Source organism: Suncus etruscus, chromosome 13 (genome assembly GCF_024139225.1).
Source record: "Suncus etruscus isolate mSunEtr1 chromosome 13, mSunEtr1.pri.cur, whole genome shotgun sequence".
Taxonomy (NCBI): domain Eukaryota; kingdom Metazoa; phylum Chordata; class Mammalia; order Eulipotyphla; family Soricidae; genus Suncus; species Suncus etruscus.
The window spans coordinates 97735189-97807277 of NC_064860.1; the positions used below are offsets into that span (position 1 = coordinate 97735189).

Here is a 72089-nt window from a genome sequence, read left to right on the forward strand (position 1 = left end):
GGCGCTAAAGGTAAGGTGCCTGCCTTGCCTGCGCTAGCCTTGGACGGACCGCGGTTCGATCCCCCGGTTTCCCATATGGTCCCCCAAGCCAGGAGCAACTTCTGAGCACATAGCCAGGAGTAACCCCTGAGCGTTACCGGGTGTGGCCCAAAAACCAAAAAAAAAACAAAAAACAAAACAAAAAAAAACACCTACAAAGAAGCAGCATTTATAAACATTATTGTTGGGCTGGGCAATAACACATCAATAGGGCATTTGCCTTGCTCGTGGCTGACCCAGGATGGAGCTCGGTTCGATCCCCTGTCATCCTATATGGTCCCCCAAGTCAGGAGCTATTTTCCATTATAGCCAGGAGTAGCCCCTAAGCATCACTGGGTGTGACCCCAAAACCAAAATAAATGAATAAATAAAGACATCATTGCTAGAAGTTTCGAGAGCTGGGGAATGCATGCAACTACATCCTAAACACCCAAAGAGTACTAGCTAAAAGAGATCAAATAAAAACACCTCAAGATAATCCTAAACAGAGTAATAACCAGAGATAGAATACTAAAAGCATCAGATCAAAAAAGGAAATTAGATGCAATGGGGAATCCTTAATATTTATAGTAGAATTACTAAAGGAACCCAACTGGGCCTGAAAAAAGTGGTACATTATAGAAAAATAAAAGAAAACCTCAATGAAATTAACATCTTAGCAAGAATACTTTACCCAGGGGCCAGAGCAATAGTACAGCATATTGGGCATTTGCCTTGTAGGAGTCTAACCCAAGTTCGATCCCCGCATCCCATTTGGTTCCCTGAGCAGGCCAGGAGTAATCCCTGAGCACCCCACGTGTGGCACAAGAAATCAAAACAAAACGTAAAGGAATACTTCACCCAGCCTGACTCATATTAAGATTTAAAGGAATAATACACAACTTCAAGGATAGATAGTAGCTCAGGAAGTCCATAGACTCGAAACTACCTTACAAGATGAGTAAAGGAAGTTACTTAAAGACCAGGTGAATCCCACAAACACACCAAACTTTTCTTTTTAGTTCATCATCAGGTTGAAAATTCCGGAGCACCTCAGAGGTAGGCAGGCCAAGTATCCACCCTGAAAACCCCCCAGAAATTGGGCCCGGAGAGATAGCACAGCGGTGTTTGCCTTGCAAGCAGCCGATCCAGGACCAAAGGTGGTTGGTTCGAATCCCAGTGACCCATAGGGTCCCCTGTGCCTGCCAGGAGCTATTTCTGAGCAGAAAGCCAGGAGTAACCCCTGAGCACTGCCAGGTGTGGCCCAAAAACAAAAAAACAAACAAACAAAAAACCAAACAAACAAACAAAACCAGAAATTACATTCACATCCCATAGCTGACACCATGCAAAGGGCCCAATTTCACTGCATCCTGGCTAATTTAAGATGCCAAATTTGTGAAAATTTCTAGGTACACTGGTTTTCTGGCTCAGAATACTTGGATCTTCTCAGAGTTGTCGGGCCAATATGTGCCTTTTTGCCCCCCCCCAACTGTTGGAAGCCCCAACAGAAAATTCCACATCCCACAGCATTCAGATAAGCAAGAGTTAATCTTCTCAGCTTCACCGCTCATTTCTGAAGTGATACAAAACAAAGCTACTGAAACTCATTGACCCCGTTCTACAGATCCTGGAATTCCTGGAGCAACACCTCCAAACTGCACAGTACTGCCAGTGCAGTAGGAGCACAGGAAATTAGATGGGAAAGTAGCATAGAAGCCAAAAAAAGATAATTAAATAAGAACAATAACACAGAGGCTCAAGAAGCAGCAACAACAGCTTAGTAATCTCTCAGATCATGACATTCATGATCCCCAGTGCTATAAACAATTGTCACAAATTTTCTTTTTACTGATGAATTTTTCCAACATTACATTAGCCATTTTGTTGTAACAAGCAATAGAAAATAAAGTATTTTGTGCCTGTTAAGTGAGTGGTCTTGGTGTGTTTGGGGACATGGAAACTAGCCACAATGTTGGAGAGGTCGCACTGGTGGTGGTGTGAATGGTGTTGGAATATCGAATGCTTGAAACAAATGTATTGTGAATAACTCTGTAAAACAAGGTGTTTAAATAAAATTAAAAGAAAGGAGAAAGTAAAGGAAAAGAAAGTTACTTGTAAGAGCTAAGGAAGGCCAGTCGATTTCAGGGGAGATCATCTAGCCTTAGAAAGGGGAAAGTAGATGTCTCATATTTTGGTGGGCCTATGCAAACAATAATTGCCACTCTAACACTGTTTTTACTGTGCTCCTTTGACTCTAATCCTAAAAAAAACCCCACAAACTTTTGAGGTTAACTTAAACTAATATGCATGTACATGGCAATGTAAAAAAATACTATGCCTTTATTGTTTAAGGAGTTACATAAGTTTTATGGCTTTAGATCGCTTTGTGTGCTGCTAAGAAATATTATAATGTATTACAATCTGGGGACTTGAGGGACAAAGTAATTGTACATGGGTTCTGTTTTATTTATCTTAATGTTCTTTGGCTGAAAGTTCAAAGTTAAGATATCAGCAAGGGAATTTCTTTTTTTTTTTTTTTTTTTTTTGGTTTTTGGGCCACACCCAGTGACGCTCAGGGGTTACTCCTGGCTATGCACTCAGAAGTCGCTCCTGGCTTGGGGGACCATATGGGAAACTGGGGGATCGAACCGCGGTCCATCTAAGGCTAGTACAGGCAAGGCAGGCACCTTACCTCTAGTGCCACCGCCCGGCCCCCGCAAGGGAACTTCTTCTGAGAATTCTGTTTATGGGTGATTGTCCTTCCACTGTAACTTTACCTTGTCCTGTTTCTTTGCATCTTTGTTCTCATAATTAAAAATAAAAAATTAAAAAAAAATAAAGGGGAAAATAGGTTTCTCTGCATGGAAGGCTTTGATAGACACAGAGCAAAAAGTATTAGAAGGAAATAGAAGGGCCGGAGAGATAGCATGGAGGTAGGGCATTTGCCTTGCACCCAGAAAAATGGTGGTTCAAATCCCAGCATCCCATATGGTCCCCCAAGCTTTCCAGGAGTGATTTCTGAGTGTAGAGTCAAGAGGAACCCCTGAGTGCTGCTGGTTGTGAGCCAAAACCAAAAAAATAAAAAGGAAATAGGAAAGGCAATTTCTTCTATCCAGGCTGCTTCAGGGGCTGAGGTTGTATCCCCTAATGAGGGCAGCCGCTTTTGTTTGCTCTTGGAGGACACCCCTGTCAAAGGGGGTGATACAGGATGTAAGAACAGAGCAGTCTTGTGCTAATCGGGGAAGTTTATTTATGGGGTCCCCGACATCACCTTTCAAAGAGCAGGGCTGGTGGCAAGTGGCTGGTGTCCAGGCATAGCTTCATAGTCCAGGAGGGGACTATGAGAGAGCAGAACTTTCTTTTTCTGAAGGAGCTGAAAAAAAATGTGTCACCTGTGAGAGGAGTGTCCTCTCTATCTCTCAAGGTCAGCCTTTACTCCCCCCTATAATAGGGAAGTTTGGACTCCCCATCCTGCTGAGAACATTAAAAGTGGACTCTAGGGGCCGGAGAGATAGCATAGTGGCATTTGCCTTGCAAGCAGCCAATCCAGGTACTAAGGTGGTTGGTTCAAATTCCAGTGTCCCATATGGTTCCCTGTGCCTGCCAGGAGCTATTTCTGAGCAGATAGCCAGGAGTAACCCCTGAGCACCACTGGGTGTGGCCCCAAAAATAAAAAAAAAAATAATGGACTCTAAAAATCTATTGGTAGGGCAAGTGACTATGAGCACCATACCCCTGTTCCTAGAATGCAGAGACATTCCTAAAATATGGGACACACTGACAGGTGACCCAAGTCCCCTTGCCCTTCATCGCAGGTTTTCTCAGAGGAGCAGATGAGGTAGCCATTGTTCTCAGGGTCCCCTATCTTCCTTCCTGGCCACAGGATCTGGGCAGGGCATCCTCTATGCTGTGAATTCTAGAAGGCGTCACCCAAACCTGAGAGTGATGGGCATTGACTTGATTGCTTTTCTCCTTGATCTATGGGGCATCATTTGGAGAACCTGTTTGCACACCTTTTGAATAACATTGCTATTATACATATGCGCACATCGCTGGAAACATTCCCTTTGGGATCTGAGTCTTGGGGTGTCCTGTTAAGACTGTCTCAGACCTAACAAGGTCCTGGGGAGCCCGCCAGAATGGGATTAGGGGAGACTCACATAGTTGATCATAAGGCGTATAGCAGTTCATCTCGTCGTCTGGCAAGTCGGGGATCCAGCAGCAGTTGAGGTTCTCGCAGCTCTTCTCATTCAAGTTCAACACGAAGGTTTGGCAGGACTTCAGGGGATGGTACATCACCTTGCACTGTCTTATTACTGTACCCAGAGATTTGTGTCAACTGCCTGCACCCACAGGTGAGCAGAGGCTGAGTCTTCCCCCACCTCCTGCATGCTCATCTCTGTGCCCACAGGGTGGGCACCCTGTGATTCTCCGGGGGGAACAGAGGAGGCTATGAAGTGGGGCTACCACTCCCAATGCTCACTATCCTGTGCCTACAGGACTTGGGTCCTCTAGTGTTTGGAGTTCAGGAGAAGTTGAGTCTTGAGGACCAAGACACCTTTCCCCTCCACCTTTTCCTCACTGACTGTCTCCACTCAATAACAGAAAACCTGGGATCTGGTCCTTCATCCTCATGTGGGCCTCTGTCTCCTACTCCACATGTGGGGTCCCCTTTTCCCAAACACCTGCTCCCAGACTCATGTCCAGGGCCTGCGCATCCCTCTGCCCTGTCACCCACCCACCCATTTCTACTGTGGTCCAGTCACCAAGAGGAAATACCCAGGCCTCCTCAACCTCTGCTCAGCCCATCCCCATTCTTCTTTCCAGGGGCTCCTCCCAGTGCAGACATCCCAGTGAAGTTGGGGAGTCTGGGATGAGGGGCTGTGACGATTCTGGGGACTCCCAGGCTCAAAAGGAGGTGGTCACTAAGTACAATCTTGCAGAAAGAAAAGCTAGCCCTAGCCACACCCCAGTGTATCCCCAACATCCAGAGGACTCTCCAGACCCTAGCTGGAGCTGCGATGCCAATGGTAACAGCATCCATGAGGTGAAAATGTGCCGGGAGTATCCCTTCCCTGGTAATGTTCCAAAGCCCACGAAGACCCCAGTCCCATGCAGAACTTTCTAGCACATGCTAAACACTATGGGGAAGTCTCTGCAGTTGGGCAGGTTGACATTACAAGGACCTCGGTTTCTTCTCTGGCTACAAGAGCCCATGGGAAGCCTGTTGGCCCTTCGCATCTCGGAAATCTTGTCTCAAAACAGGGATTTTCTTTTTTTTTTAACCCAGTGATGTCTCTGCGCAGGACTGTGCATCTGGGAACATGAATGTTCTGACAGGTGACCTGCTTTTCTTACCTGTGTCCCCTTCCCTTGCCCTGTTCCCTAGACTGTCTCTTGTGCCCACCCCACCCCCCACCCTTCTTCCTGCTAAGGCAGCATTCAGGTACTTACATTCAGCTTTGTTCTTGAAAATATAGGCATTGCAGGTGAGCAAAGTTGATAGTAAGAGAAGCAACACCCCCAGCTCCTTGGCCTGCATGGTCACAGAGGGCTCTGGGCCCTGGTGCCCATTTATACTGACAGGCTCTGGGAAGGATGTGTGGGTGGGTGGGTGGGGCAACCCTCTGTCGCCGCCTATGGCTCCTCCCTCACAGGCTCACACAGGCCCAGACACTACAGAGTTCAGCCCCCAGGAGAGCTGCATCCCACCTGCCCTCTGCTGGCTGAGCTAGAAATTGGGGCAGCCCAAGGTAGGCATCACACTGGCCTCTGTTAGGCTGTACCTCAGCAAGGATGAGGGTTCTTGGGGTTCAGATCTGTGGAATCATCTGCACTATCGACTCCCCACTAACAAGCTTCCCAGGCCTTCAAGTGCCACTAGGGCCTTATCATATCTGAGGCAGGTCTGGGACCCAGGATGACCACCTCTCAGCACCTGCTGCAAGCAGAAATGCCTTTCCTTCCTTTTCCTTCTCTGTGTGGTATATTTGGACCAACAGCACCATTTCCTGAATGTCTGAAGTGCACGGACTTCCCTACTGGATCAGGGCATGTGACTCAGGTGGGTTTACACTCATAACCATGCTTAGGACCCACACACCCCACTTCCAAGGGCTCATCAGGCACTTTTCTAGAGAGTTCTAGGCCTGAAATCATTTCAGCTCCTGGGGAAACTGTTGTCCAGCTTTGCTTTACTTGGCTTGTTTAGAAAAATCAGTGGACACTGATAAAAACAGTGGGTCTGACTGAGAGGGAATATTGACCACCATGTTCCAGAGAGGAAAGTGAGACTCAGGCCACTAGGGCTGTAGTGAGGATGAGGGTCTGTGCTAGCAGGCCCTAGGCAATGGAGTCTAAGGAGCCCATAGTTGGTGTGCAATTGGGGTATCTCTGGATTGGGGTCTGGGATGGGGTCTGTCTCCCTTACCAGACTGGTTCTTCATATCCTCCTCATGAAGTGATGGGACTCAGGGTCTCCAACAGATCTGGGCAGTTGTTTCATCATAGGGGAAACATGGAACTGATGTGAGGGGTTTGCTCTGGAGAGCCCAGACGACACCCACCTCCAGGCTGGGACCCCAGGAAGAGGCTCAGTGACCCTACCCATTCGGGCCCCCAGGACATGAGTTGACACCATGAGGTACACTTCACTGCCCTGGGGGGAGGCCCCATCTGCCCCCACAGCTCTGTGTTATGTCTGTAATGAACCCAGACTGGCTGAGGTTAGGTTTCCTGAGCCAGTATTGGGGAGTCCTGGGCTTCCTCAGGGACTCAGATCAGCTGGGTGCTCTGCCCCCCTGTTCTGAGCTTCTCCAAGCAAGCTACTCGCCCAGTATCTCAGATGCCACTGTTCCAGCACCATCTCAGTGTGTGTGTGCGCAGACATTTGATCCAAGGTTATAGGGAAGAAATGGGGGGTATTTATTTTCCATATTTCACAGTCAGTTGCTAAGCTCAGCAAGAGAGGGACCTATCATTAGCTTTCCACAAAGGGTCGCCACAGGACAATATTCAGGAAGCTGTTCAGTGGGCTCAAGAAAGAGTCCAGAGTCACAGGCGTGGCAGAACACTCCGACTTCAGAACACCCCACACAGACAAGTCCAGGGGACAATGCTCCCCAAACCTGCACCAATTTGCAGTCCAGAGTTTTTTCACTGACTTTTATCTTTGTTAGTGAAATGAAAATATGAGTCACAAGGTTGTGCCTGGTCACTGACCTTCATGCTCTTTCCGCAACTGCAATCCCCACCTCTTTCTGCATCCCCTGTGTTCAGGGACCCCATGACTCTGCTCATCATCACTCTTTCCCCTCATTCCATCCTTGCATTTCCTTAGCCAAGCTGAAGTGCCCAGAACCTCGTCCATATTCTCCGTTCTTCCTTATTCAGGCACTTCCTGATACCTGACTTCTCACTCTGTACTTCAGGGATTCCCAGGCAGGATCTCATTGGGGATCACACAGGGAAACTTGCAATGTTCATCCTAGGAGACTTTCCTATGGCGTGTTAGAGCTGAACCTAGTGACTGGAAAATTCCGTGGTGAGTCTCATGGTGAGAGTGGGGCAGGCTCTGTCTCTAGCACTGTTGGACAGATGTCTGCTAAAATCCATACCCTTATGTCTTGAGTTGTGGGGTGCAGCCTTTCACATCATGTTCTTTCAACAAAAAAGGTAAATGCAATCAATCTGTTAGTTCTAAATGTTCTGAAGCTAATGGGTGATAGAACAATTAAGGGTTTTTATTATTGATAGAGCAAAGATAATATCAATTGGGCAAATATTAAACAACATTATGAAAACAGCGAGTGATGAAGTAAGTTGTGTTCCTACAGATTTATAGAGGGCATTAAAAATCATGAAAGATTTTCCTTAGGGAAGGAGAAAGCAAGACAATTTTATGCAGAGAGCCTTAGAGATCAGCTTAGGGCAAAGCAAGAAATTTCTTAACTAATATTCAGAAGAAGTTCAGTTTCTTCTAGTCAATATTTTCTCAGTAGTTCCACTATAGACAGGACAAAAATGTGACTAACTTTTTGAAGTTATTTGTAGCTGTGAGTACTGGTGGTTGAGTTATCTGTAAAGGGGGACCCAGAGGATGTTTATTCTCCACTCTTTCTTCAAAAGAATTTGAGAATCTTTTTTATATATTCTTTCTGTAAGTGGAATACAGTCCTTAAAATTTTGGGGGGTAAACAATCTTCTGAATAGAGTTGGAGGTCCACCTTCTCTGTCTACTTTCTGATTAACTGAAGCTGTAGTGAAAACCCTAGATCAGGGGTCAGGAGAGGGGTCTATCCAAAATGCAATCTCAACATCTATTGCTAGCTACATAGAAGTATACATAGACAACTTCATAATAAAAGAAACAAAAATGGGACCAGAGAGATAGCATGGAGGGTAAGGCGTTTGCCTTTCATGCAGAAGGTCATTGGTTCAAATCCCGGCGTCCCAAAAATAAATAAATAAATAAATAAATAAATAAATAAATAAATAAATAAATAAATAAATAAAATAAACAAAATGAAGAAAAGTGGCCTGCCTCCTCCTATCAGCTCCCAAAGAAAATATGTCTGCTGACTCTTCCCAAACAGTCATCTAGGCTGATCCCTCTGAGGCATTCTTTATTTATTTATTTATTTGTTTATTTGTTTATTTATTTATTTATTTTTTGGGTTTTGGGTCACACCCAGCAGCGCTCAGGGGTTACTCTTGGCTCTATGCTCAGAAATCGCCCCTGGCAGGCTTGAGGGACCATATGGGATGCCGGGATTCAAACCACCGTCCTGCATGCAAGGCAAATGCCTTACCTCCCTGCTATCTCTCCAGCCCCGAGGCATTCTTATAACGGGGGCTAGGGGACAGATTCCCCTTTCTCATAAAACCACAGAAGCCCAGCACTATCCCCTCTATCCCCTACACCCTCCAACAGAAAAAGTCGTAGTTCCCAGGATGAAATCAGATGTGAACATCTGAACCATCTCAGGTATAACCAAGACTAGGGGCCAAAAACTCTGGAATATTTCAGAATAGGGATGATCTAGGTTCCTCCCCACCCCAATCTCTTTATGCCACCAGAAAACCCAGCAGCCTCCACCCACACCCAACTTCCTGGCAGAAAAAACAGTCCAGTTCCTCCACCAAGATCTGAAAGAAAGTAATGGCTGTCTGCTCTTCCTCGTTAGTTTGATCTGGACTGATAGCTTTGTGGGATCAGCAGGGAAGAGAGATTACCCTTTTTGCATGGACTACAGCAGCCCATTATTACCCCTTGTGCCCTTCTACAGAAATAACCCAGCTCCTCTACTTACCCTTATCAGACTGCCAAGCCACCAAACTAGTTTTAGATCTATTGATCCTGATCTGTGTGGCCACTTGCAGCCTTGTGATTTCTCACAAAATTTCTTAGTAGTCAGCCCAGTTGTATCCTAGGAAATTTAATTGGGAAAGCTCCATGGGAATCTACCAAATTCAATGAGTCTGAACAGTAACCCAGAAAGAAGCTCAGCTAGCACCAACCAGAGCCCAGGAAATCCTCAGACACTGACTTTAGAAACACCACGGAGAGACAGAGCAATTGTTTTTATTCATTGGTACCACAAGACTCAAGTGATGCTGGAATGATAATATCCTGGAGAAGCAAAGGATGACATTTCATTCCATATATGAAGCCCCCACCTGCCTTTTCCCAGGTCTTTCATAGTGAACTTCAAAAATTTGTGAGCTTGGGGCCGGAGAGATAGCATGGAGGTAAGGCATTTGCCTTTCATGCAGGAGGTCATCGGTTCAAATCCCGATGCCCCATATGGTCCCCCGTGCCTGCCAGGAGCAATTTCTGAGCCTGGAGCCAGGAATAACCCCTGAGCACTGCCGGGTGTGACCCAAAAACCACACACACAAAAAAAATTTTTGTGAGCTTGTTAGCATTTCTTCCAGGAATTTGTCTCAAGCAATCTCCCCCCCCCCCCTTCCATTGTGCATCTCACAAAGGCTTGTGTACAAGTTAACCTTTAGCATATTTTCCAGAAACTTTACTCCAGGCAAACAAGTTGCAGCTGGCATTTGTAAAACTGACTTGTTACGGATTACTAAGAAAAGCCCTTGTAGGAACATTTGGGAAATGTCAAGAATAGGATGCGGCAGCTACGCCCTTGGCGGTGTGGGGCTGGGCCACCTGGATGCAATTTCTGGCAGACATCCACATGTCCTCCTCTCCTGGATGCCTTCAAACAATCATTTCCAATTGAACCTTGTTAATCTAGCATTCGATTTGCCTTTGTGTTAATACAATCAAGATAAAGTTAATTTGTTTATGCCTGTAAGGAGGAGCAGACTAGGATGATGGTTGGGTAAATTGGGGACACTGGTGAAGGGAGGGTCACATTGGTGGTGAGACTGGCGTTGGAACATGTAATGCTTCAAATGACTGTATTATGAACAACTTGGTAAATCATGGTGTGCAAATAAATAATAATTTTAATTTAATTTTAATTTAATAATAATTTTAATAATTAAAATAAAAGAAACAATATCTTAATTAACTGGTATCAAGTACCAGCAGCTTGAAAATGGCTGCTAGTGGTATATTGGAAGATCAATGATACAAATCAAGACCAGGTCTTTTCTTTGAGTTCAAACACATAGTGAGTAGGTTTCATAGAATCTACAAAGGGAAATGGGTAGAGTAGCTTTTTCGAGGGTGTTTTGCATTCTTTTTGCCTTTCTAGGTATCATACCTGTCTCTGGTAGTACTTGCTGCCATAGATCTCAGTCAGTCTTGCCCATGATGCAGGTAGCCTTTGAGGGTCAGTTTCATAAAAGAACATGAGATGACTAGGAGCAATTAAAGAGTTGTAGGGTGCTGGTGAGTCACCGTGTCATTAGATCAAAAGAAGACAGTGTGCAATGGAATGCTCCATGGCTGTCAAGGAAAATGAAGTCATAAAATGTGCTTATACGTGGATGGATATGGAGAGTGTAATATGTGGGGTCTCCGCTTGCAGTTTTGCACAAGAAATCAAACAGAGTCACGGAAAAAGGTTCATTTTGGCCAGGGGGTGTCATGCAGCTTCTTGGAACTGAGTAAGCCAAGTTTCTTTTGTTGCTGCTTTCTCCTTCTGCTTTGAATAGCCAGAGTTTAACACGAATCACCTGAGGGTCAGGGGTTGATGTAATGAAGGGTACTTGTGCTAATTAACTCAGAAAAAGTGAGAGGAAAAAATAAAGTGATTTTAAAGGTGTATGACAACAAACTATTAGGCTGAGAAAAATGAGACAGAAGGATAGACATCGAATGATCACACTCATTTATGGAATATAAAAAATAGTATAGCAATAATATCCAAAGACAATAGAGATGAGGGCCAGGAGGACCAATCCTTGGTAGGAAGTTTGTCACAAAGAATAGGGAAGTGCAGTGAGGGCAGAGAAGGGACCACTATGGCAATAAAAGTTGGAAATAGATCACGCTGACCAAGAAGTGGGTGCTGAAATGAAGGTAAATGATATGCACGAAGCCCCTTTGTCAACCATATAGTAACCACAGTATCTAAAAAGACAAAAATGTAAGAGTTAATAATAGATAATCAGATACCTGGATTGGTGCTAGATACGTATATGAATGAAAGGTTAGATGAATGAAAAGAAAAGCTGGATGGATGGACAGATACATAGATATAGATAGACATAGACGGATGGATGGATGGGTGGGGGGTTTGAAGAGTGGGTAGATGAATGGATGTATTAATAGGTAGGTAGATGATTGATAGGTAGATGGATTGATAATAAATAGAGCTTGCCTTGCCTGCGCTAGCCTTGGACAGACCGAGGTTCGATCCCCCGGTGTCCCATATGGTCCCCCAAGCCAGGAGCAACTTCTGAGTGCATAGCCAGGAGTAATCCCTGAGCGTTACTGTGTGTGGCCCAAAAACCAAAAATAAATAAATAAATAAATATATAAATAAATAGAGCTAGTGAGAGAGAGAGAGAGAGAGAGAGAGAGAGAGAGAGAGAGAGAGAGAGAGAGAGAGAGAGAGAGAGAGAGAGAGAGGAAAACATCTGCCATAGAGGCAGGCAGGTGGGAGGGTTGGAAGCAAATAGGAATGTTGGTGTTGTGAAGGGTGTTAGGCATTGTGTAACTGAAACTCAATTATGAACAACTTCGTAACTGTATCTCACAGTGATTCAATTAAAAAGTATTATTAAAAAGAAGGTGTTGTGGTCTAATATCCAAGCTGGATGAGGGTTTGGGTCTATCTAAGAAAGAAAGTACGGGTTTGTCAACATGAATGAAGGACCTAGATGGTATCATTCCCTTGCACCTTATAATAATGGCCTTAGGGTTGTATGATCCGAGCTGAGAAGGAATTTTTAAATCATCACTTCCTCTTGGAGTAGATAAGATAAGTGGCTGTTTGTTTACAGGTAAACAATGGGAGCAATGCAAGGAATTGTGCACGTAAAAATGAACTGGTCAGTACTTCTGGGTTTTCACAGAAGGCAGAGTGGCAAGCTACACAATGTAGTCTAGTGTTGGTGAAGGTTGGGATCTAGCCATTCAGAGCAAGCCCAGATTATGGATTGGGGTCTGTCTTGATGGCAAATCCAGTCTATTAAAGGAGATCAGTGAGCTTGGACTGGGAAGAGGCTTAGTGTAACCAGACAAGTAACTATAGAAATATGATCAGGGTCTGAGGAACAGGCAAAGTCAGTATATTGCACTTTGTGCATGTATGGAAATACCATTTCCTCTGAATGTGCTGGAGAATAGGTGTGAACTTGGCATTTTTCAGTCTACCTTAGGTAGGATTGTTGGACATAAAGACCAAAAATTTATTTTTGCCAAGAGCCTGATAACTCTATTGGGATTTATTGATGCTTATCTCAGCTGAAGTATCAAATTAGGGGCTAGAATTGCTAATGTTTTTGGAAGGAGGTGATAAAGCTAAAGTGCCTGTGGGAAAGCAAATATTTTGGGCTAGATTGTGGGGAAAGACAGGCGGAAATAATAGGGAAGATGTGTCATTTGCATCACAAAGGTTGAGGAGAAAAAATATGCTTTTCACCCAACTGATAGCAACAAACCCACTGAAGGAAAAATAGGATAAAGAGCAAAAATTTCTCTCACCATCATATTGCAAAATACCAGGATGAGTTAGTTTTTAAATTTTTATTTAAAAACTGTGATTTACAAAATTATTGGCAGTTGAATTTTAGACATACAATGTTCTCTCAGAATCCTCACCACCTGTGTCACCTTCCCGTTACCACTGTATCCATTTTTCCCTCCTGCTCCAGACTGCCACCTTAAGAAGCACATTAAAAAAAAATTTTTTTTTTGGTTTTTGGGGCCACACCCGTTTTGATGCTCAGGGGTTACTCCTGGCTAAGCGCTCAGAAATTGCCCCTGGCTTGGGGGGACCATATGGGATGCAAGGGGATAAAACCGAGGTCCTTCTTCCTTGGCTAGTGCTTGCAAGGCAGACACCTTACCTCTTGCGCCACCTCTCCGGCCCCTGATTTTGATTTTTATAAATCAATATGTTTGAGTTATTTTCTTGCATATTATTCTGTCTTAGGAAGTGATCTTTGTGAACTAGAGAATAATGTTCTTTAGATTTTGGGGCGTCAGGGCCCAATATAAGTACTAATCTAAGTTCTTTTTCCTCATCATTTAGGCCTTTATAATTTTGGGGTGGGGGTCACACCTGTCAGCGCACAGAGGACACTCCTGGCTCTACGCTCAGAAATCTCTCCTGGCAGGCTCGGGAAGCCATATGGGATGCCAGGATTCGAACCACCGTTCTTCTGCATGCAAGGCAAACACCCTACCTCCATGCTATCTCTCCGGCCCGTAGGCCTTTATAAATTTGACTAATATTTTGTTTGTTTGATCTTTCTAGTGGTGATTTTCAAGGCAGAAAATTGAACTTCCAGCTTCTGTGAGTGAGTGAATAACTCCTATTCAGAGGCCTCTTCTTTCCTCTCCATGAATTTAGTGTCCCTGCTCTGCCATTAGCAAACTTGTCCTCATAATCTCTGGAACTTGTTCCTGGGGACTCATTTATACCTGAGCTTCATGGGCTCTGGAAGTGTATGTAGGGCCAGACTTTCCAAATGGCTTCTGGCCTGGCTCCTCCCTGGCACAGAAACCCAGGCCCTTCTGTCCTCCAAAGATAGAGAGGACCAGCCTATGTCTCTGCTAGCTGCAATGGGTCCCTGGATGACCACTCAGTGGTAGGTATATGGGCTATTTGCCTCCTCTCAACCTATTCAAAAGGTAGTCAAGTGCTTGGTTGAGTCCAGCCCTGGGAATCACCTCCATGGTCAACTACTCAATGCAAACATGTCCCAGCCACACAATCCAGCCTGATCATTGTCCCCACAAAGACAGGCTCCTGCACCTGGGAATCATCATTTCCCTGTGGCTCTGAAAATGCCCCAATTCCTTACTTTCAGCTATTTCATCAAATTATTTCTAGGGCCGGAGTGGTGGCACAGCAGTAGGGCATTTGCCTTGCACACTACTGACCCAGAGTGTTCAGTCCCCTGGTGTCCCATATGGTCCCCCAAGTCAGGAGTGATTTCTGAGTGCATAGCCAGGATTAATCCCTGAGCATTACCAGGTGTGGTCCAAAAGTCCAAAAAAACTTTTTTCTAATATCTATGCTTTCTCTATTTTTAGTAAATTTAATAGCCAGATCCTAATGAGAATGTAATGAAAAGATTGGTCGGGGGCCGGGCGGTGGCGCTAAAGGTAAGGTGCCTGCCTTGCCTGTGCTAGCCTTGGACGGACCGCAGTTCGATCCCCCGGTGTCCCATATGGTCCCCCAAGCCAGGAGCAACTTCTGAGCGCATAGCCAGGAGTAACCCCTGAGCGTTACTGGGTGTGGCCCAAAAACCAAAAAAAAAAAAAAAAGATTGGTCTTGAATTCAGACAATGGAGGGGAGGGCACAACACTATGAATGGTTGTGCCAATCACAATCGCAATGCTTCCAGAAAGTTCTAGGGCTGAGCACAATTTTGCATATGTCAGTATCTGGCACCATTGCTGCCTGACTATCTTCATTCGAGTAAACAATGCACATTGATTTCTAACAGGAACCTGATCAAAGAGGGGACAAGTTCCCCGGTATTCCAGAGGAGAAGCTAAATCGGAGTGTCAGGGGAAGGTCATTCCTGAGAAGGAGCATTAGATTCTGAACCTACTCCCCAGCCGACATGAGGGTCGCCGTGGCCTCGCCAGGGTCCTACACTCTGTCCCCTTTCCTCAGGACTCCAGGGGCTGAACTGCCCAGTTAGAGAGCCTGGATTCACAGCTTGGGCATCAAGGGGCCGAGACCATCTTCAGGGGCTTTGCGGTCTTTCACTCCCTTTCTGGGAGATATGGTACTTGAAACACCCAGGTTTCTGGGTCCATGCTAAGAAGATTAAGGGAGGGATTTGAGGGGTGCCAGTTAGCTTTCATTGGAATGGTTGGACTGATAGAGCAGAAATGAACTCAGAAATATGCCTCTACCCCAGATATAGTGACCCCAAAAAGGTTCCACACATCTGGGTGTCAATAAGGAGCTGAGATTGGAGGGCACAGTGGGGGCATCTGCCTTGGGGTACTCTTGGAGGATACCCCTGTGGACATTATACCTCCTGTGCCTGCTTTAAAGAGGAAGAAAACAGGGCAGGAAAGACCCAGGACACCCCAAGAAGGAAGAACAGATCCTTGTTAGACTGAAAAGGGGCGTTTATTATTACAATGGGGGCCCAGACATCACCCATCAGAAAGAAGGGCAGGTGACAGCTGGGGAGTCTACGTGCAGGTGTCCCAGGCACAGTTTTATGGGGAAGAGCCCAGGGCCAGCAGAGCCCGGACACCCAGGAGCTGCTCAAAACAAATGAGTCATATGTTGCATAGTGTCTCATCCTCCAGGCTCAAACCAGCCCCCAAACTCGCCCCTGTGCTCTGCTCTTAGACTGGAAAAATTTGATCTGAGAGGAGACACGTTGCCCTATGTTCCAGAGAAGAGGCTAACTTCTTTTTTTTGTTTTTTGTTTTTGGGGCCACACCCAGCAATGCTCAGGGGTTACTCCTGGCTGTCTGCTCAGAAATAGCTCCTGGCAGGCACGGGGGACCCTATGGGACACCGGGATTCGAACCAACCACCTTTGGTCCTGGATCGGCTGCTTGCAAGGCAAACGCCGCTGTGCTATCTCCCTGGACCCGAGGCTAACTTCTTGTCCATGGTGGATGGACAAATTAACCCTAGAAACCCAGTGATATGGCAGACAATTGTGGGGTGTTCTGGCAAATATCCCTGATGCCAGATAGCATAGAGTCAGCCCTGAATGATCACCCCTGAAATGTGGGAAGGTCCCATAAATACTGAGGCATCCCTGAAATCTAGGGAAACCCACAAGGGGCAACCTATCTTGTGCATCACAGCCCTCCTAGCCCTCCCTGCAGGTTTTCTAAGAAGAATAGCAGGAGGTGGGGCATGATCTCAGGCATGATCTTGGGATCCCTGCTTTGCCACAGGACCAGGGCAAAGCAATCTCTGTGCTGCGAATTCTTGAAGGTGGTGCCATTGTGGGCCAGTAGGAGCTGGTTTGATCCTTCTGCTTTGCCTATGCTTCTAGAACCTGGTGAGAAGATTGCAACCCTAGGTGGTCTCACTTTCTGGGGAAATCACAGTCACTGGTTGAAGTGGAGTCACCCAACCGTGGTGTGCCCTACCCAGACTATCACAGGGCTAAGGAAACTCCCTCCAGATGAACCCACCAAAACAAGCTGTGTGTGGACACTCACTCTTTCTTCATCAGGAAAATGGCAGTGAAGCCTTCAGGTTGGCATCTGGGCAGTGCTGTGTTGTTTATAAGACCTCATTTGTGGGTTCTGCTCTGGGCTGTTACAAGTTTTTGTCCTTGGATTCTGCCCTGGGCTAAGCAGTTCTTTGTACAACTGGTTCGTGTTCAGAAATAGCCCAGAAACAGAAACACACACACACACCCCCAAACATGAGAAGAAGCTGGAGCTTCTCAGTGCCTACCTTCACAACCAACCACCGTGAGCCCATGGGGTTTTCACCCCCTGACTCTCTCTCTAGGGGGATGCTGAGAAAGTAGGTGAATGGTTTCTGGGGCTGATCCCCTAAGCTCTCAATCCTTACCCTCACGTTCTTCACAATATTCAGTTCCTTTAGCAGAGAATCCAGGTCACCTGAACCCACATAATCTCCCCCCACTGTTCTTCACTGACTCTCCTCTTTCAATAATGGGAAACACAGGGGGATTACCTCGTCCTCATGCCATATCTGCATCTTGAACCCCACCTGTGAGGTCTTTACAAAGTCTTTGCACACCAGGTGCCCAGGCTACACCTGTGCCTCTACGGAGTGGCCTGTCCCACCCCATTCTTTCTAAGGTTTGCACCTGAAAACATCCCAGAAGCTCCTTCACCTTCATTCTTCCCATCCAGCTGCCTCATTCCAGGGAGTTTTAGAGTCAAATTTTCACTTTCCTCAATAGGGTAGAGTAAGAGCGCAAATTTTCCAAGCAGTGCCGGCTTAGTAGAGAGCCTGGGGACACATTTCGGACACCCATTTGGCAATTTGGGGTGGTCCTCCTTGTCAACAGAAGGAGGTGGAGTAGCTTCAACCGTATCTTGGTCTACAACACAAAAAGTAACAGCATCAGTGAGTTGAAAACATTCTGGGACATTTTATTCTGGGACATTGCTTTTGCAATGGGGTAAAAAACTCACAAACATTCAAGTCATTGTGCAAAACTTTCTAGCATGTGCCAAGCATTTTGGGAAGTTTCTGCAGTCAGTCAAGCAGACTTGACTGGAACTCGACTTCCAGTCTGGCCAGGAGGGAAATTTGGTTGTTTTAAGCCTCAGTTTTCTTGTCTGAACAATGGGGACAATTGGCCCAGTTGGCTGGGCTTTAGGCACAAGCAACATATTGGCACAATGTTCCATGGGCTGGTGCCCTGATCCCTCTTTCCAACTCACAGGGAGTCCTGTGTCTTAATTGGTGCCCACAGAGTTGGCACCACATGACTCTTCAAGAGAAACTGAGGATGCTGCAGGGATGCTCCCCCAATGCTTTCACTTTGGTCTCCAGACCCACCTAGGTACCCACACAATTCACGTCCTGCAGGGAGCAGGAGCCAGGATGATTTAAGATGACCCAGACACAATTTCCTCTAACTTTTCCTCATATACTTTCTCTCATTTAATGACACTAAACCAGGGTTCTGTTTCAACTTCCTCAGGTCATAACTGTGTCTCTGATCCCACATGAGAGCTGATCCCTGCCCTGATAGCCAGCACCCAGGACACATTAGAACCCACATTTTCCCATGCAGTGTTGCCCTCCCCAACGTACCCTTACCAGGGTTCTCAGCAACCAGAAACAGCCAACAACCTCCTTCACGATCTCTACTCAGCCCAAACCATTCCTCAAGTCCTAGGTGCCAAATTTGACTTACCAAGATAAGATCCTTATCATCTATTGTTCATTTCCAGGGATTCCCTTTCTGTGGGGACCACTCAGAAGTAACTCTATTCTTGGGTTTCTTTTTACATTTATTTTGGTAATTCTTTCTGGCATCAGAAGGCCAGGTAGTTTTTTTCTAAATCAGTGGGGAGGAAAAAAAGGCCAATTCCACATGCTATCACCTCCACAGTGGATGAGAAGATTACACCCCTCACCTCAGGCTGCAAAGCAAATGGTAACAGCATCTGTGAGGTAAAAATGTTCTAGAGCATTCCATACATTGGGTAATGGGTGGGACCCTCATAAAGACCCAGGTTTTCAGGCAGAACTTTCTAGCATATGCTAAGCCCTGTGGGAAGTTTCTGCAGTCAGTCACTCGGAATTGGCTGGAACTCAATTTCCACTCAAGTTCCCTTGTTCCAGGAGGAAACATCTATCTGTCAGCTCTCTGAGTCTTAGTTTCCTTTTTCTGGAAAATGGGGACCACAGACCCAGTGGTTTGGGTTCTAGGTACAAATAACATCTCTGCACATGCTCCCTGGGCAGGTACCTAGCTCCCTCTATGTTGGGACCCGTTTACATCTTGATTGGTTATCGATGGATCCTCAAAGAGCTTCCAGAATGAGAAATTAATTCCCATTCCCCTATCCCCATGGGGGTGGGTGGGTGCAGGAGACCTTGGTAATATTTATCCACAGCAAATAATGCACACACACAGGAGGGTAAAGGGGTAAGAAGGTCGGGTGCAGAAAAACACCTGGAGCCAGCTAGTAAACTCTACCAAAAGACCCCAAGCACCTCGCTCCCAGACTATTTATTAGGCTCTCAACAGCACCTCCACCTGGAAGGTAGAAGGTGAGACAACAGGCAGAGATAATAATCTTATGGAAATGCTTTCATATATAACAATTCCTCCTTTTTAGTAAAGAAACCATAATAAAATTCAAAAGTAAGTAACATTTTCTAAATTACAAAAGGAACAACTAAGCAATAAGAAAAGAGTGGCTGTTTGCATAAGCCGCATCACAGGGAAAAGTGAAGAAAAACTTCTAACCTAAACACAGGGTGTCCAAAATCAAAACCATGGGTCAAGGAATCAACTACAAGCTCCAGAGATGATAGATCTACGACATAGAAGTATAGGAACAAGAAAGTTCCAGGAGAAAAGATGCTTGGTTAAATAGCATTAAGAAGAATAGAAACATAGAAGTTCCAGGATAGTGCTTGATAAATAAGCATTAAAAAATTTGTTACAGGTATATTTTGCAGAAAAGTTATGCTTATGGAAAAGGTTGATATTTTAGTTTTACACTTTCAACTTGTTGCTATGGGAATATTAAGGTTCCCACCTTTGGCTGGTGGAAGTCAGGAATACAAAAGCTTATTACCCTTCATTATAATATTCAGAGGGAGAGATGTCACCCCACCCCAATCTTCCTGTGTAACCTACCTGAGGGTAGGTTTTTTTTCAGGGAGGGGTTTTTGGAAGGTAACAAAAGGTTTACCTCAGGGGCAGGAAAAGGATTTGGAGGCTAGATGGAGGAAGAAGCAGCAGGCGAAGAGATGGCTGAAAGGGGTTGAATGCAGGGCCAATAATGGAGATGGCCTGAAAGGTTTTAAAGCTTAGGAGCCACACATGTTGGCCAGGGCTTGAATAAAGCTGGTGTCTCCTGAAACCTGATAACTGTGGATCATTTCCTCGCCCCCACCTCAGACCCGCCAGCTGGAGAGAGTTGCAGGCGTGTGGCCTGGGCTAGCAGAGAAAGGCCCCTCCATCCATTCCATCACCATCCAGCCCCATCCAGGGCTGTTATTCTACAACTCTATTCTGTTCCATGGAGCATTCTGTGTCTTGATCGGTGCCCACAGAGTGGCACCTCATGACTCTCTAGGGGAAACTCAGGATGGTGCAGGGTTGCTCCCCACTGCTTTCACTCTGGCTCCAGACCCTTACAAGTCCCTATACTACCTGCCTCCTCCAGGAGGAGAGGTCAAGTTGACTTAAGTCCCCTGAACCTAGACACAATTTCCTTCACCATTTTCTCAGACTCTTCTTTTTCAGTAACAGGAAACCTGGGTTCTGGTCCCTCCTCCTCATGCTGTATCAGTGTCTCCCAACTCACATGTGAGGCCCCCCTTTCCCTGCACATGCAGGACATGTTCAGGGCATGTATATCCCTGTGCAGTTGCCTGCTTCACTCTATCCTTACTTGGGATTCCCTTAACAACCAGAACTAGCCAACAATCTCCTTCACCTCTGCTCTACCCATTCCCATTTTTCACTCCAGGAGTCAGTGTCTCAAACTCGACTCACCGAGTTTCTCATCAGGGAATGCTACTATCTGCGATGTGCCTCCCAGTGGAGAGCTCTTGTAAGCAAAGATTCTTTTGCTGATAGTTATTTGGCTCTTGATATTGGTACCAGGAATTGTGGTCATTTCCGAGTAAACTAGAAGAAAAATTGGTGTGATGCAAATGGTAACAGCATCTGTGAGGTGAAAGTGTTTTGGAACATCCTTTCCCTGGGTCGGAATCCCATAAGGACCCAACTCATCATGCAGAACTTTTCAACACATGCTAGGCGCTGTGGGGGATCTCCTCAGTCACTCAGACGTGGCTGGAGCTCAACTTCTACTCTGGCCAAGGGGGAACATTGAAGAGTTGTCAGCTCTCTGAGCCTCAGTTTCTCTATCTGGACAGTGGAGATGGCTGACCCAGTTGGCTGTGCTTGAGGCACAAATGTCATCAGGACAGAATGGTCCATAGGCAGGTTCCCTGATTCCTCTTTCCAGCCAACAGAGCATTTTGCATCTTGATAGGTGCCAACAGGGTTGGCACCCCACAACTGTCCTGGGAAACAGGATGCCACAGGGAAGCTCTCTGCTGCTTTCACTCTGGCTCCCAGATCCTCATAGATCCTCCCAGATGTCCAGATTCTCCCAGGTCTACATTACCCATGTCCATCAGGGGGCAGAGGCAAGGATGGCTCTTGTTCCCTGAATCTAGACACAACTTCCTTCATCTTTTTTTCCCCCTCTAACTCTCCTATTTTGATGACAGGAAGCCTGGACGTCTGGTCCCTGTGCAGTGTTGCCTTCCCCAACGCACCCCTACTAGGCATCCCTTAGAAACCAGAAACAGCACACACTTCCTTCACTAACTCTGCTCTGCCCAACCCATTCCTCATATCCTAGGTCCCAAATTTGACATACCAAATTGCTTATTATCTGTTGTTGGTTTCCAGGGATTCCCTCTCTGTGGAGACCACTCGAAAGTAATGCTACCCTTGGGTTTATTTATAAATTTATTTTGTTATTCTTTTTAACATCAGGAGGCCAGGTAGTTTTCTCTAAATCAGGGGAGGAAAAATTTCCAATTCCAGATCCTATAACCTCCACAATGGATGAGAAGATTACAACCCTCGTCTGAGGCTGCAAAGCAAATGGTAGCATCTGTGAAGTGAAAATGTTCTAGAACATTCCTTACATTGGGTAATGGGTGAGAACCCCACAAAGACCCAAGTTTTCAGGCAGAACTTTCTAGCATATGCTAAACACTGTGGGAAGTTTCTGCAGTCAGTCACTCGGAATTGGCTGGAACTCAATTTCCACTCAAGTTCCCTTGTGCCAGGAGGGAACATCTGTCGACTGTCAGCTCTCTGAGTTTTAGTTTCCTTTTCTGTAAAGTGGGGACCATGAAACCAGTGGTATGGACTGTAGGCACAAACCACATCTCTGCACAATGCTCCATGGGCAGGTACCTAGCTCCCTCTTTCAGTCCTATGGGGCATTCTGTGTCTTGATCAGTGCCCACAGAGTGGCACCCCATGACTCTCAAGGGGAAACTCAGAATGGTACAGGGTTGCTCCCCACTGCTTTCACTCTGGCCCCAGACCCTCACAGGTCCCCACACTACCTACATCCTCGGGGAGGGTATCAGGGGTCATGTTGATTTAAGTCCCCTGAACTTAGACACAACTTCCTCCACCATTTCCTTATAGTCATCTTTTGGTGACAGGAAACTCGGGTTCTGGTTCCTTCTCCTCATGCTGTGTCCATGTCTCCCAACTCATATGTGAAGTCCCCCTTCCCTGTACACCCAGGACATGTTCAGGGCATGTATATCCCTGTGCAGAGTTGTCCACCTCACTCCACCTCTACTTGGGATTCCCTTAGCAACATGAATTAGCCAACAATCCCTTCACCTCTGCTCTACCCATTCCCATTCCCACTCCTCACTCCTGGGCCAATGTCTCAAACTTGACTCACCGAGATTCTCGTCAGGGAATGCTAATATCTGCCATATGCCTCCCAGTGGAGATTTCTTGTAAATTAATATTCTTTTGCTGTACGTCGTTTGGCTCTTCATGTTGGCATTAGGAATTGTGGTCATTTCCTTGAAAGCTAGAAGAAAAATTGGTCAATGCTACATCCCATCACCTCCACACAGAATGAAGCACCGCAGCCTGTGGCTGTGATGCAAATGGTAACAGCATCTGTGAGGTGAAAGTGTTTTGGGACAGCCTTTCCCTGGGTCGGAATTCTACAAGGAACCAAGTCATCGCGCAGAACTTTTTAACACATGCTAGGCGCTGTGGGGGATCTCCTCAGTCACTCAGACATGGCTGGAGCTCAACTTCTACTCTGGCCAAGAGGGAACATTGAAGAGTTGTCAGCTCTCTGAGCCTCGGTTTCTCTGTCTGGACAGTGGAGATGGCTGACCCAGTTGGCTGTGCTTGAGGCACAAATGTCATCAGGACAGAATGGTCCATAGGTAGGTTCCCTGATCCTTCTTTCCAGCCAACAGAGCATTTTGCATCTTGATAGGTGCCAACAGGTTTGGCACCCCACGACTGTCCAGGGAAACTGAGCATGCTACAGGGATGCTCTCTGCTGCTTCTATTCTGGCTCTCCAGATCCTCCCAGATCCACATCATCTGTTTCTGTCAGGGGGAAGAGGCTAGGATGATTCTTGTTCCCTACATAGACACAATTCCCTCTGCCTTTTCCTTTCTGACTCTCTCCTTTTTTGATGACAGGAAACCTAGATGTCTGGTTTCTGTGCAGTGTTGCCCTCCCAACACCCCCCTATCAGGGGTCCTTTAACAACCAGAAATAGCCCACAGTCTTCTTTTCCTCTGCTCTGCCCTTCCCTTCCCTCACCCTTTGGGTCCCCAACTTGGCTTACCATGAGCCTCATCACCTGCTGGTTTCTGGGAACCCTCTCTCTGTGAGGACATCTTAGGAAACAGGCCACTGTTGAATGTTCTATGTGATCTTTGGTTTTTGGCATTATGATTCCTGGTAGTTTGCAGTAAATCTGGGGGAGGATAAACTTGCTGCTGACACACACCATCACCTCTACAGCGGATGGGAGGACTGTAACCCCCTCTCTGGGCTGCAATGCAAATGGTAACAGCATCTATGAGGTGAAAATGTTTTGGGACATTCCTTCCCTGGGTAGAACTCCATAAAAACCCAAAGCATAATGCAGAACTTTCTGGCATGTGCTAAATGCTGTGAGAGAATATCCTCAGTTAAACAGACTTGGTAGGTACTTAACTTCTACTCTGGTCAGCTCTCTGAGCCTCAGTTTTCTTGACTGGACAGGGGGACCAAGGGTTCTTTAGCAACCAGAAATAGCCCACAGTCTTCTTTTCCTCTGCTCTGCCCTTCCCTTCCCTCACCCTTTGGGTCCCCAACTTGGCTTACCAAGAGCCTCATCACCTGCTGGTTTCTGGGAACCCTCTCTCTGTGAGGACATCTCAGAAAACAGGCCACTCTTAAACTTTCTATGTGATCTTCTTCTGCTATGTTTTTTGGCATTATGATTCCTGGTAGTTTTCAGTAAATCTGTGGGAAGGAAAAACTTGCCGCTGACACACGCCATCACCTCCACAGTGGATGGGAGGACTGTAACCCCCTCTCTGGGGCTGCAATGCAAATGGTGACAGCATCTATGAGGGGAAAATGTTTTGGGACATTCCTTTCCTGGGTAGAACTCTAGGGGTATTGGCTGACATAGTTGCCTGTGCTCTAGACACAAACATCATTTAGGCTCACTCACCATTCCATGGCAGTGCCCTGTTCCCACTCATCAGCCCACAAAGCATCCTGCATTTTGATAGTTGGCATCCAATGACTCTCCAGGGAGAAATTGAGGGTGCTGCAGGGCTGCTCCCCCACTGCTTTCATTTTAGTCTCCAGACCCTCCTAGGCACCAGCATAACCCATGTCCTCCAGGAGGCAGGGGCCAGAGTGATTCTCATCCCCTGAACCCAGCACAATTTTGTTTACCTTTTTCTCTCTGACTCTCATCTTTGGTGACAGGAAACCTGGATGTCTGGTCCCTGTATGGTATTGCCCTCCCAACAAACCCCTACTGAGGTTTCCTTAGCAACCAGAAATAGTCCATAGTTTTCTTTTGTCTCTCTTTTTTTTTTTTTTTGGGCCACACCAGTTTGATGCTCAGGGGTTACTCCTGGCTAAGCGCTCAGAAATTGCCCCTGGCTTGGGGAGGGACGACCATATGGGATGCCGGGGGATCAAACCGTGGTCACGATCTTTCCTTGGCTAGCGCTTGCAAGGCAGATACCTTACCTCAAGCGCCACCTCGCCACCCCCCCCCCCCATAGTCTTCTTTACCTCTGCTTTCCTCTCCCTTTCCTCATCCCTTGGGCTCCCAAATTGACTTACCAGGTCCTCATCAGTAATTTTCAGTGCCAGGGTTTCCTTCTCTGTGGGGATTTCTTAGAAGTCAGACTACCCTTAAGTTTTTTTAAAAACCATTTTTGATGATTATTTTTGGTATCTGGAGGCCTGCTAAGTTTGCTCTGAGTCTGGGAGGAGTAAACACTCTGCTCTTTCAATGAGACAAAATCAGGGGGTCTGGTCCCACTTCCTCGTGCCATGTCCGTGTCTCCCACCTGACATATGAGGGCCCCCATTCTTTGCACACCCAGCACCTAGAGTAGGTCCATGTGCAGTGGTGCCTTCCCCACCCCATCCCTACCTGGGATTCCCTTAGAAACTGGAAACAGCCCACAATCTCCTTCTCCTCTGCTCTGCCCAATCTAGATCTTCATTCCCAAGGGGTCCAAAATTCTACTCACCAAGGTAAGACAGTGCTGACTTCTGGGATTTTTCTTCTGAGGACATCTTGGAAGTCAAGCTGTCAGTGTACCTAGTTTTTAGTCGTCTTTGGCTCTTCTCATTGGCATCAAAAGATGTTTCCGTTTGCTTCAAGTCTGGGGGAAGGAAAAACTTGCCATTGTCACACCCCATCACCTCCACAGTGGATGAGAGAGCTAGGTGTCGACCTGGGGCTCCAATGCAAATGTAATAGCAGCTGTGAGGTGAAATTTTTCTTGGACATCCCTCCCCTGGATAATGGCTCACAACCCTCTAAAGACTCTAGTTGCTAGCCAGAATTGTCTAGCACATGCTAAGTGCAGTGGGGGATTCTTCTTACTCATGCCGATTTGCCTAGAACTGGACTTCCAGTCTGGCCAGAAGGGAACTTGGTTTGGTTGCCAGTTCTCTGAGCCTCGGTTTCCTTTTCTGGACAGTGGGGGATGGCTGGCCCAGTTGGCTGTGTTCTAGCTGCAAATTCCATCTGGGAAGCATCTAGATACCTGATTCCCTCTGGATTTCCTTGGATGAGCTGGGGAGCACCAAGGCCACAATCAGGCCCAGAACCACCAGCACTCTGGTCTCCATGGTCAGAGTGCGCTCTGGGCCCTGATCCCTGGTGCCCATTTATACTGACAGGTTCTGGGAGGGCGAGCTCTGGCTTCTGGCCCCACCCATGGAACCTCCCTCACAGGCTCACACAGGCCCAGACACTGCAGATCTGAGCCCCCAGGAGAGCTGCTTCCTACTTGCCCTCTGCTGGCTGAGCTGAAGCCTGGGAAAGCTCAGACTTAGCAACAGACTGGCCCGTTAGCCTGTAGCTCAGCAAGGATGAGGATTCCCGGGGCTCCACTCTGCGGTATCATCTGCAGAGTCAACTCCCCAACCACAAGCTTCCCAGGCCTCCAAGTGCCACTGGGGCCCTGTCATAGCCAAGACAGACCTGGAACCCACAATAGCCAGGTCTCAGCCCATGCTGCAAGAGGAAATGCCGTTCCTTCCTTTCCACAAGATTATAGAAAAGTATTTGCAATAACAATGTCGCTCGCATCAGCATATGAAGCGAGCATTCGTGTCTACTGAATGAGAGAACATGCTTACAGAGGCTTGTCTCAAACCCCCAGTCCAGATGACCCTCCAGTCAACAGGAGAAGTATTTACAAGTACCTGGGTGTCTTCTCAGAAAGTTCTAGATCCCCTCAGATTTCCAAACACAGGGGAAGCTGCCTTTCTACTTGGTCTGACCTGTTTTCTTATTTGCCTAAATGAGGAGACAGTGATTCTCCGCTTTGGATTTAACAGAGCATAACAACTAGGCCCCTTTCTAATAACCTTCATGTGTCCCCTCTCAGCCACCTTACATGTTGTCACCTGTCTGCAGTACTCGATGGTCACTCCGCAGTCATCTCCCCCTTCTTCCATGTTAATGACATGCTGAATGATAATCCTGCTGTGATCACGCATGGGCTTAATGGGGAGGTCCAACTTTCACTAGAGGTTCCCTGGAGGGGTGAGTGGAGGCCAAAAAGGCTTCCTATGGGCAGATGAGGCACTGGTCTCACAGGCTCTCACAGACCCCATGTCTCTGCTCTCAGACTGGCCATGGCTCCATTACCACAAAAGAGCCTGAAACTGGGACACTGGCATTTGCACCAGCCTGCTAGGGTGGCTGACCAGTCCTGTCTCTGTCCTGCAGACAGGACTATTGGCTTTATTCCAGGGACTGCCCAACAGGTCTCTTTGTCACCAGGACCAGGCCAGGACAGAAGACCCGGGGACATATCAGCCAATACACACAACTCAGGAGCACGTGTGCTGCAGTGCTGACCCCCCCCCACCCCCCTGGAGAGCTCAGTAGTTTGAATCCAGGTTGGCACTGCTGTCCAGCAGGAGGCATGGTCGCAGTACCCTATGGAGGCCACACCTGTCTCCTACCTCTTTCCTGGGGCTCAGCCCTCATCACATCTCAGCCCCAGGCCCCTCTGCCCCATCCTCCTGTCTTCCTCTGCTCAGGGTGGGCTGGATGTAGAACCAAGTTGTGGATACAAAGTGGTTAGATGAGGCCAGAAGGCAGAAGCACTGGGCTGCGGCATATTAAATGCTCTAGAGGGCAGACTGGGGGAGAGGGTGAGTGATGGGTGCTCTGTTCCCAACAGTGTTGTGTGTGGAGAGAGACTGGCAGGTGTAGGAGAGCACTAAGATCCCTCTCATGCCTGGGGATCTGCCATCTATTCCAGGCCCTGAACACTGTTCTAGACTCAGAGAAAAGACATTTGTGTTCATAAGTCTCACAACCCTGGGCATCCCTGCTCCCAGTCATTCCCAACTTTGATAGTATTTGTGTGTGTTCTTCCCGGAGTGTTGAACAAGAGTGTTGAACCCTTAGGGTATCTCTTCAGTGGCTCTGGATCCTCAAACTCTAGTTCTAGCCAGACTAGGCAGAAATCCGGGAACCTTTTCTACGATGCTTCTAAAATGGTTGAGGCAAGACTCCTCTAGCCAGATACCAAGGAGAAAAATGGACTTCAGCAGGGACAGCCCAGCTGGAAGATTAGTAGCACTGGCTGCTCTTCCTTCCTGCCCAGAGGTCCAGCCACTTGAACATGACACCTGCCTCACATTTCAAGCCACATTGCTGCAGTGTGGGGCCCTAAAAGGCAGCCAAGCCTGCAGACGAGAGATGTGAGCAGCATCTGTGGCACCTAAGCTCCCAGCTGGGGGTCCATCCTCTTTCTCCCTTAGGTAACTTTTCAGGACACTGTTCACTGGGAAGGCTGTAGGATCAGCAGCCTGCATCTCCATGCATTAGGGCCCTTATTCAGCAGTCCCCACATTAACCAGGTGCCCAATGAGCCCAGATGCCCTGATTCTATGCTAGGTTCCTAGGATTCACTCCCTCCAAGGAGCCTGGAATCTGGAATGCTCCTCCCAAAGATATTCCACAGTGGCCTCGAGAGCTGTGTGTGACTCTCACTGGCAGAAGGAGGAGAGCCATTGCTAAAGCCTTGTTTGGGACAGACAGGTGCAAGCCATACCCCATGTCACAAAAGCTGGAGAGAAGCTCACTAACATCCTACTGCTGCAGCGCAGAATATTAATGATGAGCCTTCTGTTTGTTGGAAATGTTCTAGAAGTAATGAAAACAAATAATAGCAAGAGAACAAACAGGATAATGTCATATCTAATGACTCAGATCTAATGTTGAATGAATAAATACTAAAAGATGGTATGGAGACAGAGTTAAACAATAAAGTTGTTTTTTTTTTTTTTCCTACAGAGCACAGAGAGCCTGAGAGATCATAGGTTATCTGGTCTCTAGAAAGGAGGAGGCAGGTTTCTATACACAGAGGATTTTATATAGATTAGTTCATGCTGAACCAAGAAAACTATTTACAAATATTAAAAAGTGGGCCAGGAAGGTAATAAAGAGGAGCAAGTGTGTGCCTTGCATGTGGCCAACCTGGGCTCAAGTGCTGGCACTGCATATGGTCCCCACAGCACTGCCAGGAATTATCCCTCAGCATCTGTCAAGAATAAACTCTAGGGGCCGGAGAGATAGCATGGAGGTAAGGCGTTTGCCTTTCATGCAGGAGGTCATCGGTTCGAATCCCGGCGCCCCATATGGTCCCCCGTGCCTGCCAGGAGCAATTTCTGAGCCTGGAGCCAGGAATAACCCCTGAGTACTGCCAGGTGTGGCCCAAAAACCACAAAAAAAAAAAAAAAAAAAAGAATAAACTCTACACATGGCCAAGTGTGGCCCAAAAGCCAAAAAACAAAGACAGAGAGAAAGAAATTCTGTTTCCTCAAGTTAAGCTTTTTCCAGTCACTTACACTAAACTGGGGTAGAAATGATGCTATATGTCTACAAAGCTACTTGGAATTGTGATCACCTGTATTGGGTTGTCTGTAAAGGGAGGCTCCAGGATTCTTTTACCCCAAATGTTTCTATGTTTTCAGCAAATGTTTTTGATGATCTTTCTCACAAATCCTTTGCCAAAGTGTATTTCAACCCCCAAGACCATAACCTTCATTGACAAGCTATTTCTTCCTATATAATCCTTGAGCAGGGAAGTTGGGTCATATTCTGTGCTTTTCTCAAGGCCACTGATAAGTTCCTAGATTAGAAGCAGGAAGAGACATACCAGGTTGAATTCTCAGCACCTCCTCTTGTCCAGTTGTATCAAGTATCTATCAAAGTGTCTTCATAGTCAAAGAAACAGGGGATCTAATAGGATCCTGGAAAATCTGATGGAAAGTTCCAGAGAAATTGAGCAGATCAATGAGCCTAAACAGGCCTCCTGTAAGACTCAGCTAGCACCTACCACAACCCAGGAAATCCATAGACACTGACTTTAGTAACACCTGGCAGTGATGGAACAATCATTTCAATTGGACCCCTAAGTTTTGATCATTCCATGTGTCTCTGTGTTGTAATAAATAATATGAAGTCAATTTGTCTGTGTCAGCAAGGGGCTAGACTAGGGTGATGGGTGGGAGATTGGGGACACTAATACTGGTGGTGGGATTGATGTTGGAATGTTTAATGCCTGAAACAACTGTAGTATGAACAATGTGGTAAACCAGTGTTATAATTAAAATTAGGGAAACAAAAAGTGAAAGGGCTACATTACCCTTAACCTTGTGACACTAGGAGGGGGCAGTGATGGGACATCTCTATTGAAAAACACTTGAACATTTCAATGTTCTGTAAATATATCAAATCCCCAAATATGACCCATGACACCATGCAGAACTTTCTAGAATATAACGAAATACAGCCAGTTGGCCAGGCAGACCTGGTTGGGATCCAGATTCCCACAATGGCAGAAAGGGCCTTAGACCAGCTGTTGTCTACTGAGCCTCAGTTTCCCTGGCTGGGAAGTAGATCAGACTGATTCCATTAGTAGCACTCTGGACAGGAAGTACATCCAAATACAGATCCTGCCCAGCTAGTTTCAGATGTAAAGTTTTTGGGGGTAGAAAGGAGCTAAGTTTCCCTGTCAGGTTTTCTGTTTCTTCAGGAAGACTCTTTTTGTGTAATAGAAGTAGGTGAAAGAGACAAAGAAACGGGATTTTATACTTGGTAAAAAAATTTTGACAGCCCTATGCTACATCCTGGCCAAGCCTTTATTTTTTTTTGTCGTTTTTTTTTTTAATTTTATAATATATTTTTATTTAAGTAACATGGTCATAGTTGGGTTGCAGTCACAAACAAAACACCCCCCCCCCACTTCACCAGTGTAACATTCCCCCCTTTCCATCCCTTGCCTGTATTTGAGACAGGCATTCTACTACAGTTATTTTGTTTTTAAGTTCAGTAAATTGTATTTTCCCATTAAAAGATAAGAGTAAAAAATATAGTAAAGGTGTGATAGTGGCAATCTCTGTTGTTTGCATAGGTCCAGGAAAAATATGGGGAAAATGGAAAAAAATTCTTGGCCTGATTACAAAAAGGCCTCACCCCAGAAGTTTATTGGCATAAGACTGTCTTTGGGTTCCAGGCATACTGTCTGTTCAACCCGAGTTATTCTTCGTGGTCCCAGTGAAACTTGTTCACACTTTAGTTATTCTTGGTATCAGGTCCTTATATTTAAAGATTCTGGATTCTGTGCATTTCTTTTATCGATGTCAGGCTAATGTGGAGCATCCTCTAGTCTCAGCATACCATTAAATGTGGAGCAATCTGTCCTGCAAGCAGGCTGTTGCTGAGTTGTCTGGGTGTTAAGAGCACTCTTAGGAGTAAGTCAATGCCAAAGCAGTGGTAGGTCTTCCCTGGTAGAGGCTTCTGGCCAAGCCTTTTTGATGTAAATTCAGAGCTGACAGAGAGAAGACAATTGTATCTAAGTGTCTTTGGTGCTGGAATCCTCCAGGTAAAGAGAAATTTAATCAAGGCTAATTTTGACCTGTAATATGCAGCAGAAGGGAGAAAGGCCAATTAGATGTTAATTGTGAAGGAAGTATAATGTCAGTACTATAACATGAATCTCAAAAATATCTCCACGGAATTTACCAATTATCTGCCAGGGGTGAGGCTTCCCAGGGGGACTTTTGGTGAAATGTCCTTGGGAGTATTCTAAACAGCCATCCACAATAAGAATATGACACCCTATTGGGTCTTCTGTCCATCCTCCTCACAGAAATACAGAAATTCCTATTAGTGGCACAGACATTTACTTTTGTGGGGGTAGGGCCACACTCAGTGGTGTTCAGGGGTTATTCCTGGCTCTGCAATTAGAAATCACTCCTGGCTGGCTTAGGGAACCCTATGAGATGTTAGGAATTGAACCTGTGCCTGCCCCAGTCTGCCACATGCAAGGCAAATACCCTACCTCTATGCTATTGCTCTGGCTCCATTTTTACCTCTGCTTTATGAGAGAGATCATTCTGTCTGTCTTTTTTCCTTCTGACTGACTTCTCTCAGTTTGAAACTCTCCATATCCATACACATAGCAGCAAATTGCATTGTTCATACTTTGTTAAAACCAAGCAATATTCTATTGTTCATATGTGACATGGTTTCATTATTCTTGGAGACTCCTGGGCACTTTAGTTGTTTTCAGATTTTGGCCATTGTGTACTACAAGGAGCGTAATAGTGCAGATGTCTTTTATGAAGAGAGTTTTAGAGCCCTTGGGGTAGATGCCAAGAAGTGCAATGGCTGGGTCATAAAAAAAAGTCAATTTCTAGATATTTTTAAGGAGTGCCTATATCATTTTACCAAATGCTGGACCATTTAACATTACCAAAAGCAGAGAATTAGGGTCCCTTTTTTCCACATTCACACCAGCATTGGTAGTTGTTTTTATTGCTTGTTTTAGTCTCTCAGGTGTGAGATGATAAGTTCAGTGTTGTTTTTCTTTGTATTCCCATGATGGGTGAATGATGTAGAACATTTTTTCATGTCTTTGATCAGTTGCATATCTTCTCTGAAGAAATATCTGTTCTTTCTTCCCCCCATTTTTTCATGGGTTTGGATTTTTGTTTTATTAAGTTCTACCAGATATTTATATATCTATCACACATTTTATATCAGATTAGTGGTGACCAAATTTTTTCTCAGTCTGTGGCCATCCTTTTTTAGTTTGAAGTTATCCAATTCTCAAAAACTTTGTTTTGGTTTGGCTAACAATGGCATTGAATCACTATAGGTGCATCTATCTTCAGGGTCATGAAATGTTCTACCTATGTTTTCCTTGATAATACTTAGGACTCCAGTCTGATATCAAGGTTATAAACCATCTTTAATCATTTTAATATTTGACTTTTGCATAGAAATAGGTTTTAGAAAGAAGTCTGAAATTTTTTTGCATAACCAACCAGTTTTCTCAACACCAGTTTTGAATTTTTTTTTTTTTTTTTTTTTTTTTGGTTTTGGGCCACACCAATCCTGGTTCTGCACTCAGGAACTACTCATGGAAGTCTCAGGGGATCATGTGGGATGTCAGAGATCAAACCCAGGTTAGCTGTGTGCAAGGCAAATCCCCCTTGCTGTATTATTTGTCTGGCCCCAACACCATTTGTTGAAGAGGTTTTTCTTGCTCCACACTTAATTTTTCTCTCATTTATTGAAGTTGAGCCATTAAATTCTCAAGGGACTATCTCTGAACTCTCTCTTCTATTCTATTGATCTGAGATTATGCCTTTATTCCATCACCATACTATTGGGATGATTATGCTTTATAATAATCAGTTTTAAACTAGTACAGAAGGTGTTGCAAGTCAGCCCCTGAAGAGGTTGACTGATGGAGAGACGGAGGATGAGGTCTTTCCACTCCGGCTCGGAGCACTCATCTGCCACCCTGTCCAGTCGACGGTTCTGAGGTGAAATGGCGGGTAAACAGCTCGCAGACCATCAGGCTTGTGGAAATATTAGCTTTATTCGGTGGACAAGACTGAAGTCCAAGGTCTCAGCCTCAATTCCAGCCTTCCACAGACCCTTGTTTTTATCCCCCAGAATCAGGTACCACCCAATGGTGGGATCAGGTACCACCCAATGGTGGGATCAGATACCACCCAATGGTGGAAGCAGAATCAGGTACCACCCTAGGGTGGGGGCAGAATGTCAGGTCACACCCTAGGGTAGGCACAACCACTGGATCACGGTAGGGTCAGTAACATAATAATCCCAAAAATATTTACATACACAACAATTCCCCCATTTGTTTAGGGTAGGGTCAGTAACATAATAATCCCAAAATTATTTACATATACAACAGAAGGTGTATAGCTTCTCTCTCATAGAATTACTTTGATTATTCAGGAGATGTTTATCATTTTAGCATATAAATTTTAACAGTGTTTGGTCTACGTCTTTAAAAACTTTATGGGCATTTTTATAGGGAGTGCATTGAACCTGTATAATGATTTGGGCAAGATTGCCAAATTGACAATATTTAATCCTTCCAGTTCATGAACAGGGAATGTGTTTCTGTTTACTCATGTCCTCTTTTATTTATTTTTGTGATGTTTTATAGTTTTTTCTGGATAAGTCTTTCACCTTTTGAACTGTAGAGATAGACCAATGGATAGGGCACTTGTCTTTCACAGGTTGACCTGGATTCTACAGAGATCCTGGGGTCCGTCATGGGGCCTGGACTGAGGGATATGTGCCTTTCTTCAGGTCTTGTGATGTCCAGGAGCAATTTCCTTCAGGGAGCACTCTCTTAACTTCCCTTGGGAATATGACTCCATCCTGGTAAATGAACATCTGGGGAACTTCCCATTACTCTCCTCATCCACCCAAGCCCTTCATCCTCCAAGTAGGATCAGGGGCCAGGTGAACCAGACACATGGTTCCAGACTAAAAAGGGTCATAGAGAAGGTGCCTGCAGGGTAAAGTCCTGTCTGAAGTCCCTAGTACCCTGAGATTATACTAGAGCAGAGACTTGTTGTGTTGCGCCAGGTGGTCTCAGGGGCTTGGAACTGGGGTGCACCTTGGAATCTGAAGGAGTCTTCGAGTCCTCAGACCAGCTTCTTGTATTGCGACAGTTAGCTTGATCAGTAATGGCTGAACCTGGGGCCAGAGGGATAGAACAATGGTAGGCCATTGCCTTGCATGGGGCTGTATTGAGACAGACTTCATTTCGATTCCTGGCATTCCACATGGTGCCTTGAGCCTGCCAGGAGCTATTTCTGAGCAGTCAGGAGCAACCTGTAAATGCTCCCAGGCATGGCCTAGGAACCAAATAATAATAATAATAATAATAATAATAATAATAATAATAATAATAATAATAATAATAATAATAAAAATAGAACCCATGTAGAAGAACCCATGGAGACACAGGAGGCACAGGGACCATTGTTCTCCCTCATGGCATTAGACAGGTCATCCCACCAGGAGACAGTCAGACCTTGGAGACAGGACTATGGGAATTGAGATCTCCCACAGGGAAAGAAATGTATTCAGGGAGACATAGAATAAAGTACTGGGCTGCATGACATGTCTGTTGACCCAGGTCACCAGTGAGGGTCCATTTCCATCCTCCCAGTATGCTCAATACCAAATATGTTCCCCACAGCCAATGAGCAGGAAAGAATGTGTCCTCAGCTGATGGCCAGAGACCATTTATTCCACTCCAACAATGCTTATATAGGACAAAAGGAAGTGAGGTGTGTGCAAGTGGTAGGACCAGAGACATAGACAGGATGGACTGAGGTGCCAGAGAAAAGATAAGCATAAACGAGGTTCAGGAATGTCTAGGGAGCAATACAGTGGGCAATACAAGTGGCTAATAGATAAACTCTCTTTTAACCTGAGCTCTCTGTGAAGGAAGATGGACAGCCTAGAGTTAAGACTGACAGTGAGAGGCCAGAGCGGTGGCATAATCGGTAGGATGTTTGCCTTGCATGCGCTAATCTAGGACGGACCAAGATTAGATCCCCTGGCATCCCATATGGTGCCCCAAGCCAGGAGTGATTTCTGAGTGCATAGCCAGGAGTAACCCCTGAGCGTCACCAGATGTGGCCCTCCCGAAAAAAAACAAAAAACAAAACAAAAAGACTGATAGTGGCCACTAATCACAGGAGATGGTACTCTTTGTGCTGTCCTTTCCCATATCTAGAGTGGTGTTTCAGTAACTTTTGCCTCTAGGAGAATCCCCAGTACAGTTGCTCTATTGGGTTCCATCTACCGGGCAGTTCAGGAAGAGTGCCATGGGGAGATCCTTCGACATGGAGCAGGCCAATCTCTGCCTCCCATTGAAAATGGAGTCCTGGGGCCTGAGAGGTGGCGCTAGAGGTAAGGTGTCTGCCTTACAAGCGCTAGCCAAGGAAGGACCTCGGTTCGATGCCCCCATCCGTAGTCCAATATGGTCCCCCCAAGCCAGGGGCAATTTCTGAGCACTTAGCCAGGAGTAACCCCTGAGCGTCAAATGGGTGTGGCCCAAAAAACCAAAAAGAAAAGAAAAGAAAATGGAGTCCTATCAGTGCTGGGTTGCATGACACTGTGTGGTCACTTGAAGTTGTGCTACCTTTACAGCCCCATAGATGTGAGTCAGGGGGTATGTGACATAACACTCAGCTGGTGCAGGCAGGCAGATCATGGTGCCCTGGAGCCATGTATGGAAGCTGGGAAGGGCTCAGCTTTCCAAAAAATGTCACTGGACCAACAGTGGTGGGTACACAAGAAGTGATGTCACTGGCCTAACATATCCCTGCCTCTTGTCAACTGCTACCTCTTGCTCAACAACTTCCTTGAGGAGCCCCAGCCCCCACTGTGTGGTTTCCTCTTGCACTAGGAAAGAATTTCTAGAGTCTTCTTGAGATACTGGGACAAGAACATTAGTATTTTACTATCAACTTTATGCACATTTAATGCCCTATGGGCTACTGGCTTGCGTTAGGTGTTATCTTGAAGACAAATGTGAGGTGCAGAGAGAGAGTTTCTCCTCCCACCACAACCACAGAGGGGTAGGAGAAGCTGAATGTGCGTCCCAGTGAGAATAAAGAGGTCACAAATCTAAAGACCCCTCATAGACCCCAACCAGTCACCACCCATTCATCACACACAGAGCAGGGATGGGTATCCCCATCATCTGCTCCACCTCTCCAGGGTGATTGAGTCCTGGCTTCTTGAGTCTGGAGCTCCTGGGATGGAGGTAGCTGGCTCTGTCCCTGATGTTGTTCAATGGGGCTCAGTGCCACCAAGGGCCTCCAGCCAGGACAAAGAGTCCAGAAATCGATGTGCTGGGGTGTCACCACCCAACTGGCAGCTCCACTGCTGATCCAGAACAGCTCAGGTGTCTGGCATAAAGCAGAGAATGTGCATGTAGGGTTGGCTGCACTTGTTTAGGGCACTGGTCAGGCCTTCACATGGAGCCTAAGGCCCTGCCATCTCAATAGACCTTAAGCCAGATGGACAGTTGGGGATGGGAGAGGCGGCACAGGGCAAAGGGGTAACCCCTAGGTTCAAACACGTGAGTTGGGTAATGTCTGGTCCAGCTACTTGCATTCTGTCGCAGCCACCCGGGGGTTCACATCTCCCCTGTGGGAAGGCCATCAAAACCTAGGTCCTCTCCAACACCCCCAGCCCCCGGTCTATCCTGAGTTCAGGAAAGGCTATATATTAAATAGGCATTTATATTTATGGGGTCAGAAGTAGCCAGACCACATGTTCAGATATGATTTAGCTCATTGAGAAATTTAACATTGTTTATCAGAACAATGTGTAGACCTTGGCATCACTGTGATAGGAAAATTTGAGTCTGTCTGCTGGAAGATCATTTATTCCTTGTTGTTGTTGTTGTTGTTGTTGTTGAGCTTTTGTTTGTTTAGTTTGCTTTTGTGTGGGGGCTACACAGGTGGCACACAGGGGTTACTCCTGGCTCTGTGCTCGGAAATCGCTCTGGTGCTCGCTTCGGCAGCACATATACTAAAATTGGAACGATCCAGAGAAGATTAGCATGGCCCCTGCGCAAGGATGACACGCAAATTTGTGAAGCGTTCCATATTAAAAAAAAAAAAAAAGAAATCGCTTCTGATAGGCTCGGGGGACCATATGGGATATCAGTAATCAAACCCATGTCCTTTCCGGGATGGCTGCATGCAAGGCAAACTTTCTACAGCTGTGCTCTCTCTCCGGCCCCTCATTTATTCCTTGTAAGGTCTAATCGTCCCCCTGACCTTGAGGAGAGGCCAGTTGGTGTTTTTTTTAGTGTGCTATATGATGCTTGTGTTACATGTTATCTTCGAAGATTTTCGGGCTTCTCTGAATCAGAATTGGGAACTGCTTTTCTGTCAGATAGGCAGACCTCCAAGAACTGACCCTCCTACACAATCATTAAGACATCCTGTCTGCTTCCTCATTCCCTCTTCTTGCCTCTCCCATCATGACTCAAAAGTCTGAGTTTCTCAACCAAATGCCAAGGATTTGTCATTGTTTGACACTATTCTCTTGTTTTTATTTTTCTCTTTGTACCCCACAGATAAGTGGCATAATTTAGTATTGGTCTTTATAGCTCTTACTTTTTTTTGTCTAATGTGATCATCTCCAGTTCTGGGGTATGGGAGGTCTATTACAGGAAGGTTAATAGATGAGCCATTGGCAATAAGTTTTGGGGGAAGTAATAAAACTAAGACGTGATATAAAGAAGTCAGTAGCCCTGATGCAAATAGAGGCAAAGTTAGAACCCCAATGAGATGTAAAATTAACTCTTTGAAGATTCAAAAAAAAATGAACTATTGTACCAACTCATTTGGATTAACTTTCATCATCTTGATGCATTCAGTACCAAGTACTTTTCTCGGGGCCAGAGAGATAGCACAGCGGTAAAGCGTTTGCCTTGCATGCAAAGGTCGCTAGTTCAAATCTGGCATCCCATATGGTCCCCCGAGCCTGCTGGGGGCGATTTCTGACCGTAGAGCCAGGAATAACCCCTGAGCATTGCAGGTGTGACCCAAAAACAAACAAAAAACAACAAGTACTTTTCTCCCAGTTGATGATCAGGAAAGATTAGTCACAGACTAATAACCAACAATGCTTATCTAGGACAAGAGGAACTGGGATACGTTCAGGATGGCAGGGCCAGGAACATAGCAGAAGCATAGCCAGGGGAGAGTGAGACCCCAGCGAGAAGATAAGTATAAACATCAGGCCTTATGAATACCTCAGGAGCAACATAGTGTTGACTGGTAATTTCACCTTTAACCTAAGCTTTCTGTGAGAGATGAGAGATGGCCTGGAGTCAAGCACGACAGAAATCACTAATCTTAGGGAGATGGCATTCCTCTTTGTGCTGTCCTTCTCCATTTCTGGAACTGTATTTCTGAAGTTTTCACCTCAAAAAGAATACCTGGAAAAATTGCTCAATGGGATCCCCAGGAACTGTTGCACTACAGAGTTCTATCTGCCAGACAGTTTGAGAAAAGTGTCATGGGTGGGGGTGGGGGTCCAACAAGCTATCACCCAAAGAATGGTGTGTCTTCTGAAAAGAGCTTGGAAGGAGCTATGTGGAAAACAAAAGGTTGGGATAAGAATACAAATGGGACCTGTTTCTCTTCCATGAAGTGGACTCTGGCCCATACTATGCAATGTGTATAGTCCTGAAGTGGCACAAAAGTGACCCATGATCAACTGTCACTGAAGTAGTCCCTGTGCACCAGGTAACCCAAGAAACAAACAAAAAATATCCAGAATCCAAGGTCTTAGTCTTTCCCAGCTTTACCTAAGCTTTCTTTTGAGATTTTTTTTTTTTTTGTGGTTTTTGGGTCACACCCGGCAGTGCTCAGGGGTTACTCCTGGCTCCATGCTCAGAAATTGCTCCTGGCAGGCACGGGGGACCATATGGGATGCTGGGATTCCAACCGATGACCTCTTGCATGAAAGGCAAACGCCTTACCTCCATGCTATCTCTCCAGCCCTTCTTTTGAGATGTTAATCCCACTTGGATAATCAGACCTGCCCCTACTGGGATGGGGCAGGCTGTTTTATTTTTTTATTTATTAATTTTTTATTTTTACTTATGAGAACAAAGATGCAAAGAAAGAGGACAAAGTAAAGTTACAGTGGAAGGGCAATCACCCATAAATAGAATTCTCAGTAGTCCCATTGCTGATATCTTAACTTTGAACTTTCAGTCAAAGTACATTAAGAAAAGTAAAAACAGAACCCATGTACAATTACTTTGTCCCTCAAGTCCCCAGATTGTAGTACATAATATTTCTTAGCAGCACACAAAGCAATCTAAAGCCATAAAATTTATGTAACTCCTTAAACATTGAAGGCAAAGTACTTTTTTACATTTCTATGCACATGCATATTAGTTTAAGTTAACCTCAAATGTTTAAGTGGGTTGTTTTTCTTAAGGATTAGAGTCAAAGGAGAACAGTAAAAATGATGTTAGAGTGGCAATTATTGTTTGCATAGGCCCACCAAAATATGAGGGACATGGAAAGGAAAAGCCTTGACCTAAATACAAGGAGACTTTAACCCTGAATTTTCCTGGATAAGACCAACTCTAGCTCCAGGCAAACTAGATTGTTCAATCCAGGTCATTGTCTGTAGTGCCAATACTTTTATTTTTCACACAATCTCTGTTGTTGGTATCATGTTTCTGTATTAAAGATCCTGGAATCTGCATATCCTACATTGCAGTCAGAATGGTGCAGAGCGTCCTCTCATTTCACCTTACAATTAAAGGGCAATGCAGAGAACCCTGTCCTGTAAGCAGATCGTTGTTGTTGTCAAATCTTCTTAGTGTTAAGGGAAGTCTCTTTCGAGCAGGTCAATGTCAGAGCAGTGGTCGGGTCTTCCCTGGTAGAGGATTTCTTCCAGGTGTTGTTGTAAAAAACCTTGGATGTTTCATAGATAGCTTCCCTGGTTCAGAGATGAATGGAAGATGCCCATTCTTCTGAGGCCTGTTCCAGATCATTATATCAATGTTCAGGGCGTAAGGTCTCATTGCACTATGAGATTTGTGTGTTCCAATCTCTATTAGATAGGAACTTATTTGTATGTATAGTATTTTCCCATTTTAATGTGCCTATGCAAACAAGGAACAATGCCACATGGTGTTATCGGCGCATATGGGGGCCATAAGAACAAGTCCAACAATCCCCATGACATGGTTCAATCATAAGCATTAAATTGAGGGACTCTTCCACCAAAATTCTTTATTGAACAGCTCACAAAGAGAAGACATAATAAAAAGTGAGTAGAATCATCACGGTAAAAGAATATTTAGAAAGTGTTATAGCTGTTAAAGAAGATACACATAAAATATTCAAAAGACATATGTGTCCATTTTATGTCTTTTGAAATAGTTGGGAGTTGTTAAATCCAATGCACAACTTTGGTCTGTGATTAGGACTGTGTAGTACTGAAGTTAAAAAGGATAAATGTGAGGTACTGATGGTTGGGGGTGAAAGAGTTAAGGAGTAATAATGATATTTGTAGGGGTGTGTGAAAGGGCAGAATCTGTTGGGGCAAGAGGTCGGTCTTGGTGCCTAACAAATTAAAAAACTGAGGGCAAAGAGGGTTAATTAAAGGGAAGATAACGAATCTGGATTGGGGGATGAGGGGCCCTGGTGTGGGAGAGGGGAAATATATCAGAGGGGCTATATACATTGTATAGATGAATTGCTAATGAATTAGGCTTGGCAGTCAGAGAGGACCAATGTATAGGAAGTCACATCTACATATACACTGATTTTAGACCTATTTGAATATTCTCCTCCAAATCTAGGAAATTCCATATTTTTTCCTAGAAACAGTCTAGAATTAAGAATATTTTTGGGTGTTGTTAAAAAAGTATATGTATATTTTGAAAATGAATACTAGTAAGAAAAGAACTCCTGAATGGGGTCCAGTATGCATAGGGGAAGAATTTCTCTCCCCCATGCTCCCCCCAGAACCCGATTTACCAGGCTTGGCTCTGAAGACCAGTCTGGCATGGGGGGGGAATCTCAGTCCCCTGGACTAAGTGGTCAGCCCAGGGGGTCTATGGCTAGCTGTCCTGCCCAGAGCCAGCTGAAGAGGAACAGAAGAACTGGCATGTCAAGTCTTCTGGGTGCAGCCCCTGGGGCAGGCTGTTTTAAATAATGAATAAAAATGTCTGGCTGGGGAGAGGCCATAAGAAAGAGAAGCAAAAGGCAGAGAGGGGGCGGGCAGCAGAGAGCTCAGCAGAGAATGCATATGTGAGGAAAAGCACATGGCAGACATCGGTATGAAACAAAAGCAAGCTGACTCTGATGAAATTTTAACTGACTGTGAATTATTTCTCCACTGTTACCTTGCATCTTCAGACCTGCCAGCCAAAGGGGCTAGAGGTGCCTTGCTGGGGGAGTACTCACCCAACTCATGGACTTTATATTTTATAAATATAAAGTTTTTGGGCTACACCTAGCAATGCTCAGGATTACTCCTGGATCTGCCCTCAAAATTCACTCCTGGCAGGCTCAGGGGACCATGTGGAATGCTTGGGATTGAACTTGGGTTTGCCCCAGGTCAGTAGCATGCAAGGCAAACACCGTACCGCTGTGCTATCACTTCGGCCCCTATATTTTATATTTTTATTCTACAAAGTTGCCTCCCTGTGATATCACTATTTTAACTTTTACTTATGCAGAGCATCACAAAACTTAAAGTTCTTCCACTACAACAACTACATAGAAATGCACAGGAAGTGCATATGCACAGAAAGTCCCAAGTAGGAGAAGCTTTAAAAAAGTTTCATTGAGCCTACTTTACAAAGGCAAGTGGGTCACCTTCCGCATCCTGGATGTTGCTTTCATCTCAGCCTGAGATATATGCCCTTTCTTTGATTTAATGGTGTTCCTAGACTCTTTCCTCTCAGAAGTCTTTCTTCTCTGGAGAATCTAGCTAGCTCCTTCTTTCTCTTCCTCTCTACCGAGATCCCCACCTCTAGCTGTCTCATGCATGAGTATGCACACTCTTGCCTTCAAGCTCGCTCTCCCTCTCTCCTCATATTTTTCGAAATAAAGTGAGTTTACTTACAAACAATTGGTGAAGTGGGATAAAAAAACAAAACCCAACAATTTGTTATACTTACATATCGACCCTCAACCATAGGAATGACTTACCCTAACTAAAGGATCATCTCTCTCCTGAACTCACAAGGACAAGTGCCAATATTGAGTAGGGTGGGGCAAGTTGGACTCTGGATTGGGGGGGATAACACCCCCCAAAAACCCTGTTGTCTCCTCTCAGTGCAAGTCAGTGTTGCTGTTTGATTTTCTGTGGGTTTTTGTAAAATGTAAGTCAGATTAGTACACTCGGTAGCTCCAAGTGTACCCTCTGCTTCAGAGACAACAGCTCTGTGGCCACAGCACATAGCAGCTCTCCCTGAGCCCCTCTTGTGCCATGTCCTGAATCTATCACTTTCTTAACCTCCCAGTTCATGCTCTGGACCGGCTGCACCTTGTATAAGTTTTGTCAAAATGAACAAGCAAATCACAACTGTGCAATTGAAGTAAAGTGCTTTTGGTTTTGAGTCAGCCAGAGCTTCCTCTGGCCCTTCCCTTCTCTCCTCTGCAGGCTTAGTGCATAAAAAATCTCCTAGCCCAGGGCTGCTGTGAAGGTGGAGAGGACTGAGGGGTCCACAGCTGGTGCTTTCCTTAACCTAGCTCAACACTCACCCCCATGCCTGACATTCCAGGCTGCCTCTTTCTTTTGGTATTTTTTGGGCCACACCCGGCAGTGCTCAGGGGTGACTCCTGGCTGTCTGCTCAGAAATAGCTCCTGGCAGGCACGGGGGACCCTATGGGACACCGGGATTGGAACCAACCACCTTTGGTCCTGGATCGGCTGCTTGCCAGGCAAACGCCGCTGTGCTATCTCTCCGGGCCCCAGGCTGCCTCTTTCAATGTCTTTGGTACACAAGTGTACAAGTACTTGCACAAACTCTAGAATGTTCGCTGAGGTTCTACTTCATGGTTCCCTGTGTTCCTTATGGGACACTTCAACAGTGGATTTGAGCCCTTTCCCTCACCAAAAGACAGAGATTTGGTTCCTTACCCCAGGACTATGGTAACTCTGAAACCTAGAACCTGTCAATAAACTGAAAACTCAAAATCACATACTAGATTTCCAGGCATCCGACATGTGTTATGGTGGAAAGAGGGGGCTCACTTCCAGAAGCCTAGTTCCCCCCTATAAAAATACAAATATCCACAAGTTGGTGAGACCACTCAAGCACCATGTTTCTTTTTTTTTTTTTTTGGGTTTTTGGTTTTTGGGCCACACCCGGCGTTGCTCAGGGGTTACTCCTGGCTGTCTGCTCAGAAATAGCTCCTGGCAGGTATGGGGGACCATATGGGACACCGGGATTCGAACCAACCACCTTTGGTCCTGGGATGTCTGCCTGCAAGGCAAACTCCGCGGTGCTATCTCTCTGGGTCAAGCACCATGTTTCTAACCCCTTAGGTGGATGGGTCTGATGAAGCAGGTTAGCAGCGGAGAAATAATACCAAGGCAGTGAGTCAGCCTCTGCTATTTGCCTCAAAGACTGACTCTCTGCCAGGTGCTCTCTCTTCTGATCCCAAAGCCAGCACTCCTTTTTTTAATTCAAATCAACTCTCAAATCCACCAGTGGAAGGTCAAGTCAGATACAAAAGCAACTATCCAATGGGCTTTTATATCACAGAGGAAGAGATTACTGGGAAGCTGAAGTTGGGGTAACACCTGTGTTTAGGACTTTACCTAGGTTTACCTTACACCCACCTACAGCCCAAGGAAAGTACATGCATGCACTTCCTCATGGATCTCTATGTGTCCTTCAGGGTCCCACAGCCCATACCCATTTTCCCATTTAGGATCTTAGGGGATAAGGAGTGCTGAGCTGTGTGTCTATTAATGGGGATAGGAATAGTCTAGAAGCTAGTTTGAAGGCAGTAAAGGCTTGAGACAAGCTGAAGTGAGGTGTGTTCTTGGTTTATTACTGCCAGTTTTCATGAAAAAAATAACATAAAGGAATCTCCAGGGCTCACAGTTCAGTCTGATGGAAAATGAGGGGAGAGAGGCCACCTGCAGAAAAAGGTCTTGCTGTTCCCCTTCCTCAAAAGATTCATCCACAGGTGGGGACAAGATCCTGAACGTCTGTCCTCACTCCAGTGAGCTCTGGGTCCTGAGTGATGGATCTGCCTTTCAAGGGTTCATCACAAAGACTAAGGTGGGTTTTGTCCTTATGGTTTCCCATGTTGTCTCCCCTGTGAGAGGGAGATGGCTGGGCATAACTCATACAGTTCACATACACCTGGGGAGGATACATGTACAGAGGAGGGGGACTTTGGTTTGCATTTCTATTTATTTTTGACCTCCTTTTTGTTTGGTTTTACAAAGTTGTTCATGATTGAGTTTTAGCCATACCTGTCCAACGCCCGTTACCAATGTGCACTTCCCTCCACCAATGGCCCCAGTATCCCTCCCCTTCTCACCCCTGCCTGTCTATATTTTTCTTCTCTCTTTCACTCTTTCTCTCTCTTCCTTTTTTCTTTTAGACACTGTGGTTGGGCCCGGAGAGATAGCACAGCGGTGTTTGCCTTGCAAGCAGCCGATCCAGGACCTAAAGTGGTTGGTTCGAATCCCGGTGTCCCATATGGTCCCCCATGCCTGCCAGGAGCTATTTCTGAGCAAACAGCCAGGAGTAACTCCTGAGCACCGCCGGGTGCAGCCCAAAAACCAAAATAAATATATAAATAAAAATTAAAAAAAAATAGACACTGTGGTTTACAATACTGCTACTGAAGAAGTATCATGCCTACCCCTTTTCCTCCTTCCAGCACCCAGTTCTTGTTCAGAACGGTCATTTCCCACTGTTATAGTCATGGTGGATCCTTCTCTACCCTCACTGCACTCCCCTGATCTTTATAGAAAGCCTCTTACCATAGGCCAGTCCTAGGAGGGTTGCCTTTAGTTTTCTTTTAGGGGCACACCAGCTTTTCTGAGGGTGTACCCCTGCCTCCATGCTCAGGGACTCAGTCCTCAAGAACTTGGGGAGACCATATACAAAACCTCATCAGAGACATTACCCTAAGATCTAGAGTAGCATGAACTCATGAACCTCACACCTGGTTGCCAACAGTTTCCAGAAAAGCCCCTTTCACCATCTGTAGCACTAGTGGGATTTCCAGGCTGGCACTTCCCTCTCCACAGCTCTTTGGGACCTTCAAAGGGCTCACTCAGCCACCTGCACCCAGAGGGACCAGAGACTGTTGTGGTGGCTTCATTGTACCAATCTGTGCTCTCCAGACATCAGAATCCCAATACATGGCACATTTCTCTCCTAGAGAAAACTCAGGGAAGCAGCCACACAATCTCATGTTCATAATGTCATGTCCCTGGCCAGGCACCTCACTCTCTGGGGTACTCCCAGTGATCAGGGCCAGGATACCAGAACACCAAAATTCCCTCTGGGGTTCAGTAGCAAGGTTCTCTTTTCCTTTTCAAACAGATCTGAGCAGATCTGGCCTGGGATGTGTCTTTCCTACTCTCTCGCGATGCCATGATCCCCAAGCAGGTGGTGGCCTTCCCAAGGGACAATGACTGGAGTGAATAGGGTCCATTCACAACAGTTCAGTACCTGGGGACAGAGCCCCTGGGAGACACCCCGCCTGCCCCTGCTATGAGGGCTGAGGGAGGAGAGAGGACTGGATAAATGACAATAAACCCCAGGAATAAAGAGCAGGGCTATGCTGTGTTTAGAGGTCTTTATTATTTAGGTGGGGGGGGCAGGACATCAGCCTTCAGAGAGGATCATGGGCTGGGTAGGGTGGTCTCGGTGGGAGGCAAGACAAATGGGAGCAGCTTGGGGTCCAGGAGTTTAGTTTCAGTAAATGTTTCTCTCGTCATTCCTGATGGAAACAAAAGGAGCCAGGTGTTATGGAGGCCTCGCCCATGCCCCCACAGATGCCCATCTTCTCAAGGTCAAGCCAGGCCCCAAGGTCATGTGTGTGCTCCACTCTTCTCAGGACTAAGGGAATTATGAGTCCCTGTTCAGTAGACAGTGGAGAATCAGGGTCAGGAAAGGTGATAACAAAATGGGGAACATTATGGCAGCACCTCATTCTCAGAGAATCAAGATCATCCAAGAGGAAGAGCACAGTCAGCAAAGAGGTAAAGATTGGAGACAGGTGGGTCCCGCAATTCCTCAGCCCTCTCTGGCCCACTTCGTAGGTCTGTCAGGGGAGGTCACGCTCCTCATTACCCTCAGACCAGGGCAGGAAAAGCCCCAAATAGTGTGGACACCAGATGGTTCCACCCACATCTGTGGATTTGGGGGAGTCTGTTTATTCTCTTTTCTCTGCCCAATGCCTCAACTGTGAACATCTTCCTGACATGATTGTCGTTCAGTTTCCCACAGCCCCCCACCCTCATCCAGGGGACTGTCACTGCCCACTGTGACCTTGGACTCGCTGCACCACCTAGCTTGGCCTGAAACCTGGGGCAGGGGGGGCTTTCTGGGAACCCAGACAGAAAGGGGCATGCTCCTGGGCACTCACTTGAGCTCCTTTAAAGCTTTGCCAACAAAAGCGTATGCTCTGCTCACTTGTACCCAAATCGCATTCGCCATCTTGATAGGGTACGCCAACATTCGGAGGCCGTTACATTTTAACTTGGACTTGTACTTGCTCATGCACCGCTCCCTCGCTGTCCTCAGGGCTTCTTCAGCTGCCGGCACCCAGAACAGTTAAAGGAGGACTGTCAGCTTCATAGGAGCAGTGTGCACCCCACCTCCATGCTCACCTGAAGGGGGACCCCAACATCAGTTGGCCCAGAGGGGCCCCACCAGAGAAGCATTTGGGAGGGAGAGCTACTTGGAAGGGCGACTTCAAGGAGCCACCAGTTGGATTTCATCGCACAGTCTGTGTTTCCAGGAGAATCGGGGTCCCCAAAACCCAGACTCCAAGTTTCTCTTTAGGATTTCATCAGAAATTCTCCACTTTATTTTATTTATTCATTTGTTTTTATTTATTCATGATTATTATCATTTTGTTTGTTGTTTATTTATTTTATTTGTGGCTTTGGGGCCACACCTGGCTCTGCACTCAGAAATCATTCCTGAGATCAAACCTGGATCAGCTGTGAGCAAGGCAAACGCATTCCCCTCTGTGCTATTGCTTCATCCCCACCACTTTATTTTAAATGATGAGACATATAATGAAGAAAAAGACTAAGGGACTGGTCACTCTTCATGTGATACATATCTGACTCACCCTCTCCACACACCTGGCACCAGGCTTCTTTCCAGGACTCACCTGTCCTTGTGCAGAACTATCTACTCCACCCTGCCCCTTCCTGAAGTCCCATTAAGCATGTGGAATCACCCCCAGACCCTCCTCCACCTCTGTTCTACCTATTCTCATTTCTATCTCAGGGGTTCCATGTAGGTAGAAAATGCAATAAAACCCACAGTCCTGAGGCTGGAGAAAGTACACCGGGCTACTTGCATATAGTAGACACTGGTTCAATCCCTGCACCTAATATAGTCCCTGAATCCTGCTGGGAGAGATCCCTGAGTACAGAGTCAGGAGTGATTGATTCCCAAGTACAGAGTCAGGAGCGAGTGATCCCTGAGTGCAGAGGCAGGAATGCATAATCACTGAGTACCACCAGGTGTGGTCTCAAACCCATCCTAGAATCAACCAATGTGGGGAAACCTGAGACCCTTCCCCTACCCAGAGCTGGAAGACGGAGGGTAGTTATGAAGCACCTCTGTTGAAAGTGTCCCAGAAGTGTCCCTTCTACTCACAAATGTGTCACCCCCTGACATACGCAATGCTTCATGCAGAAACTCTAAACAAATGACTAAATGACATGGGGATAAATGCTGCCTTATGCCAGGTAGACAGGTCTGGGATCCTGCTTCCCACATAGGGAAGGAGGGGGACCTCGAGAACCTGTCAGTTCTCTGAGCCTCGATTTCCTTGCCCAGAAAATGAGAGTGCTACTTGTGCTCTGGACACAGACGGAGCCAATGGGGCAGAGTGTAGTTCGCATGTCAGTCCCTTTCTCCAGCCCACTGTGAGCTCTGAGCCTGGATCCCCACGCCCCCCACTCACACTCATTCCCAGGCTGCAGCAGAAAGGCAAGCGGGTACTCACCTTTGGAATGGCGTCGAGCCTCGCTGGTAGAGACCAGCAAGGTCAGGACCACAGCCAGCACCCAGAGCACTCTGAGCTCCATGATCACAGCTCTGGGCTCTGGGCCCTGGGACCTGGGGACCCATTTATACCCTTCCACAGGGGCTGTTAGACAGGTTCCGTGCCACCAGGACTCATTCAGGACAGGGCATCCTGGCACATCAGGGAGGACAAACAGCCCTAGGGTGCTACCCCTATTGGCAACTCCACTCCTGGATCCAGGACAGTCCCAGGTGTCTGGTAGCAGGAAGAGATGATGGGTGTGGAGTGGGCAGCACAGGGCACAGGACCTGGCAATGGCTTCAGTTGGCATCTGAGCTCTGCCAGCTACCGGTCCTGCACTAAGCCGCTGCAGGAGGGACAGGCAGGCAGAGGAGGCAGTCCCAGACCAAGTGAGGTGAAAGCTCAGGTATTGAGGGATCATGTCCTGGTCAGCGTCCTGCTGATTGCAGCCACCTAGCCCCTCCTTCCTGTGGCTCAGTCACATCACCCTTATCCTCCCCAATTGCCCCCCCCCCAAATCTTCACTTTCAGACTCAGCTCAGTGTGTGCTGCATCTGAGATGGGTGCAGTTGCAATGGACCAGATGAGGCCAAACTGGAGGAGGCAGACGCAGCGCCCTCCAAGAGGCTGGAGCCCCAAGAAGAGAGAAGGGGAGACAGAGCAAAGGGAACTGAAGGAATTGAGGGTGCTGAGAAATCTTCAAGGAGCAAAGGGGCACAAGGACTCCCCAGTGTCCATTAGAGCATCTGTCCACTCAAGTATTGATTGTTACAGAACCAAAGAGGATAGTGTTGGGGAGTCTGAGTATCTCTGAGTCCAGGCAGTCCCATGTCTCCAGAGTCCTTCAAATCTGAGAAGTGTTTTTTTGGGGGCCACACCCAGTAATGCTTAGGGTTTATTCCTGGCTCTGCACTCAGGAATTACTCCAGGTAGGCTCAGGGCACTTATGAGATGTCAGGGATCTAACTTGAGTTGGTTACACGCAAGAAAAATACCCTCCCAGCTATAACTCCAGCCTCAGCGTCTCCACTTTTAATCTCCAGGTGAGGTCACTTATTTTGGAACATCCCTGAGGCAATGGCAGCTCTGCCAGTATCTGTCCTGGGACTCTATCTTGTGAGAGCCCTCTGCACTCCACAGCTGTGATGCCTGCAGATGAGACCATTGTGACTAGGTTCGAGATATGGAGTGAGCCCCAATGCTGATGAGTTCTCCTTACTTCCCAGTGTCAACCTCACATAACTTAGAGGACATTTTGCTAATACACTGGGGTATTAGGGACAGAGGAGCAGACTCTGTCTATCCTCTGCCCAATTATCTCTGTGCCAGGAGTTGGGCACCTGTGTGCCAAGTCCTGGTGATCATACAAGGTATAATGCATGGAGACACCGACCAGGCAGGTTCAGGGCAATAATAGACACTAGCATTTGGGGCACTGGCCTACCCCCAAAATCATCTCTCCCTCACTCTTTGTTGATATCATTGTCCCCATGCTAGGTGATGAGCACAGAGCTCAGAGCTGCTCCAGGCTCAGGCTCAGACACAGAGTCAGCCTGAGCAACTAGGACCTACTAATCCTTCTCTGACCAAAGATCTGTGATGAGAGGATATACCGTATTTTCCAGCATATAAAACGACCCTTCAACCCATGAAAAACTTCCTAAAAGTCTTAAAAGTAAGTTACTTCTTAAAAGTAAGAGGAGTGCAAATCACTCGTCCCTAAAGCTGGAACAAGTTTCAACATGCCGTATATAATATGACTCCCGACTTTTAGGAAGTTTTTCATGGGTTGAAGCGTTGTCTTATACTCCGGAAAATACGGGTATGTGCATGGCCTGGGTTTGTGCAGAGACCCTTGGGATGGGGCACACATTTCAGATCTGGAAGGAACCTGGTGGCCTTGTCTCACCTCCTCATGCCTTGTCTTCAGCTCCACACCCACATGTGGGGTCCTCTCTGCACTACACACCCAGAGCCCAGACCCATGTTCAGAGCTCGCATGTTCCTTGCAGTGTCGTCTTCCCCACTCCACCCCTGCTTGGAATTCCCTTAGCAATTGAAGCATGCCAGAACCTCCTTCACCTCTGCTAAAAAAATTCCTGGAAACAAATGGGAATGAGTGACCAGAGCAATAGTACAGAAGAGAGGGTATTTGAATGCTTGTGGTACACAGGTTCAATCCCCAACATCCCATATGGTCAAATGAGCCTAACAGTAGTTACTTCTGAGCACAGAGACAGGAATAACCCCTGAGCACTGCTATTGTGAACCCCAAAACTAAAAAAAAATAAAACAGACGAGAATGAAGTCACAAGCTACCAGAACTTGTGAGATACAGCTAAAGTGGTATCAAGAGGGAAATTTATAGCTATTAAAACATTTATCAGGGAGGAAGGGCCCACACAAATAATTTAACTACTCAGCTTATAAAATATGAAATACAAAAGTTTGTTTTTGTTTTTGTTTTCTTTTTCACAACATCTACCATTGTGAAGCTGCTGGCTCTTAAAGCAGCAAAATAAAAAGGGGGAGATGTTGGTCTTTAACAAAACCCTACCACATTCACCTTCACTGCTATCAAGATAACAGACAATTCACCATGAATACTTATTTTAAACATGGTGATAATGAAACCATGCTTGGATGAGACCAAACCTGCGTGACTGCATACCTCTGACATGAAGCTGGATCACTCTATTCTTTGCAACAGATATCCACCAGAAACAGCTTAATTATCCTTTGTCACACTCCTTTTCTATCTGAGTTCCTTTATTTGGTTGTTGGACTGCAAGTACCATCCAGGAATTCTTGCCTGAAGGAATTGATTTCTAATCTTTGCTCTCATCACCAATGTTTCAGCAGTATGTTTTCCATTTTAATTTTCATGACTAAATTTAGTCTTTTGGTTCTTCTTTTTTATTTTTGTAGTATTCTATGTTCATTCCACAAAGAAAGGAACAAATTATGTTTTGAATTATATAGACCATAATTTCAAAAGGAGGCACCTGCCTTTTCCTTAAGGAACAAAGTTGATTTATGTCAGTTGCTTCAGGATAGTTCAAAACTACATCAGATCATACTTAAATAAGGCCCATCAACTAAGGGAATATATTTTGAGGCATCTGCCCTAGAACTTTTCTTTTTAATTCTGAGTAAAGTGGCTTGCCCAATCATTTTATTCTAGCCTGTTCTAGCTCTTTCATTTCCTGGGATTATTGAGTTGTCTTGTTCTTGAGTCCTGTTTGCTTCAGCAATCAATAATATTTATATCTTCTTATTAAGAACAAATCAAGTTCCAGACTGCAGTAACCTACAAAAATAGACTTTAACATACACACTGTGTTCAACAGCATCTTCAGATTAGAGAAATCTTCCTCCATTATAGAGCCTCCATTTATTTTTAAAACGTTATTGATTGGTTGATTTTTGGGCCACACTCAGTGGCTTTCAGGGGTTATTCCTGGCACTGCACTCAGAAACCTCCCCTGGCAGGTCAGGGGAACCATATAGATGCCAGGAATTGAACTGGGTCCCTCCTGGGTTGGCCTCATGCAAGGCAAACATTCTATTTGCTGTGCTCTCTCTCTCTCCAGCCCAGACTCTCCATTTTGACAGACTTGATTCCACATCCATTCTTCTTGCTTTCTTTGCCTCCCCCCTTTTTAGCACAAAGTAGCTATAGAAGGCAGATTTCCATCCTTTTTCCTATCAAAGAGTTTCTCAATGCTTTGTGTATGTCATGGAGGATAAAATGATCTAGCACAAACCTGTAAGAATATGTCAGCCAGGGGCCGGCGAGGTGGTGCTAGAGGTAAGGTGTCTGCCTTGCAAGCGCTAGCCAAGGAAGGACCGCGGTTTGATCCCCCGGTGTCCCATATGGTCCCCACAAGCCAGGGCAATTTCTGAGCGCTTAGCCAGGAGTAACCCCTGAGCATCAAATGGGTGTGGCCTGAAAAACAAAAAAAATATGTCAGCCAATTCCTATATATAAATTCTGACAGGCTGGTAAATTCCCGGACAAATCTATTAACTAAACCCAGACTACTCTGTATGCCTCATATCAACCTATTTCTCAAAATTGTCTCTGGTCATTTCCTTGTGCAATTGACTGTGAATATTTTATAGTTCAGAATATTTTAATTTTAAAAAACCAAGATACTGTTAATGTTGTTAATGATGGTTTTCCCTGTGAATTATTCCAACAACACATGTACCACAAGTCTTATGTACCTCCAGTCCTCAAGGATCCCAGTGTCAATCCCTTTTTTCCCCTTTGCCACCCCCCAAAACATTTTGTAGATAAGTTCTGTCATTATATTGCCTTTGGCTCCTTCTATATACCAGAATATTTTATACATATCCTGTCTACCCACTTCCTGTACTGATTAAAGGTCTACAAAGTAGGAATTTCCCTGCTGGAATATCCAGGAGATTAACAATAAAGACTCTAAGATTTTGATAAGAAACCCTCTTTCTCTTTTTTTTTTTTTTTTTTTTTTTTTTTGGTTTTTGGGCCACACCCTGTGACGCTCAGGGGTTACTCCTGGCTATGCGCTCAGAAGTTGCTCCTGGCTTCTTGGGGGACCATATGGGACGCCGGGGGATCGAACCGCGGTCCGTCCTAGGCTAGCGAAGGCAAGGCAGGCACCTTACCTCCAGCGTCACCGCCCGGCCCCCCTCTTTCTCTTAATCTCCTCTGCCCCAGTCCAACCAGTGTCTTTCTCTTACTTCATGAGCTAAATTTGTTCTTGCTTAAATGTTTTGCAAATTCTTTCACCATCCCCACTGTTCAGAATCAGCAGGCTGGAATACCTGCTACTTCAGATACCTATTGAAAAAACCATCAAAATCACCTGTAACATTAGGCAAGTCATTCAGGAAAAGCATACAGAAACTAAAGGAACAAAGTAATCACCAAGAGATTCCCCACTCAGGAAGTAGTAGTGTTTCATTCTTCCAGTTTGTCTTTAAATCCAGGAAGGCACAGACGTGCCCAGTAAGTTTTGGAGTCTGAGACCCAGACATCTATCTCTTAAGAACACAGTGGTGACACTTGGGACAGCTTCTTGGGTTTCTGTTGTATTGAGTATTAAGTATAAAGTCCTAAAGGTGAATTGATGGATGGTGAGGCCTTTCTCAGCCTGGCCCAGCGCCTGCAGCCCTGATGGCCTGGTGGGTCTGTGGGTTCAGGAAATGATCCACAGTCAATCAGATGAGGTTTCAGGAGAAATCCAGCTTTATTTACAAGGCCCTAACTGCCATGTGTTTTTTAGGTTACATGGTGAAAACAGTGTCATGCAATATCCATAGTGCTGATGTATAGGATTCGATCAATATGTATATTGATTGAATCTGATTCACCTCATCCCCCAGTTCTTCCCACATCCTCCTCTCTGCTTGGTAGTCTGAGTTTTTGCCAGGCCAAGGGTTTATCATGTTTGTTTTTTGTCTATTTCCTTGTATTTTCCTCTGCATACAACAAAGAGCAACACATTTCAATGGTGTTTCTCCTCCATCTGACTACCTTAATTAACATAAGAACTGCATGCTCCTCATTGCAAAAAGCCCTGCCTGTTTTCTTTTCCTCATTGAAACAGAACTCTCCTTCATACATATCATAACTTTTTTTTTTTTTTTTTTTTTGGTTTTTGGGCCACACCCGGCGGTGCTCAGGGGTCACTCCTGGCTGTCTGCTCAGAAATAGCTCCTGGCAGGCACAGGGGACCATATGGGACACCGGGATTCGAACCAACCACCTTTGGTCCTGGATCAGCTGCTTGCAAGGCAAACGCTGCTGTGCTATCTCTCTGGGCCCACATATCATAACTTTTTTTTTGGGGGGGGGCCACACCCAGTAACGCTCAGGGGTTACTCCTGGCTATGTGCTCAGAAGTTGCTCCTGGCTTGGGGGACCATATGGGACACCGGGGGATCAAACCGCGGTCCGTCCAAGGCTAGCGCAGGCAAGGCAGGCACCTTACCTTTAGCACCACCGCCCGGCCCCATATCATAACTTTTTGATCGTTTCCTCTTTCACTACATACTTGAGTTGCTCTCAGACCATGCTTGTTAGATTGTAATACATACAGTTGTAAACAGCCATGGCATAGATTTTTTAAAACTTTGTCTTTGTGTTCAGAGAGTACATGCCAAGAATTATAATCCCTGGTTCATATTTGCGTTGGCACTTCTCGAAGTATTCTAGCCCCAATCTACTAAAAAGTCAGGCAGTTGCAAGATGGAGCTGCACGATTCAGTGCACATATATCATGGCCCTGGCCAGGCCCCTCATTTCCTGGAATACCTCCAGCAAACAAGGCTAGGAGACCCCAATATTAAGTTCCCTTTGGGGTTCAGGAGCAAGATTACATTTTCCCTTCCAATAAAGGAGATCCAAGAAGACCTGAACTGGGTGCGTTTGATAGCGTTGTCCTGCCCTCCCATGAGACCGTGACCCCCAAGCAAACGAATGGCCTTCCAGGGGGGGCAGTGACTGGACTGAGTAGAATCCACTCACAATAGTGCAGGCACCTTGGGTACAGGACCCCACTGGGAGATACCCCATCTGCTTCTACTGTGAGGATGAGGAAGGAAAGAGGACTGAAGAAATGACAAGACATGACGCCAGGAATGAAGAGCAGTGTGTGTTGAGTCGGGGCCTTTATTGTTTAAGGGGGCTAAACATTAGCCTTCAGAGAGGAGCATGGGCTGGGCAGGATGGTCTCAGTGGGAGTCAGGGCACTCGGGTCAGCAGCTTCAGGGTCCAAGGATCCAGGTTCATTCAACGTTTCTCTCGTCATTCCTGATGGAAACAAACGTGTTATGGGGGCTTCCCCCAGACTCCCACTACTGCCCAGCTTCTAAAACTTAAGTCAGGACCCAAGGTCAGACATGTGCTTCACTTCCTCTGGACCAGGGACAGTGGAGAACTAGCGTTGGGGACGGTAATATTGGGGTGTGCCTTGGCAGCACTCTGTGCTCTTACATTACTCTCAGACTCCTGGTGATGTGGGCATCAAATGGTTCCACCCATGTCTGTGGATTTCGGGGGATGGTGTTCATTCTCTTTCCTCTGCCCAAAGCCTTGATGGTGAACATCTTCCTGACACTATGTAATTCTGTTTCCCACATCCCCCTGTCCAGGGGACTGTCACTGCCCACTGTGACCTTGGGTTCAGTGTACTGCCTGACTTGGCCCAAAACCTGGGGCAGCTCCCTGAAGGACCCAGATAGGGGTGAGTGCCTGATGTAAAGGGGGCAAGCTTACTTTTTGCTTCTTAAGCTTAAGATTATCTCTGCCGCGTTTCAGTCTTGGCAAATTAACATTCTTCATGGGGAACTTCAACACCTCCAGAGCGAATTGCCGTCCCCTGTACTTGTATTTCAGAATGTATTTGGACAACCCTGTCCCGAAAGAGCAAAGTTAGCCACTTGCATCCAGGATGCCTACCAGCAGACTGGGTGACATTGTGACAATGAACAACACAAATCTCTGCTTGCTGGAGGGGAGAGTGTCCAGGGAAACATCTAGAAAGTTGCTCATGGGCATCCACTGCCCACACTTCTCATACTGAGTTTCCCTGGAAGGACCCCACTGGGATCCCCTAATCTCAGACACCAAGTTTCCCTTCAGGGTCTGATTAGAAACTTTCCTCTTTATTTTAGACAATGTGAGTGTGAAGGAGAAGAAAGAGACCCAGGCTGTCTCAGCACTCCACTCATACTCTTTCTGTCTCCCAACATGGAAGCCTGCATTGTCTTTCATCTTTCCCACACAGCCCACCACCACATTCAATCTTAGAGACCCACATGTTTGTGTGTAGTATAGATGCCTCACATCATCAAACACACACACCCTACATGGGCTTTTCTGCAAAAATTAGACACTGAGGATATTCCCAAGGGCAAAAGAAAGGGGGTCACTGCCTGTAGCCCTGTAAGGAAAAACATGGTTCAGTCCACATCCCAGTGATTTCTAATATAGGGCAGCCCAACCCATACTTGGAACTATAAGGCAAATGATAGTGACAAAGCACCTCTGTTGGAAATACGCTGGGTTTTGTTTATGTATGTTAAAAAGAAATCTCTTCTCGATTTACAAATGTGTTAAATCACTCCATAAATATTCATAAAGTCATCATGGGAGATTATTCAGCACAATGGGGAAGGCCCTGCAGCTTTCCAGGCAGCCACTGGTGTGACTCTGCTTCCCAGAGTGGGCAGAAGGAGCACTGGGTCACCTTTAACTCTTTGAGCTTCCATGGGAAGCAGGAAAGGCAGACCCAGCTGATGATGCTCTGGAAAATAATTTCTTCTGTGGTACATACAGCTGGATCCCTTTGTCAAGTCTAAAGTGAGCTCTGAGCTGGCTTTGCATGTCCCACACACTGTCCCTGATCCTGCACCAGTCCCCATGGTCCTGCAGAGGAAGAGACGGTCAAAGTACTCACATGTCACCTTGTCTCTGTCTTCATGGCTGGGCACCACTAAGGCCAGCATGATGGCCAGTGCCCACAGCGTTTTGTGCTCCATGATCGCAGCAGACTCTATTCTGGGCTCTGAACACCCATTTATACCTGTCCAATAAGGGATATGAGATGGGCTTATTGCCAGCAGGATTTTCACCAGGACAGGACACCCAGGGACAGAAGAAGGACAAACAAACAGTTCAGGAGTGGTTGTTCTGGGGCATTGTCCAACCCCTGTTGGCAACTACATTCCTGGACCCAAAACAGCCCAGGTGTCTGGCAGAGCGGGGAAAGGGAGGGTGTAGGATAGGCTGCACCGAGTATAGGACCTGGCAGTGCCTTCAACTGGTGCATGAGCCCTGCCAGCAAAAGAGGCTGCCCTGATCCTTAGAGGAAGCACAGTGTGGGGGATACACTTGGTAGTATGGGGTAGTATGGGGTGGCCGCTGGATCAAAGAAGTAGCTGAGGGTCTTGTCATGCACTAGTGTCTAGCTGCTTGCACCCACCATGAAGTTTGCCATTCTTTCTGTGTATTGCTGAGAGGAAACTAAGCAAATCTGAGGAGCCTGGTGATGACAGAGCCTAGTGTGCAGAGTTGATGGTTTAGAAGCACGTGAAGAAAAAACCCTAATACTCATAAGAGCTTCCGTCTCACTCAGATTTGGACTCTTTCAGAACCCGAGAGAATAGTATTAGGAAACCCATGAGTGTCTCTGGGTTCCAGCCACCCCATGTGACCAGTTGGTATGAGATACCTTGCATTTCCTAATCATGTTAGCTATACAATATGGGCTAAATGAAATCAGTAGATACTTGTCCTTCTTCTGACTTACTTCACTCCACGCCATATCTTCCAATTCTATCCATGTTGCAGCCAACTGCATGACTGCAGCATTCCTTGTAGAGTAAGAGCATTCCACTGGGCACATGGCCCACACCTTTGTTATCTGTCATCTATTGTTGGACACCTGAGCTGATTCCACATCCTAGTTGTTGTGCTATACTAACTGATGGTCTGCTATGCCCTTGTCAACGAGTGTTTCTCTGCCCTGAGATCAAAGGAGATGCAGAACATCTGGTGTGAACTTCTGAAGGTACAGGGCACTTTGAGTGTCTCTGTTTGATCTCTTTGAATGTCTCTGTTTGATCTCATGGTTCCTGCCTAAAGCCTGGAGTACCTGTTCGGAGACAATCAATCACCTATGAGGAGACCACACTCCCCAATGGTGTCTCCAGAATCACAAACTCTGGACAGGCACTAGATGGACTTTAGGCAGGACAGGCTACATAATTGGCACATTCATGTGCTTCAGCCTAAGGCATCATAATCTGTGGCTGAAAGCTCCGAGTCCTCCACTCATTCTTCACCTACCTTGTGCCACCACCAGATGCACCATTTTTTTCTTTGATGGGATTAATTCTGCTCCCTTCCCTCACTATCCCCCCACAGCATATGCTGTGCCCTCCACAGTAAAACTGGATGATGGGCTTCATTTAGCCAGTGGTCACTCCATGATCCATGCTTGCAGAGTGCGAAAAACCCACCAGGACCTACTAGGGAATGTATCTGCCATGTGACTATTCAGAAAGCTGTCCAGTAGGGCAGCTACAGTGATTCTGCTTCAGTGGGATGGTTTTGTGGATAGCAATGGGTGTGAAAAGGTGTAGAAGAGCCCCATATCTGGTGGGGGGTGATGATATCATGACCTCATCATCCCTGATGACTTTGGGCCTTTGGCACCAATCTGCCCACCGTCCTTCACCATACATGAAGCAGAAATGGATATCACAAACCTTCTGAGTTGCCAGGGAGGGTTGTTGAGCACTGTCTTGGTCCCAGAGGCTGTCTACCAGGGCTCAGTGCCACCAGGACACCCAGGGACATTGGCTAGGACCAAAAGCCCAAGAGCAGATGTGATGGTACATGGCTCCATTCTTGGACCCAGAACAACCAATGTGTTTGACAGGAAGTGGGAGAGTGGGTGAAGGAAGGAGCACTGGTCTGGCCTCACTTGGAACAGGGATTCAAGAAAAATAGCTTAACAGTGCTCCAACACACTTCAAGTTTAAATGAGAGTCTGGCTTGGTGATATATTCTTGGTGATGCATTCATTTTATTGAGTGTTTTTCCCATATCTGACCATTGTCTTCGAGACTGGAGGGTATCCTGTGGCAAATCTGCTGTGACTCTTAAGGCTGTGCCTTTACATGTGATGTACTCCTTTTACCTTGCTACTTTCAGTATTCTATCTACTCTTTCCATCACCATATATCTTAGAGTGATTCAATTAAAATTATTTATTAAAATAGCTTAGCAGGTACTGCAGAGTAGAATTTTGTCTTGAAGATTCAAATCGGAATCCATAAAAATGTTTGACATTGGACTGGTAAAATAAACAAGCACAAATTTATTTTTAAATGATAAATTTACCCCTCATGTTTTAATAACTTCTCTTTTGTTGACCTATGATGTACCACAAACAGGTTTATCATGAATAAAAGTGAAACATTTACCTTTCTCTCTTTTAACATGTTTTAGTAAATATACTTCATTGCAATTACTGGTTTTTGTAAACACAGAGGAGGAAGTGTTTATGCTCTGGGAAAGGCTCTGCACATAGTATAAATGGGAATCTCAAAGAGATCATTATTGTATAGACCATGTTCGATCCCCTCTGTAATGCCCCCAAAGTGCCCGGCCAACAGAGTCCCATAAAGCAACAGCGCAAGGGATTCTCCTTAAAACAAAAGTCTTGGGGACACAGCTCCACATATGTATCAGGACAGAACAAGGAGTTCTGATCATTTCTCTTGATCAAAAGTCACTATTAGACTTGTCTCTGGGTTGTCCCTCCTCCCTCACAGGGAGCTCTATGGTTGAGAGAGATAAATGAACTTTTATGACCCATGTGTAACTCCTGAAACATTCTTAAACCCCAAGATTTATGTTTAACTTCTCCCTAATGCCTCAAGTCTTTGTTTGCCCATCTGTGTTGTCCTGCATACTGCCCCCCTACACATATCCCAGTTCCTCTTTTTTATATAAGCATTATTATAATGAAATAAATTGTCTCTGGTCTGATGAAGCTGTTGCCTCTGGTCATGACTCATTCTTTCCTGATCATCAGCTGTGGGAACATATCTGGACCTGAACACATCAGGAGGACAGAAGTTGAGCCTTGCTGACTGACTAGGTAGGCACAGACCCCAAATACCTCACCCAGGAAAGCAAAGTCCAAAGCACAGGTTTACAGAACAGATTCAGTCAGAAGCAGAATGATCTGACTCATACGTAGGACCTAAAGTTATACAGTAAGGGAGCAAACAGAGAGTCAAAAGCAACACAACAGGAGAACTGATCATGAGGAATTCACATTTCTGGGGCCCATGGTTCTACAACACACTTACTTCCCTTTTTTTCCTATACAAAAGTGAAAGTAAAGACAAGGTGGTTGCATGGAGGGCATGCCTCTATTCTCTTTAAGTCCCTCTGCCTGTTGTAAATAGGGCTGTTTCTCTTAACCCATCATTGTGTCTCTAGAATGGCCCTTGGACAACAGTGGAACCTTGAGAGTTACTTTTCTTGCAGGCCAGTAAGTAATGATATCCACTAAGTGAGCTGACCTGGGAGCTTTTGGGTAAACCCACTCAGCTAACAGGTCTTCTTTTTCATAGGGCTGTTCCATCTCTTTTCTGTCATGTCATTCCATTGCTGAAAGGTCAGGAAACAACTAGAAGTACCTTATCATCTCTGTGTATAGTCTCCTGTGTCTGTTAGAGCCGTCCTGGGGTGTATTCCCAGGAAACATACTTCCCATCTAGACCTTCCTTCTCTTGGGGTTGGAAGCAAGTCTGAGTGCTCTCTGGGAGAGAAACCCTCCAAAATTTGGGTATTGTTATTTCTTTCTGTCATCATTTGTGCCACTTATTTCTCAGAAAAAGAAACATGCTAAGAAAAGGAAACTCTGGTTTAAAAGATTTCAAATTTCTGATTTCAAAAGATTCCTTATGGCCTTATGAGAAATCTGGAAAGTAAAGCACAGGCTAGAAGCAAAATATCCATGTTATATATGAGTTAACTACTCTGAAACCATATCCATTATTACTGGAGATCAGAGCAATGTCTCAAATATAGCAATTTCAGAACCCAGGTGTCCCTTAGCTAGGAAATAACCAACCCCGTGACTCTACCTCTCTCCTCCCATGACTTTCAGATAGGTCAGGTTAGTGATTTATTCATGTTCTTGCTGTTTGTATTATGCTACACGCCATGTATTTTTAGGGTTGTCTCAAACTTTGAGTTCAGGACCATTTATGAAAAGTTATTTTTTATTTTTTTATTATAACATCATGATTTACCAAATTGTTCATAATTCAGTCATTCCAGGCATAAAATATTTAAGCACCAATCCCACCACCAGCATGACCTTCCCTTCACTAGTATCGCCAATCCCCACCCACCACTATAGCCTGCCTCCATTGCAGAAACAAATTTATTTCATAATGTTTGTGACAATACAAAGGAAAATGGAATCATTAAAACTTAAATCAATAGGGTCCAGAGACATAGCATGGAGGTAAGGTGTTTGCCTTTCATGCAGAAGGACGGCGGTTCGAATTCCGGCATCCCATATGGTCCCCTGTGCCTGGCAGGGGCGATTTCTGAGCATAGAACCAGGAATAACCCCTGAGCACTGCTGTGTGTGACCCAAAAACAAAAACAAAACTTAGATCAATAAAGTTTAATTGGAAATTATTGTTATATCTCTTCATAGTATTACTAAAGTCAGTGTCTAAGGATTTCTTGGCTGTGGTTGGTGATAGTTGAGCCTTCTGTGTTCCAGTTTAGGCTCACTGGGCTTGGGAGATTTCTGTGGAACTTTTCTTTTTTTTTTTTTTTTTTTTTTTTTTGGTTTTTGGTTTTTGGGCCACACCCGGTGACGCTCAGGGGTTACTTCTGCCTATGCGCTCAGAAGTTGCTCCTGGCTTGGGGGACCATATGGGACACGGGGGGATCGAACCTCGGTCCGTCGCTGGCAAGGCTGACACCTTACCTCTAGCGCCACCGCCCGGCCCCTCTGTGGAACTTTTCAATAAAATTTCCTGTGATATACCACTGGGATGACACTACTATGAATTTCTGAGGCTGCAAGTTTCTGAAGGATCTTGAATTTATAGATCTGAAACAAATTTGGTGGGGTGACTTAGCAGTTTAATATCGCTAAGTTGCAGAGCTGGGCCCTTTCTGTCAATGCTATACGGTGTGGTACTGGGCTGTTGAAGTTCATGCAGAAAAGGAATCTGCCCCCACCTATTCTGAGAATGCCCCAAAGGTATAAGACTAGACCATACTTCCTTGAAAGATCCAGTGGCCATCATTTTCTTTTTGGATCTTTTTATCCTTTAATAAAAAATATTTCTCTTTCTTACTTCTGTATACCTTAGATAAGTTATGCCACTTTTTACTTACGTTGATTAACATGATATATTCAGGCCCCATCCACTTTGCAGCCAATTGCATGATTTTATATTTTCCAGGCTTTCTTATTGACTAACTCCCCTTGCTGATGCTACTGCTGATGCTGAATCTGATGTTGAATCTCTGTTGAATCTCGCTGTTGACTCCCGTTTCTGCCACACTTCTCTCTCTAACTCTCCTTCTTGATCCCTCTCTCCCCACAAGTCAGCCTCCTTTACCCACCCATTCCAGGTGTGGGCAGTTCTTATCATTCAGGTGGGATAAAGAAGAAGTTGGGGGAGGGGATACCTATATAACAAATAGAACAAATTATTTATCCAATTTTCTTTCACTAGACATTTTTGCTTTTATTTTCTGGCCAATGTATGTAGCACTGCATATACCTATACATATACCTATGTAGGTATATATCTTTTTGAACTAATGCATTTGTGCTTTGAGTGTAAACTCATAAGTCATATTTTGTTGTTGTTTTGGCAATTTTTGTTAGTTTCTTTTTTATTGGGGGGCCACAGTCAATGGTTCTTGAGGTTTGATCCTAGCTCTGTGCTCAGGGATCACTCTCACTGGCCCTGGGAAATTACACAGTGTGCCATTATTGAACTTGTTTTGTCTGTGTACAAGGAATATGTTCTCCTCATTGTATATTCACTCCAACCCCTATTTGTCACATTTTGGGCCTTCTTGGTCAGTCTCCTCAGTGATTATCTCTTCCATTAACCATTCTTTTGTTTTGTCTTCCTGATCCTTTAAGGATTCCTAAAAATCAGAGATTATCCTACTAATATTGTACAATAAATGTCTTAATTTCTCCCATTATTTTATAATCTCTCTTCTATTACTAGTCATTGATGATGAGGTGTGTGCTACCTCGAGATCACTAATGTGATTTCTCATTTCTCATTCGAGTTTGATGCTGAGTCCTGCCGTGTTGTGCTTTTTTTCTTACTTTTCTATATCAATGAACTACTTATTTTTTCATGACTTTTTCTTAAATTCTATTTAATATCTCTTGGTATGTTCTCTCACTTCACTGAAGAGTGAAAGCTGGGGCAAGAGCGATGGCACAAGTGGTAGGGCATCTGTCTTGCATGTGCTAACTTAGGACAGACAGCGGTTTGATCCCCGGGCTCCCCATATGGTTCCTTAAGCTTGGAGTAATTTATCAGACCATAGCCAGGAGTAACCCCTGAGCGTCACCGGATGTGGCCCAAAAAAGGCCAAAAAAAAAAAAAAAAAAAAGAGTGAAAGCAATATTTCTGATGTTACTTTTAAAATACATTTACATTTTGGATGCACTTGAGAACTTTCTAGAATTTTACCCTCACTTATTGATATATCTGGAATTATAGATTCTGACCATGTAGGAGAAATAATAGTTCTTGTCTTAGTACCTACAATCTGGACATTTAAGAAAGGTGAAAACATAGCTCAGATATTATTGCTTCCTTATGGTATGCCTGGGAAATCAGAATGCATCAAGGAAGGAGGCTTTGGAAGCACTAACGCTGAGGCTTCTGTTAGTGCACTTGTCACCTTTACAGCAAAATTAAAAGAGGGAAATCTAATGTTAACTCTTGAAATTCAGAGCAGAAAATTTGATGGTATGTTTGACAGCAGGGCTGAAGTAAGTATAATTTCTTTGAGCCCTACAAGAAATTCAACACAGTCTAGAAGGGACAGGAGGCATCTGGCCTCAAAATACTGTTCACCAGAGCACTAGAGATCTGGAGTGCATAGGACTGGAAACTCAACATGCAGTCATTTTACCATTCATGACTCCAGTTTCTTTGAACCTATGGGGACATGATTTGCATAAGTAATGGAGAGCAGAATATCACATACTTCACCAAAATACTTCCTAGAAAGTTAATTCAGAAGCTTTTACCTTTTTAATAGGGACTGCTGGATTAAAGTGCCCAGAACCCATTCCCACTGAATAGAAATCCAATGTTCCAATCTGGATTCCCCAGTGACCCACTCATAGTACAACATTAGAGGCACTTAGAAATTTGGTGAACAGTTAAGACTGTGTCATATTGAAACCTCATTTTTCTAGTTGGAATTATCCAATATTTATTATCAAAAAGCCATCAGATAGCAGGAGACTTTTAACTTCTTTAAGGTCTATTAATTCTCAAATGGTTTTGATGGGCAAAAATGCAAAATGGCTTACTTTCCCCAGCAACCATCCCAAGAGACTGGCCTCTGATAGTAATTTATTTATAATTTATTTATTTTGATTTTTTGGGTTTTTTCTCCATTCTCTCTTTCTTTGCTCCTGGTATCTCATAGAGAACTAGGATGGAACTGAGTGTTTCTAGTGTTCTCAGATGTAATCATGTGCTTCTCTGGATAATATCAGGCTAGATTCTCCGATTCTACTAATTTCATACAGCCACGGTGGTCTTGTGTGGGTTTCTTGAATATTTGTGAGATCAATTAGCTGCCAGTGAATCTGGAGGATAATACATGAATGAAAATAGACAATATATGGCCCTCAGTCCCTGTGGCTCCTATAGCTCCAGATCTAGTTGGCATAGGATCTAGCATAGGATCTTCCCAAGGATCACAGTTGCTGGTGTCTCTCTGCTACTGTGGCATCACAGTCAACAACTGACTTGGTCAAATACCTTGATCATGAAGATGATTTTCCCAGGGTGAGGCATATTCTTTTCCACTGCATTCTGGATGAGCCGACCTTTGCAGAAAACCCATCCCTAAATGAGGGAACTCAACTGCAGAACTGATGGTTTGGGAGAATAATGTTTACCTTTTCCCCTACCAAAAGAGGGGAGAGCACACTGAAATGACTCTCTCCTGGTGTCAGGATAGTCCAACAGGGTCAAAACATCTGGGGTACACACTAAGGCCTTTCTTGTGAACTTTCATACTGGTCATTCTTTCACTTAGGGCATGCCCCTAAATTTACTCTGCATGTCCCACCTGTGTCTCTATCAGTATGATGATAGGACTCTGAGGCTGAGGCAGTGTCTGGTAGAAGTCTCCACTAGCTTATGGAGTCTGGCCAGGGACATGGGGTCCTTATCAGTGTCAGACCATGCATAGGTATCTCCATTAAGGGGGATTCAGTAGGCCCACCAGATGTGATTTTCCTGGAGCAGAGAACTGATAATTCTCCAAGAAATGTTTGCCCAACAGACCTGTTGTGGGTACTCTGCCCCTATGTAGATTACTGACAATATTTATGAGATTCATGTCATGGTACTGACATTACATTCCTTTCATATTATTTTTTTTTTTTTTTTTTTTTTTTTTTTTTTTGGTTTTTGGGCCACACCCGGCAGTGCTCAGGGCTTACTCCTGGCTGTCTGCTCAGAAATAGCTCCTGGCAGGCACGGGGGACCATATGGGACACCGGGATTCTAACCAACCACCTTTCGGTCCTGGATCGGCTGCTTGCAAGGCAAACGCCGCTGTGCTATCTCTCCGGGCCCCCTTTCATATTATTTGGCTTATTTTTCCCTTGGAAAATTACAGGCCAGAATATGGCCTCAATCAAATTCTGTTGCTCAGAGAATTCTCAGCACCAAAGTTCCTCTCTCTCTGTTGCTCTCCCTGTCTCTGTCTCTCTCTCTCTGTCTCTCTCTCTCTCTCTCTGTCTCTCTCTCTCTCTCTCTGTCTCTCTCTCTCTCTCTCTCTCTCTCTCTCTCTCTCTCTCTCTCTCTCTCTCTCAACCCTATTAACATCTAAAAGCCAAAGCCAAGCCAGGCACTAAATTTACATTTCTTTGACCTGGCCCTCTGCTGTTAGCCTGCAGACCTGTCAAACTGGTTGAGCTACAAATATCAGGCAACTCCCTTCTTTTTATTTTATTTTATTTTATTTTATTTTATTTTATTTTATTTTATTTTATTTTATTTTATTTTATTTTATTTTATTATGCTACTTTCTCCCTTCTAACTTCCTAGATAAGATTCTTTTCACCCGAGCAGCCTAGCTAGTCATATTTGTTTTGTATATACCAACAGGTCTACTGTTAATGTTTCTGTTTTTCTCAAATCCCCACTTATTGTCAACACAGAAATTCCTTTCATGCTTTTGCCCTATACATACTCCCAGCATGGAGATTAAATCTTGTCACACGTTTTCCAGAACGTGGGTCCCCATACAATCCGTTTTGTATGGTCTCATTTCTTCAATATTATTCTGTTGACCAGTTTATGTTCATCCACTACCTTGGAGCAGGCTCATTGAAGCCCACTGGAGCTGTGGGACAGAGCTACCAACAGCATATCAGCATAAAAGTGTTCTTAAGTCATTCCCATTCTTCTTTGGCTCTATCAGAGTCAATAGAGTGCAAAGGGGTAGTTTCTCCTAGGGAGGTGTCACACCCTCCAAATGAGAGACACCCCACATGCCCCTTGTTGTGACTGCTGAGGGAGAAGAAAGGACTAGAGAAATGACAGGAAGGAAATTGAGAATAATGAAAAATGAATAAATAATGGGAATGAATAACAGTGGTCATGTTGAGTGGGGGCTCTTTATTGCTTAAGGGAGTTGGACATCAGCCTTCAGAGAGTAGCACAAGCTGAACAGAGTGGTCTTTGTGGGAGGCAGGACACTGAGACCCAGGTTAAGTAAATGCTTCTCTCCTCACTCTTGATTGATACAAATGAACCAGGTGTTATGGGGCCTCCCCTTAGACCTTGGGAAAGTTGAGTCCCCTCTCTGTGAACAGGGGAGAACCAGGAATGGGGAAGATGATAACAAAGTGTTCCTCAAAAGGAATCCAGGCCCAAAGAAGCAAGGTCACCCAAAAGGGAGGGAACATCTAGAGAAGAAGCACTTCCTCATTCCCACCACTGTCTCTGCCCCCTTGCTTCAGGTTTGGAGCAGAAGGTTTCAGCCTCCTTCACTGTTGCAAGTCAGCCCTTGATGGGGTTGACTGATGGAGGGATGGAGGATGAGGTCTTTCCCCTCCAGCTCCGAGCACGAACGAGTCTGCCACCCTGTCTAGCCGATGGTTCTGAGGTGAAATTGTGGGTAAACAGCTTGCAGACAGTCAGTCTTGTGGAAATATTAGCTTTATTCGGTGGACAAGACTGAAGTCCAAAGACTTAGCATTAGTTTCAACCAAAAGCCTCTCGCCTTCCACAGACCCTTGTTTTTATCCCCCAGAATCAGGTACCACCCAATGCTGGAAGCAGAATCAGGTACCACCCTAGGGTGGGGGCAGAATGCCAGGTCACACCCTAGGGTAGGGCACAATCACTGATCAGGGTAGGGTCAGTAATATAATAATCCCCTAAAATATTTACATACACAACACTTCACTACAATCAAACCAGGAGAAAATATCAGAGGGTCCCACCAAAGGTGTGGGTTTCTTGGAACCTGTTTATTTCTTTTTTTTTTTTTAATATATATAATTTTTATTTTGATCATAGTGTCTTACATATTGTTGACAATAACATTTTAGGTACATATTTACATAAAATCAGGGGGGATTCCCATCACCAATTTGTCCTCCCTACACCTCAGTTTTTGTCCTACCTCCCATTTCCTCTTCCCTCACCCCCAGGGCGGCTAGAATATGTGGTCCCCTCTGTATCCAACCCACTACTTAGTAGTCTTGCCCCTGTTTGGTCTTAATGCCTCCCTTATCTCCCCCTCTAATTGTAGGCAGGACTAGCTAATTCAAGTTGCCTGATTTTGCCTGAAAAAGAGAAGATAAATAAACTGGGGTAAGAGTCTAATACTCCAAAAATGGATGGAATCCTTCTAAAGGCTCTCATCATCGATTTGGGAGATGAAGGAGAAAAAGAAGTTGAAACACTCCACCAGTACCAAAAAAAGAGTCAATTATCCAGTGGGGACTCCATCTATATCGATAAGCACCACAAAAAAAACAGACGAAAAACAAAGCAAAACAAAACAAAACAAACAACCAAAAACCAAACAAACAAACCCAAAACACGCCATGGTCTTGAAATAAGAAACATGGCATAGCACATAACGAAAGAAGAGAAGAGAAAAAAATATATATATATAATTGGGGACCACGATTTCAGTAGTCACACCCAAACAGAGAAATCGACCAAAATAGATAGGTATATAAAAATAATAATAACAATAATAAATGAAGGGAAAAATATATGTATATATGAAATAACCAAGGTTTTGTGGTTTTTGTATTTTTGTTTTTTCCCCTCCTGCCCTGGCACAGTAAATATTGGGGTCATTCGGAAAGGAATTCACTTGGCCTAAGAAATATGGGGTTTCTCCGTCCTTGGAGTATACTGTCATGGGATCAGCTCTAGACTTTGCTCAGGATCATTTAGTCTCCCGGTGGTGTTTTTTTTGTGTGTGGAAGACTTCTGCTCTGTCCAGGGTGATACAATCAGAGCTCTGTGTGTAGAGGTCTCCGTATCTGCACAGATCCTGAGGTGGGACTTATGATGAAGTCAGTCTTTGTGGTTCTAGAGGTTCTGTTGCCTCAGTGTCGTTTTGGAACCTGTTTATTTCTATCACCTCTGCCTAAAGCCTTGGCTTAGAACATCTTTCTGAGGTGATGCTTGTTATGCTTGGCACAGGGCACTGGCCAGGGCATTGTCACTGATTGCCAATGGCCCTGGTCCACAAACATGGGTACAGACTCCATCTGGGACCCAGACATAATGGGATGCAAGAGTGCAGACTCATTGTAGATCTTGAATGCCTTCCCCATTTTTAAAGACTTTGATTTGGACCCAATCTCCTAATGCATGAATGAGATTTATTTTTCCTGCTGAGGCCCCAACAGCCCTTTCTAGACATGTATTTCTGGAGTACTTCTTCGATTCTTTCCCCCAAAAAGCCCAGTTAACTACCTGCACTCAGAGTGCCTTGCAGCAGACTGGGCTTCAGGGTGGCAATGTACACCCTAATTCTCTACTTGCCTGAGGGGGACCCCCAGAACATGCTTGTAAGTATCTCATCTAGGGGAACATTCAGGAAACTGTTCAGCAGGGCACTGCAATAGCCACTGCCCACATCTCTCATGACTGAGACCCCAGACCCAGAGCAAGACCCCATAAAATCTGGGGTTCCTCCAGTGACCAGAGCTCCAGACACCCAGCTTCTGTTGAAGAGGCTATAGAAACTTTATTCTTTAGTTCTGCTTGCCTTCATTCTTTATCCCAGACTTCACCCACCCTGGGAGTCTTGACTCTGTTGTTCGGGTATGGTTTGTTTGCGGTGAGGGACACACCTGACAGTGCTCAGGGCTAATTTCTGGTTCTGAATTCAAGGGGCCTTAAGGGGTGTGAAGAACCAAGCCCAGGTGTCTGCATGGAAGGCAGACACCATTCCCTCTGAGCTATCACTCTGGCCCCAAGAGCCTGAACTCTGGGATGCCCCTGCCAGCAGAGACATTCCATTAAATGGGGCCAGAGCTGAGGGACTGTGAGCACTCTAACACAATTCTCAAAGACTTCGGGAGGGACCCTGAGTGCACCCCTGACAGACTGCAAACCTAAAGAGTCATCCCTCAGGGTTTCCAAATTCTAGGGGAAGTATTGACACCAGACTCCCCCCAGGAGTTTTGTTTGTTTGTTTTGGTTTTGGTTTTTGGGCCACACCAGCGATGCTCAGGGGTTACTCCTGTCTATGCACTCAGAAATCACTCCTGGCTTGGGAAAACTATATGGGATGCTGGGGGATCAAACCACAGTCCATCCTAGGCTAGCACCAACAAAGCAAATGCCTTACCCCTTTTGTACCACAGCTCCAGCCCCATCTCCCCAAGAGTTTTGATGCTAAAGTTATATACTTTATGCACATGTTCTGGGCATTAATTCTTTGTAAATGTATAAAAATCCCAAATAAAAACACAAGTCATCATGCAGAACATTCCAGTAAATATTTAAGCACCATGGGAGAAGGCTCTGCAGTAAACTAAGCAGATGTGATTGGAACTGTTTCCTTCTGATAGAGGATTTTGAGCCTCTGAGACTCAGTTTCCAGGTCTGGAAAGTGGGGACAGCAGACCCAGTTGCTTGTACTGTGGATAGAAACTGTGTGTTCATACCTAGGGTCACCACCTAGGTCACCACAAAGGTCTGATTCCTTTGCCAAGACTATAGAGAACCCTAAACCTGGATCTTTGGGTCTGCACCCTTTGTCCTTACCTGCCACATGTCTCAAGTCTTCTGCTGAGTAGGGCATTTAAATACTCACATATTTTGCTGATGCAAAAACCCCTTCCCTTCATTTTTGGCTTTTCGCCAAATTTATACTATTCATTATACTTAAATGGTCTAAATTGAATATAAAAATTCATCTCCGGGGCCGGGAAGGTGGCGCTAGAGGTAAGGTGTCTGCCTTGCAAGTGCTAGCATAGGACGGGACCGCAGTTCGATCCCCCAGAGTCCCATATGGTCCTCCCATGCCAGGGGCGATTTCTGAGTGCATAGCCAGGAGTAACCTCTGAACGTCAAACAGGTGTGGCCCAAAAACCAAAAAAGAAAAAAATCATCTCCAATTATAACCGCAAAGCTAGGCTAGTTCTGAGCTAAAAACCCTAGTTAAGGGTGAAATTGAACCAAGATGACCCATCATGCCCTGCTAAACTAAGAACCCCCATTCTTTTTCTAGAACATGGGTACAGTGCTGGACTGTGAGTGGTACTTCAGTTTTCAGCCTGTCCTGGTAGTCCAGCCCAGGATTTGTTACTTTAATTTTTTTTGTTGTTGTTGTTGGGTTTCTTTGGATCACACCTTGTGGTGTTCAGGGTACTCCTGACTCTAAGCTCAGAAATTACTCCTGGCAGGCTTGGGGAACATATGGGATGCTGGGAATTGAACCGGGGTCTGTCCTGTGTTGGTCGAGTGCAAGGCAAATGCCCTATTGCTTTGCTATTGCCCCAGCCCTGGATGTGTTACTTTCTAATGCAGAGTCAGGCAGAGCCCAAGAGGACATTCAGCTGGGTTGAGGCCAATGGTCATTGGATCGGAAATGGCTCAACTTACTAAGAATGTCACTTGGCCAAAAGTAAGTGGATATTGGGAGAGGTTGGGTGTGTTATGAGAAGTGGTGCCACCAGACTCACCCTGAGCGGGCCCTCATATCTAGCTTCCTTCCTTCTAAGAGTCACACTTCCTATAGGTGCCTCTTTCTGCTTCAGTGGGTCCTGCTCCTGAAGGGGCTTGCCAGATGTTTCCTGAGCAATCAGCACCTATCGGAAGACTTTGTGGGTGATACAATGCCCAGAGGGAAGATTAGAGTTTTTGTGGGACTTATCCTGATGATAGATTTGGGGTATGTGGAAGTGCAGAAAATCATATTTCTACTCATGGAGGGGGAAGGCTGGTAATCAGAAGGGGTTCCTGAGGCCAAAAACCTCCTTGGAACCTGTGCCCTTGACCTCAATATGACCAGTGATCCTCAATATG

General features: G+C 45.5%; 1 non-coding gene across 1 annotated transcript; it reads left to right on the top strand.

Annotated features, from left to right (window-relative positions):
* Positions 1–37494: 37494 nt before the first annotated feature.
* On the top strand, positions 37495–37601 carry LOC126026671 (U6 spliceosomal RNA). The gene has a single exon (XR_007501894.1). It is a non-coding gene; the product is annotated as a U6 spliceosomal RNA (small nuclear RNA).
* The last annotated feature ends 34488 nt before the right edge of the window (positions 37602–72089 follow it).